This window comes from Strigops habroptila, chromosome 11 (assembly GCF_004027225.2).
Source record: "Strigops habroptila isolate Jane chromosome 11, bStrHab1.2.pri, whole genome shotgun sequence".
Taxonomy (NCBI): Eukaryota; Metazoa; Chordata; class Aves; order Psittaciformes; family Psittacidae; genus Strigops; species Strigops habroptila.
The window spans coordinates 26,073,197-26,138,094 of NC_046360.1; the positions used below are offsets into that span (position 1 = coordinate 26,073,197).

Sequence of the window (64,898 nt, forward strand, 5' to 3'; positions counted from 1 at the left end):
TTATCTATCCCTGTGCTCACCGAGAGCTGGTTTGCAAACTGGGGTGAGCTGAGAGGTTATCTCTGCCCTGGGGGATGGATTTTGGCAGCTGTATGTCAGTAAAGTTTCCCCTGGCTCGGGGCATGGCGAGGTGTTCCTCATCAGCAGGTCCCACGGGTGGGCTGTGGGGCCATGCTGGGTTTGTGGGGCACACACCTGCCCTGGTGCTCTCCCATGGGAGTTGCTCATGACATCGTACCACTGTGCCACCACTGCATGAGAGGAAATAGATGGGGACGAGCCACCCTGGAAAGCTGATCCACTTTGCCAAAGCAGCGTGCTGTCACTTGTTAAGGTTGCAAACAATCCCGCTGTGCTCCCCAGGGATTCATCACCTAGCAGTGGAAAATAACATGGAAGACTTTCATCTGGTGGAGCAATGCTGCTTCTCAATTTCGTGAGGAGCTTCACGTTCTCCACAGCTACCCTGGCCTGAATCCAACCAAAGCTTCCACCTTCCCATGGAAAACAAGACAGTTTATGTACCAGTCTCGCTGCCTCATTTCTGGGGTCAACAGGACAGCTCATCCTGATTATTTTTCATATAATTTCCCGTGGCTACTCTGATTTAGAAACGCATTTTGTTTCTAACTGGATCATAAGTCATCCTTTGCCCTGCTCACAGCATCAAAGCTGTGCTCCCATGCCGGTGCGAAGCCTGGCTCCTGACGCTGGCATTAGGAATGAGGAATGTTCGACTGAGGGCCAGGCTAGCTGGCACTGGCTCCAAAAGGCTGGCAGCCTCAGGGGGTGACAGGAGGTGACTCAGTCCTTGCCAGGGGCCACAGCTGTGATGAGTTGTGTCTGTGGCCTGAGAGGAGAAACAAAATGCACAGGGCAGGTCATTGCAGGTGCTGGCTTTTAATTTGAGCTTGCCATGCTACAACCACCCCAAACATGGCTTTGCAAAGTCCTCAAGGAGGTGTCCAGGGAGCTGCTGGGGCTTCCCCTCCAGCCCATGGCTCATCTGCTCTCAATGGGGACGGGGAGAGCATACCCTGTGCTCCCCCAGGGCCCCTGTACCACCCAGAGAGCCCAGGGTCCTCTCTGCTGTGCTGGGATGGGGGAGCTGCCTTGGTCCCTGCCCAGCAATGTCACCGCGGTGCTGCCAACCACCTCACTGCAGCCATGACCTGCTGAATCTATGGCCTTGTCCTCATGGTGGCTGATGCAGGAGAGCCCTGAAGATCCTTCCTTTCCCGATCACCACCAAAGCAGACACTTGATGACTCTTCCCTATGGCTGCACGCTGAGATTGCGAGAGTGGGTTCCTCAGTTAGCTCATGCCCTGTTTCAACGTAAAACCACTGCAGGCCTCTGCTTTAGCTTTGCTATTCTAAGAGCCATAATTTGCTATGACTGTTTCCAGGGGTATTCCCACCAGGTGGCCTGGAATAACCACACAGTGGGTAATCCATCCCTGGCGTGAGTCAGCACTGTCCTGCATGTGTCCTGAGGGAGCATTGGGTCGCGCATGAGAAAGTTCAACAAACCACCAGTGTTTAAAGGCTTGTGAAATACCTCCCATGTCTGCTTAGGTCATCTTAGTGGAAGCTTGTTTTTGCTTAGCCTAGCTTGACTGGGAAGCTCTTCAAACAAAACCCCAAAAAAGGTGCATGACTCTGTGCCTTGCCCTCCTAAAAACCAAAAAACCAGGCCACCTAAAAACCTCTGTTTTGGTTATACATTTCTTTTGACAGCTCATATTATCAAAAGCTTTAGGTTATTGTAGCAAAGTCTGACCTGGAAAGCCCTTTATGCCAGTTTTTTTCTTGGCTTTCCCAGCCTGCCAGACCAAAGGGACATCCTTTGTCGAAGTACAAATCAGTGAGGTTTGACCTAATTTGCTTGCATTTAGTCAGGAGCTGATCTCATTTCCAATTTAATTAAGTTTTCTTATGTTTCTGGGCATATCTTAAAGGTGCATACCAACCTGATATGTGACCCAAGGGGGATGAAAGTAAATTGGCTCACAGCAAAAGGATTTAGATAGCAGTTGTAAGAGAAAACAGAGCGGATTTTAAATGCAGGTTTAAATGCAGCTCTTTAGAGCAAACGGTGTTATCTGTTGGGAAGAGAGGGCACGTAACAGGCTTGCAACCTAAGTGGCAGGCTGAAAAATCATGTTTCAGGTGTAAAAGTATCAGTGGGATGCTCTGATTTCAACTTTCAACCTTTGTGTCCTTTCCATAGGAAACGTGGCAGAGGTCTGTGCTCCCTGATTGCAGCCCTGTGCCAGGACCTGGGGAAGGGGAAATGTGCCCTGTCCCTCAGGCTTGCTCACAGGCCTCCTGCAAGGGGGCTATGCACTCTCTGTGTGGGGTGTAGAGCTGCATTCCCCTTTGTATCTCTGTTGCAAGTTGTACCACATCCCCTTTACATCCTCGTAACCCCTGTTGTATCCACCCTTGCATCTCCTTGTTGTAACCCTTTGCAGCCATACCACATTCCCTTTTTTATTCCTGTTGCATCCCCATGGCAACCCCATTGTACAACTTCCATAGCCTCATTGCATCCTCCTTGTATCCCTGCTGTGTTTCCTTTGCATACCTTCTTACATCCCTGCTGTATCCTTTTTTCAGCTGCATTGCATTCCCCACTGTATGCCCCTGTACCCCTGCCATGTCTCCCCTGGCACTCCCTGTTGCATCGCCTCTTGGACTGCTGCACTGCATCCCTGTTGCAGCCATGTTGCATTGCCTCTTGCAACCCCAGTTGGAGTGATAGTGCATCCCCTAAGCATCCCACTGCATCCCTATACGGCTGCCTTGCATTTCCTCTTGCACCCCTGTTGTATCCCCCTTGTACCCATGTTGCAGCCTCATTGCAGCCCCCTCCCATTCTGTTGTACCCCCTTCATGCTCCCTTTGCACTCCATTGAAGCCCTCTTGCAGGCTTTTTGCACTCCCACACCCTCCTGTTGCATCCCCCTTGTACAACCCATTGCAAGTGCCACTTGCAACCCTATTGCAACCCTACTTGGAAACCCTATTATGTCCCACAGTTACACCCCTGTTACATCTCCCTTGTGCCCCTGCTGCAGCCCAATTGCACCCTCCCTTCCACCCCCACTAAAGTCCCATCACATCTCCCTGTTGCTGCTCCACTGTATCCCCCCTTGCACCTCATTGCAGCCCCCCTTCCTGTTGTACCCCCATGGAAGCCACATTATCCCTATTGCAGCTCTATTGCATCCCCCGTTGCACCTCCACTGAAGTCCCATTACGTTTCCCCATTGTAGCCTTGCAACATATCCCCACCTTGCATCCTATTGCATCTCTCCTTCTAGCCCTCTGGTGTACCCCATCGTATGCTCACAGAAGCCCCATTATGCCCTCCCACCCTTCTCTCCCTCTTGGCCCCCCACTGCGATCCTATTGCATCCCCACCTTGCACCCCCATTGAACTCCCATCACATCTCCCATTACAGCTCCACTGCATCCCCCCTTCCACCCTTCTTATACCCCGGCTTATTTCCTCCTGGAAGCCACATTACGTCCTCCCTAGTCCCCTCACTGCAGCCCCATTGCATCCCCCCCCCCACACCCCTGTTTCACCCCCTTGCACCCCGTTGTATTCCCTCCACATCCCCCCTCGCACCCCCCCAGCAGCCGCGCCACATCCCCGCCTCGCCGCGCTGCGCTGCGCCCCCGCGGAGCCGCACCGGCACGGAGGGACGGAGGGAGGGCGCAGCGGAGCCGCCGCGTTTCGCCGCTCCGCGCTGCCATTGCGGCGCGGCCCGGCTCGGATCGGCACGGTGAGAGGCGGGGAGGGGGGTGGGGGGCTGACGGTAGCGATGCTAAGACCGGAGGGGACCGGGGGGAGGATGCCGGGACGCCCTCCGGGCCCCCCCCTCCCTGTCCCAACCCTGGCATCACTGGGGGAGGGGAGGGAGAGCGGGTAGGTCAGGAGGGAAGCCAAAATACAAGAAATAATTTAAAATATACATATTTTTAAAGATTTAATTAATTTTCATTAAAATTTCTGCTCCCCCAATAATCAGGAAATGAGGCATGAAGGGCGGGAGAGCGGTGCTGCATCTCGGCTGCTGCTCTTTGGAGGATGCCATCATTTTGTTGGAGGAGGATACTTTGGGGCAGAGGGGATGCTGTGTGCTGGGAGAGGGGACCTGAAGGTGGTCCCCAGTACCCTTACCCCATCCCTCCGCCCCGGAGAGGGCTGAGTCCGGGCGCACTCGTGACACGAGCTGTGCCGTGCATCCTCTGCTGTGTGCGTGTGCGGCAGGATGGGGATGGTGACAGGGTCCGGAAGCAGGACGGGCACGGGGTGAGTTTGTAACCCGGCAGCTGGCTGGCAGCACAGCCTGCTCCGGTTGTGCTTCTCAGTCGTCTTGTCCCCAGGCTGGCTGGCAGTGACACGGACGGCTTGTCACGGCATGTTCTGAGCTTGGGGTGCAGCAGCAGGCATGGGGACCAGCCCAGCTCACATTTAAGAGCCGTATTGCACAGATACACACAGGTTAGAGATGCGCGTCTTGTGAAACAGCGCTGCAGAAATAATGATCTCATTTCTGCCATCTATAAATAAATGAAGGTGATAGGGCATGTTTCCTACTCCCAGCCCTCTGGAGGCTGGATTAAGATTGAGAGCTGGCTGGCTGATGGACAGAGATCTTTTGAATATTAATAGATCTTAAATTATAACTTCACTGTGACTCTCATCTAAAACATCATGCTGCTGAGGAACTGTAATATTAGGCATGTTGTTGTTTATGGTCAGTATTATTTTTCTGGCTGCTGAGGATGCCAAAGGGGAAGCGGATTCCAAGGGAAATGGCTCAGTTGCAGGTTTTGGGTCTTTCTTACACAGCGGTGTGAGTTGGGGTTTCTGGGGGCCCCATGTCAGACACCAAAGCCTCCTGTTTGTGCCTGTCCTGGATCCATCCTGTTACCTGGGGTGGCTTGTTTGGGTGCTCCTTCATCAGGTGGGACGCAGGGGCTGTGGCTCAGATGCTGGCATGAGAATGCTGCTCCTGGTTTGGTATCTGCCCTGCCAGGTGCTCATCCTGCTTGGCCTTATCGCCACAGGGATCACAGCAATTATCACTCTTGCCTAACTGATGTTTGTGAGTTAATTTATGAGGTACTCGGAGATCCTTCCAAGAAACAGTAGCAATGCTTGGGGCCATTTGCTGTGACTCTTGGTCACAAGGCACCTCAAAGTGATGGATGAGCTGTAATCCGAAGACGTACAGTTCTTACCACGGGCTCACTTTTATTCTTAAACCCATGATGTCTCTCTAGCTGGTAGCAAAGGACCGTGCCTGGGCAGTGTTGCCCACTCCTGTGCCTGGTATCCAGTGCAGCAGGGAGGGTGATCAACCCCTGTGCAAAGCACCATCGCAGGGGTTGGCACCGCATGGCTTTGTGGAGCTGGTGTCCCCATAGGGCTGCTGGGTGCAGGGGTGGCTTTACAGAGCTGGGGGTGCTGAGCATCAGGGTGACGGTGGCAGCCCCTGACCATGGAGTTGGGCCTGCCAGCGTTCTCCTTCCCAGCGCCTTGATCGCCATAGAGATCAGTGGTGATGCTCTCCCATGCAGGAAGGGGCTTGGCCACACCATGGGGCTCCCTGGGCACCCACAGCCAGCAGGGGCCCCGAGCGGGGCTGGCTGGGTGCGCGTGCCCGGCATTGGGTGCCGGGGCTCACGTGGTGAGTGGCGGCTGCCATGGCCCTGCTGAAACCTCCAGCACAGCGGGGATGGGAGCCCCGCGGGGTGCTCCTGGCCCCGCAGCTGTGGCAAGGGGGATCTATAGGGGGGTTTCTGCTTCAAAGCAGCCCCGAGCACTCGTGCGCAGGGGCTCTGGTGCTCCCGCTGAGCCTCCAGCGTGAATTTCCGTGGCCAAAAGCAGATGGTGAGTTCAGGCCGGTGTTTTCCTGCCTCTCCCTAATTTCCTGCGGCTGCGCTACGCTTTAGCCCGACTCGCACAGGGAAGGCTCGGGGAGGGGAGGCACTGAAAGCACCTGGAAAATTACATTTAAGACGAAGAGGAAGGAGATAGGAAGCAGCTTAGCTGGCTTTGTTCTAATAGCTGTAATCACCTGAAGCGCAGCCATGAGCCCCGTTCCCCTGGGGGCTGTGCAGCTTTGCCGCGGCGGGGGCTGCTGGCACTGGCTCTCCCCACTGCACCACGCTGGCTTTCGACTCATCTCGGATGGCAGCTTGCACTTTGTTCCTGCTTGGAACAAGTGCCCGGTTTGGGCTTTACTATACAAAAGACCATATTTACATAAACCGGGGAAAGGTTGGTCACAAGGTGAAGATGAGGCATCTTGGAGGGAAGCCAGTGGCTTAAATACCCCAAACTCGCTGTCCTCAAACTCTCCGTGTCATCCAGCTACTGAGCCTGAAAGGAAAAGCAGAAGTGTGATTTTAACCTTTTTTTTTCCTCTTCCGACAGTGTTTTCAGACACTGCCGCTACCCACAGTGAGCGGGACCTGTGCCGAGAGGAGGAGGGGATCTCTGCAAAGTAAGCTGGGCTTTTTAAAGGCTTTTTCCTTGTTTTGCTTTCCAAGAGCGGTGGAGGCGGTGACCCCGCGCTGGGAAGCACAGGGGCTCCTGCAGCCCCACGCTTTTCCCTAGCTGCAGCCTTCTCTTGTTATGGGTTGCCGATGGGAATGACGGCGATTTTCTGTGCTTACTTTCTTCCCAGTTTTAGTGACACAGTGAAAGGCAGCAAGTGCTCTCAGGTGGGCTCCCGTGCCCCCTGCTGTCACATACGCAGTTTATCTGTTGCACAAAGTGTTTATCTATGAACAAGCCATGCAGAGATCAAATATCATTCGACAAAATGTTAATTAAACGAATAATGGCGTGTTGTTGGGGCTTGAAGAAGGAAATGAGGTTTAGCTTTGAAAAGGAGGTGCCTGGTGGAAATATTTACACTATTCCTCAGATTTCAGTTATTCCTATTTTCCCTGGGGAACGATGGCAAACCTGGCTGCTGCTTCAGAGGTTCTGTTAACTGTTTTAATTAGTCATGGGTAAGGTGGGGGTTTGTGATGGCGTTGGAGGGAGAGAGGATGTGACTGCAGTGATTCTCTTCCTGTTTCACGGCATAACATACAACATACCACATACTGCCGTGAGTCTTGCAGGAAGCAGAAATAAATCTGCCTGTCCTGGCATGGAAAAATGTGGTGGTGGTGATGGGGGGTGATGGCTGGTGGGAGACCAGGCATTGAGGAGGTTTCGTTTTATAAATGCGTGTCAGAAGAGCTAGTGCCGAGGAAAGGGCAAGGCATAAGTTGGTTAGCAAGGGGAATTAGAGGAGATGTGTGCGCGACAGGGTTTAATCTCTTAATGAGAATAATATCTCCCAGCTGCTTGTGGTGGGGAGAGTTCAGGGACAAGCATGGCGTTGCATGAAGAGCTCGCCCTTCTACCCTGTGTCCTCTGCCTGTCCCCCCTGAGATTTGTCTGAAGGATGCTCGGGAGCCAGGGTGGAAGCCAGCAATTGACAAGTGCAAAACATCCGTGGGGCAGGAGCGAGGATGTGGGGGTGGGGATGAGTTTGTCTCAGATAAGGGCTGGTGGCCAAGGAGCACCCTGCCAGGTTGTTTCCTTCAGCCCCCGAGCCCATTAATAGGCTCTGCTCCCTTGATTAGTTTGTGCCTGTGCGGAGTGGTAATGAGAGCCGGGCTCAAGCCATCAATTCTAGGTCAGTGGTTGTGTGCTGGGGATTTGGGACTGGGCAGGGGGAGGGGAGCTGGAGGTGAACGCCTGCCTCGGAAAAGAGATGTAGAGCCTGCATTACGCAGCCCTGCCTGCACCCATGGGGGGAAAGGTTGCCTGCACCCCTGGGGCGTTGTGCTGCCTGCGTCTGTAAAGTGCTCCAAGGGCTGTGTTGTGCCCTGTTGTCCCAGATGTGGGCTGTGCCTGTTAGGAGGCTCATTGCCTGTTTGAGATGTGCTCTCCTGAGAGGTTAACATTGCAATATTAGATCCATCGAGGAGCCAGAAGAAATAATTGAGTTATTAAAACTGAAAGACTTTTCTGCACTCCTGACTGGTATCCTTTGCCTCTCACAGAGTTCCTTTCCTCTCCCCCTGGGAACAGAGCGGGTTTGCTACATTTAGCATTGACTTGTCATCATTTCTGGTGTTTTAATGTCTAATCCTTCCCTAAATGCAGGCAGGTGAGGCTGGGCAGTGAAAAGCAGCATGGACCTGGATGTGCTGAACATGTTTGTCATCGCCGGTGGCACCCTGGCCATCCCCATCCTGGCCTTTGTGGCCTCATTCCTTCTCTGGCCCTCAGCACTTATCCGCATCTACTACTGGTGAGTTCTCAGCCTGGCTGCTCTCATTTCAGCCCGGGGGTGGAATTACTGCTGTTCCCCAGCCGGTCCCCACACGCACGCAGGCGCATGGGGCTTATTGCAGAGAGCCCGTGGGCAGCGAGGCAGTGTGGACAGAGCAGGGTGTTCCTGCCTGTGATGGTGACTGAGGGGGGTGAGGTGGGGTTTTCCAGGGGCACACTGGCTGTGTGGAGCTTTGAGCACCTCTGGGAGAAGGAAATGGCATTTTCTCGTTGCATTTTTGCTGCTGAGGCTAATGACTGCCAGGGCAGGCTCAGCTGGGCTGCTGGCATCTTGCTGTCCTGCAGCGGGGCTCCTGAGCAGGCAGCTGCTGCAGCGCCAGCTCACAGGATGTCTCTGAGCTTTTCTGGGTTGTTTTCCCCAAGGAGAGGGCTGCGGGTGGGAGAAGCATCGCTGCTGCTGCCTGCCCCCAGCCTGGCAGCCCCGGCGGGCTGGCGACCTCCCACCTCATCAGTGCAGCCATCGGCAAGGGTGTCTTTGGCTCTGCCGTGGCTCCGTGGGCTTACCTGCTGCCTCCTGGTTAACAGCCTGCTTGGCTGGCAGGGGCTTTTCCCTTGCTAGTAGTTACAGATAAGGTTTTTCTCATTTTCTCCCTTTCTTCTGGGCTGGAGCAGCAGAAAAGACAGAGTGATGCTTTTCCTTACCCCATGCATCTCATCCTTTCTGATACCAGGAGGCAGGCACTACATCCTTCATCCTTCCATCCTCCTCTGTCCCTGTAAATCAGTGATAAGCATGCTGGCGGCTTTCCTGTCCGGGTTTTTTGCAGGGGAAAGCTGGAATAACGCTCCCTTTAGAAGCTGGGGCAGCGTCTCATCGCCCAGCGCAGGCAGCAGCAGGCAGCACGGCAGGCTGCGCTCACGTGCTGCTGGCAGATGGTGGCTCCTGCAGTTTTGCTCACGGGGCGTTTCTAAATCAAAGTGACCTCCCGTGAGAGGAGGATGTTAGCCCACCCCGGCACTCATGCAGCAGCGTGATGAAGCCTGTTTCTAACAGCACATTTATTAGCAACCGTTTAATCACAGCATCTGGAGGCTTGAGAGAGGAGGGAGGATGGGATGAAAACCCAGCAACTGGATTGACACAGGGGAGAATTTCTTCCCGTTGTATGTTGCATGGGGAGGCCAAACGTTGCTGTCCAAATGAGAGCAGGCAGCGTGACAGGCTTCTGCCAGGGGACACTGCCCAGGGCAGGTCTAGGCGGTACTGGGTTTATCAAAGGGTGTTTTTCTTTCCCTTTGGACATATGAGCAGCCAGTGGAAGCCAGGGAGGATGCTGATGGGCTCAGGTTCAGAGGAGGATTGCTGGAGAAATGCTACTGCACCAGAGCAGAGCCAGTGTGGTCGGGGCAAAGCCTTTTGAGGGTCACGGGCAGGGGTGGCAGGACAGGGGAAAGGAAGTGCAAGGGGCTGATGCTGGGAGTTTTGAGGAGGTGGGTTGAAAGGGGGGTGATGAAGACCCTGTTACCTTGTTCTTCAGGGTGGTTAATTAGGGGCTGAGTGAAAATGCACTGTGGGTAGGTTGGTCTGTGTTCGGCTGAGGGCGGAAGCGTGTGAGCGGAGATCAGCAGGGATGTTTTCTTTTGAGGGGTAAGTTCCCTCATCTCTCTCTCTTCCAGCATTTCTGGAAGGATTGGCTTCTTGCAGGAGTAACTGCAATGCTCTGGGCATCTCTTTTCTTAGGGCCAGCAGGTGAGAAGAGTGGGCTTGCCCTGCACTCTTCTTTTCCTATTTGCTTCTTTCTGAGTCACCTTTGTGGGGGCAAAGTTGTTGTGTTTCCCCATCGGCAGAGGCAGGAGAGAGGGCAGGCAGCATGCCATGCTGCTTATGGCTTTCAGGCCTGTGCAGCTCCAGCTTTTTGGCGTCGCTCCTGGGAGGTCCCTGGGAGGTCCTTGGGGACACTTCTCCCTTCTCCCACCACTCGCTGCTCCTCTTCTCCTCCTTGCCGCTGCTCTGCATGTCCTAAACCGGCTCAGGCAAGGGTCATGCTGGGCTCTATCGCTGGTGGCCTCGCTCCCTCTCCTGCTACTAATGCGCCTCTGTGCCGGGCATGACGTCCAGGCTGACCCCGGCCCCGAGCCTGTCTGCGCTGCTGGCAGGGGTTAATCAGTTGAGCTGCTGCCGCTAAGCGCGTTAACACCTTGCGAGGGATCAGTTCAGCTTTGCACAGATTATTTTGCCTTCTGCTGAATTGATCCATCAGGATCAGTTGCTAAAAATGTTATCATCCTGTCCATCGGCAGTTTACACCGGTGCCTTTGAGGCGAGGACTCTTAAGACACTTATTAGGGAGAAATTCACCTCTCCTTGTAGGACCAGCACAGAGCTGAGATGCCGCTTAAGTCCCACTAACTCCATCTAAAAAGAGATTATGCTAAAAGAGGATTGCACTATGCGTAAGCTTTGAGTGGGCAGAGAGCTAGAACAGCCCAGCAGCATTGGTGACCTTGCTCTTGTGTCTCAAATAAATTCTGATATCACATATAAAAGTATTTGCCGGTATCTTGGCCATTAAGAGTGGCCCAGCAGTTGTCCTGAGAAGGATTACATCCAAGCACAGGGGAAATGCAGGGGAAATGAGCCTGTTCCTCTGTCTTGGACTGCACATACACATCATGTGTCCAAAGTGTCACCGGTAATCTCTGTCCAGGTCCCCTCTGGGCAGCAGTTTCACTGCATCCTCTTCAAGCAGGCTGCAAGTGCACGCTGCTGGAGCCATTTGCCTCTGCTTTCAGAGGAACAACCTGAGCTTCCCTGGGGCTAACCCAGTACCTTCTGTGGTGTTTGACCCTGTGTATGGATGGTCCCTCTGGTCTTTTGTGTGTATATGAATACATTTTTAAAGATTGTCTAGTTGGTGTATGGGAACTTGGTCTCTGTGTTGCTCCTGGGTAACACAGCTGCTTTGGCTGGGGTTCAATGTGCTTGTCTGTGGGGTGGTATTCTCCCATTGATGCATGTCTATGTCCAAATAAACCTGTGACAGATCCACCTTACCCACCCAGAACAAGTGCCTCCCTTGGCCTGCCCATCCTTCACGCTGCCCCTCTCCTCATACCAACCTTTGGGCATTTTCAGTTTTAGGGTTGTTATTTTGGCCCATTTCCACTGCCAAATCAGTGCCAAATCACTGCCAAATCCACTGCTTAGGGTCTTTTTTTGAAGTTTTAAACAAACAAGAGTGTCTCCACAATCCATCTGCAGTGCAGCCATGAGTAGCCAGCTGCCGGTACTACACCTGTAAGGGACACATGTAATCCAGGGACCAGACGCTCAGCATTAGTCCAAGTTAGTGGCAGACAGTCCCATGGCATGAGCACAACCTAACTGGCTTTAGCAAACTAGCAAGTCTGAGGCTAAGTTTGAACTTGTCACCTGGTTTATATTGCTGCTGGGTCCTGGTCTTGCCTCGCTTACTGGTATTGTTTTCTCCTTGTTTCCAGGTACTGGCGCCGAGCCTTGGGTATGCAGGTTAGATATGCGAACTACGATGACTATCAGTTTTGTTATTCCTATAGAGGGAGACCTGGATACCGACCGTCCATCCTGATGCTACATGGGTTCTCAGCCCATAAAGACATGTGGCTGTCCATAGTCAAGGTGGGACTCCATTTCTACCATGTTGCTACTTAGTGAAAGTTGATGGTCCTGGGCTTGGGGGAGGTGGGGACGCAATGGTTGTGTGCATGAGATGTGGTGATCACTGTAACATGCTAGAAACACCCTTCTTATATCTGTGCTCATTGCTTGTTGGATCCCTTTCATCCCTATGATATGCAGAGCTGCAGGGGAAGAGCAGAATGTGCCTGCCTCCCCCTTCCAGGGGAAGCAGGTCTTGGCTGTGGTTTCTCATCATGTCGTCCTTGGTACATGAACTGACTTACTCTGGTGGATGAGTAACCAGGGGCTGCTAGGAGGAGAGCGACCCCCTGCTCCCACCAGTTCCCATCCCTGGGCTTCGCAGCAGTTTTCCTGTAGCATAACCACCCCTGGTTTGTTTCTGCAGTTCCTGCCGAAGAACCTGCACTTGGTGTGTGTTGACATGCCCGGGCATGAGGGCACAACCCGCTCGGCCTTGGATGACTACTCCATTAATGGACAAGCTAAAAGAATACACCAGGTAAGGCCTCAGCATTGCATCGCCTCTGCAGATGGATGCAGAGACTTGAGGGGTGAGGGATGCTGCCTCGTGCAGCCCCGCTCCCTCCCTTCCAGGCAGCCAGAGCCACCAGCCTCAGACTTTTGAGTTGAGTTTCTCTAATGACCCCATGCTGTTGCTTGCTCTCCCCTAACAATGCACCTTCTGCTCCCCTGACAGTTTGTGGAATGCATCAATCTGAACAGAAGGCCCTTTCATCTGGTTGGAACGTCCATGGGGGGAAATGTTGCCGGTGTCTATGCTGCTCAGTACCCAGAGGACATTTGCAGCCTGACCCTCATCTGTCCTGCAGGTGAGCAATGCAGGGAAGGCGAGATGGGCAGAGGGCAAGCAGGAGCTGGTGTGAAAGTCCAGAGCAGTGCTGGAGGAGCTGGTGTGAAAGTACAGAGCAGTGCTGGAGGAGCTGGTGCGAAAGTCCAGAGCAGTGCTGGCGGCACATGAGGCTTTTAGGCTTTTGAAATAATCTGTATTTACAGTCTGAAAATGTCTGGCAGGGCAGTGAGGAAATCACAGCCTTGTCCTGACTGCTCTTCTCCAGGACTTTGGAGTTTGCCCCACTGTGCGTTCATGAGACTAGAGCTGAGACTAGGGCAATTGGCACAAGTCCTGCTCTGGGGAAAAATGCCTTTTCCCTTTGATGCCAGACATTAAATGGCATGTCTGAAGCCTCTCGGTTCTAGAGGGGGAACCTGGGCAGCAGTGGGAAAAGCCTCCCCAGTCTGGCCTCTTGGAAGCCCTGGTGTGCTGGAGGCCAGGGGCTTCAGGAACTGGAGAGCTCTGTCCTCCCTTATTTGGGTGCTCTGAGTGGGAAAAGTGCTCGGGGGCTAGATGTGGGTCAGCAGGGTGTCCCTGTGTCCATGTAGCACCTCTCCATCCCCACCATCCCCTTGGCCAGGGGCTCGTGAGAGCCTGGGCATGACATGCTGCAGGAGGCATGGGGAGCTTCTCTGCCGGGAAGGGCTTTGCTGCATCCTGGTTGTCATGGCAGCTCCTTCCCCCTCCCACACAAGGAAAGCGGCTCCAGATAAGACACAAGTAATGAAGCACAGTGAACGTTACCTAGCTACCAGGCTCTGGGGGTGGCAAGGTTCCTGCTCCTCTCTGGAGAGGGGTTGGCTGCCTCCCTGGGTCTTTCTGGATGTGAAAGCTCTGTGTGAGGGCTGCAGAGAGGTTTGGGGTTAAGCTGCTGGGGGATTTTCCCCACAATGGTGCATGCAGAAGGGGCATCTGAAATTTTCTGTCCAACCCTTCACTGTGGCAGGCTGGGTATGGGCGCTACTATTTGCATGTGCTGGCCACATAAAAATAAGTGCTATAAATTTTGCCAAAGAATTCATGAATGTCTACAGGGAATACACCTCGTGTTGTGTTGAGGGTCTTGGTGGTGTTAAGCTCTGGAGCCCTGGAGCAGGAGGGAGGCTGGGGTATCCCTGGGTGCATATTGAGGTGCTCTATGTACAGGTTGTTTTTCTTCCCCTCTTCTTAATTTTTATGTGTTTTTTAATGAGTGACAGGCAGCAGGCCAGAGACAGGGATGGGGGAGGTCGGTACAGCTCCGCCACTGGAGCTGTTGGGGGTCTCACCTGGGTTTTAGCTCACGTCCCTTTTCTCCTTCAACCCAGGTCTGCCAAGTGTCACCGACAGCAAGTTCATAAAGCAGCTCCGGGAGCTGAAGGAGTCTGAACGCATCGACAGGATCCCTTTAATTCCCTCGACACCCGAGGAGATGGCAGATATGCTGAAGCTTTGCTCCTATGTTCGCTTCAAGGTGCCGCAGCAGGTGAGGAGCCCAGGCTGGCTGCAGCAGCTGGGAAAGAGGGGCTCGGAGGTGCAGAGGGGGTTTGCTTCTCCTGAAGCCTGCACGGTGGGAGGTGAGGTGGTGTCAGGAGTGGAGCCAACTCTGCCATTCTCCCGTCACCCAGGCAGGACACCCCTGGCACCACTTCCATCACTTTCCCTTCAAACTCACTTTTCCCACTCACTCTGGCAGCACCCGCTGAAATTCCTCCTCCCCTGAGGTCTTTGGCAGTGAGCTGGGATGTCAAAGGGGTTTTTAAGAAAATATGGCTGGCAGGAAGCATTAAATAACTAAAGCAGCTGTTTTCTGGCTGGAGGGGGATTGTTTGCGGCTTTTTAAGCAAAAGCAATGGAAATGTTATTCCCCTATTGTCAGGGAAGAGGAACTTGGCGAGGAGCTGGCTATTAAGTTGGTTTTCCTTAGGAAGTCTGGGATGAGTAGATTGGAGAGTATGAAAAAAATGTAAGGGAACGCCCTTTTGGCAAAAGAATAAGAGAAGCAAGAAAAGCACAGTCATGGCTGAGGTGTCCTGCTGGCTGTGGATAGCTGGCCTGGGGGAGAAACTGGGGTATGCGTCGTAAAAGACAAAAATGCTTGTTGCTGAAGTATGTGTTACTTAAGCATGGTTGTGAGAGCCAGATGTGATTAGGAAGATGCTTGTGCTGGGGCCAGGCTGTGCAGGGCATGTTGGGGCAGTGGGAGAACAGTCCTGGCTGCCTGCCATGCTCTTGGGCACACTCAGCCCCGGACAGGGCACGGTTCCCCCCCCAGCAGCTCTCGTCTGCTCTCCCGTAGATCCTCCAGGGCCTCGTCGATGTTCGCATCCCACACAATGACTTCTATCGGAAACGTAAGTGCGTGGCAGCAGCCCCTCCATAGGCTTTCCGGACAGACCCCGGGGTGTGGGGACAGGCTGTCCCCTGCATGCCACCCAGCCCCAGCACCTCCTGCTGCCTTGCTGAGGGTGAGAGGGCGCAACATCATTAGCAGATTTGGGGATGCACCTTGGTCGCTGGTAGCAGTGCACTGCCACCCCCGTGGGCTTCACCCGCACCCTTCCAGCTGGGTAAATCAGTGCTAATACCTACAAGGAGATGGGCTTGGGAGAGGGTCTTTCCACAGTGGGGCTTGGTGGCCATGCAAGGGCAGCCCACTGGGGCTCTGCCCATCACCCCTGCCTGGGTTTCCCAGTTAGGGGACACTGTCAAGGCTGACCCACAGGGTCCCTGTGGGAAGGAAAGGCAGAGCATGCCCTTGGTCGGACTGATTGTCCTCTTGTCCCCTCTAGTGTTTTTAGAAATCGCAAATGAAAAGTCCAGGCACTCTCTGCATGAGAACATGAGCAAGATCAAAGTGCCAACGCAGGTCATCTGGGGAAGGCAGGACCAGGTATGCAGCCCCCTCCTCTTTCCTCACAGCACCATGTCTCCATGTCTGCCCCTGTCCACCCATGGGGGCACAGCATGGCATGTGCATGGGAAGCTGGTACATGTGTGTCCCTGTCGCCCATGTAAAGGGCTCCGAAAGTACAAAGGTGCGAGCATTTGCTTGCCATCACCCTTTTGCACTGAGCTGGCAGACAAAAAGCATCTGAGAGTTCCCAGCTGCATGAGGAGACCGGCACCACACAGCCTCCCTGCCCTGTCCCCACGCATGGGTACCATGGGATGGGGCTGGCATCACAAGGACTGTGTCCACATCCCTGCTCAGCATCTCACTTGAGCTTGCAAAGACAGTTCTGATGGGGTTTCTGTGGTGTCCAGCAAAACCCAGCTCTGCCTGTGGGACTGACTATATTTTCCCTTGTCATCCAGGTCCTGGATGTTTCTGGTGCCAATGTTTTATCGAGTGCTATCCCAGACTGCCACGTGTACATCCTGGAGAACTGCGGGCACTCCGTGGTGGTGGAGCGGCCCCGCAAGACGGCCAACCTTATCCTGGAGTTCCTGGCGCTGCTGCACAACACGGACAACAACAAGAAGCAGGCATGAGCGTGGCGGAGAGCCAAGCACCCACGCTGGGTCTTTTAAATTGTAAAGTACTGCAGCTTTGATAAGTTCTCAGGGATCTTGTATGCATCGGGTTGAATGTGCCAAAGTCCCTGAGGAAGGCAGAAACAGAATCACTGATACCTAAACCTATAGCACCGCTGGCACAGCGACCTAGGGGTCATTGAGCAACCTCCATAGATACAGGAATGGAAGCAGAATCTCTCCCTTTTCTACTTAGAGATAAAGTAGAAATGAGCTGAAATCACCAAGCGCTAGCCATGCCGTGTGCTGAAGCTCCTTACGCAGCGGCCCATCTTACCCAAGTTACCAGCACGTAGCTGTTAATGACTTTTACCTAAACTATATAAGTGTAGGAAGGAGAAAGAGTCCTGGACCGAAACCTACAATATTTCTACTACTTAGAGTCCGTCACGTTGCATGCTGCAGTGCTGTAAGAGAACCCCAGTGCTCCAGGCGTCTGCTCGAGTGCTCTTTGTGTAGCTCCTTAACTCGTGATTTATGCAGAAAACAACAGAAAACTTCATGCGTGGGAGTCCAATGACTGTATGTGCAAAATGTTTACACTTTGAGTGGGTTTTTTAAATCCCTGAACAGCTCCTGTGTATATGTAATGCCTTAACATTGCCCAGGGTACGGCGTCCACGCACAGCCCGCCTTGCCCAGGGGATGGTTCCCCCTGAGGGTGAACATAGCGAGTGAAAACTTGGGATGCAGGCAGTGGCATGTGAACCAGAGGGATGGAAACCACCTGAGGCGATTCAGCCCCCGAGCCTGAGTCAGCAATAAGCCCGTGGGCAGGGTGCGAGTCAGCAAACTCGGGCAAACTCTTGTCTCAGCTCTTCTATCACATCGCGCTGCTGAACATGTTGATGTAAATAGCGAATTTCTTAATGAATTCCATGAATTCTGCGAATGCCAGTGTCACCGAAACCAGGCGTGAGGGCTGGGAGCAGGCTGTGTGTGTGGATAGAGCAGGGGATGTGGGCTCCTGAGCTCACTGGGTGGCGAGGAAGGGGACAGCTCGCCTGCGAGACACTGAGTGGTGGCATGGAAAGGTGCGGTGTGCTTGTGCGTCCTCTCCATGGTTGTAACTCTGACTGAATTATAGGTGGAAATGGGTGATGCAAACAAGACACACTTTGCAGCCTGCAAGGGGACAGATCCTGCACCTCCCCGGGTGCGGACCCTCACCAGGGGGAAGGGGCTGGTCCTGGTCCTCTCAAAGGCAAATCAGTAGGTGGCATCACCCCCAGCGCTCCTCGGTGCTGACACTGGGTGCTGTTGGAGCCCCCCAGACTGGGTGCGCAGGCTTGCGGTGCTGACAGCCGTCTTCTCGACGTCTCCCCGAGGTACCCGATCTGTACAGGTATCTGAAACTCCCCGTCAGCTTCTCTGCTCTTTTTAAGAGAAGAAATGTTGTTCTTTTAGCAGATTAGAGGTTTGCTGTTATTGCTTGGTTATTGTTTCTACTACAGGAGTTGATTTAAAAAAAAAAAAAAAATAAAATTGCTGATAGTTTTATGTGGTAAAAGCCAGAAAAAGTTGTTTGGTATCTGTATGGTTTCTCATATGCCACAGATTGCTGTATGCAAAGGATTTATATGGCTATTAAAATCTAGTGATTTAAGGAGTCTGCTGTGCAATGGTTGTTTTTACCTTTGATGAATGGATTTAAGCTGAAAGAGGATAGATTTAAATTATGTATTAGTAAGAAGTTCTTCCCTGTGAGGGTGCTGAGGCGCTGGCACAGGGTGCCCAGAGAAGCTGTGGCTGCCCTATCCCTGGCAGTGTTCAAGGCCAGGTTGGACACAGGGGCTTGGAGCAACCTGCTCTAGTGGAAGATGTCCCTGCCCGTGGCAGGGGGTTGGAGCTGGATGAGCTTTAAGGTCCCTTCCAACCCAAACCACTCTCTGATTCTGTGAATAAGGAGGCTGTGGTGTGGAATGATGCACAGCACAGGGGTCTTGCTCTGTTTCTTCTTTCCTCCTCACGTTTCTGGGAGATGCAGGTTTTGCCTTGAGCAATATTTGGTGATGTCAGGAGGGATGGTGAAGACAGAGAAGGCTCGAGCCTCATCTCTTCAAAGACAATACAAATTTTGCTTTTTTCATTTTATGAAGAGGAGGTGGCTCTAAACACCCAAGCAGCAAGATAGGGTGGCTGCCACTCATCCTGGCGGAGCCCATGACAACCCAAGCTGACCCTATAGCAGCAGCTGAGCCCACTGATGAGAGCCAGAGAGACCCAGTAACACTGGCAGCTGTTCCCAGTAACCCTCATTTCCTACTGGGAGCCATAAAAGCCCACACCCTGCAGGGGCTGCTCCCACGTTTTCAACTGGTGCCTTCTCACCACCGAGCCCTCCAGCGAGCCCCCTCAACCACTGAGGTAAGGTTGTGTTCCTGGGCTGTGCATGGGGCTCAGAAAGGGCAGAAAGTGCTGCTGCTCCTGGTGGTTTTGGGGGTTCTGGGGGAGCCAAAAGGAAACCACTGGGTCTCAGCTGTGGTGAGCCTGGGCTCTGTAACCTGCACATAGCCTGAGCATCCTGGCATAGCAAGAGGGAGAGGTTTGCCTTTTGTTTTGTTGTTTGGTGTTTAAGTGTTGTTTTCCTTGTAGTTATGTGAATAAACTGGGTCTGTGCTGGGGACGGGCTGGGTCGTGAGGCTCATATGAAAGCTAAGTAAGGAGTCAGCCCTTGGTTGTTACGGGTCTTGGCAAGACTGATTCACTGTATCCTGAGAAAAGGTTGCAAAACACAATAGGGCTGGCTTGCCAATAAACTTAACAATGCCTCAGAGCAAGCTGTTTTGCTGCTGAGAATCCAGGTCCATGGTGGTGCCCATCACCCTGCGCCTGGGGCGTCAGTGGGAGCAGGAGGGACAGAGCTGGTGGCAGCTGCTCCTGGCACTTAGTATGTGCCCAGCTACTGTTGAAGGGGGAAATGTGGTGCCCTCAAAACGTGGGTACCCAGGGAAACCCGGGTTGGCTCCTCAGCAATGCAGCTGCAGTGGACAAGCATCTTTCTCCCTTTTACCGCCAGAGGAGAATAACAGCATCTGCTGCCTTGCGGGGGGTGGTTTCACCAGTGCAGCCCTGTGCAGAGCATCTTCTGACAGCCAAAGCGATGCTTGGGGTGTCTGGTGTCATGGTTTGGGTGCTGCTGTGGGTGTCCCCCACCCTGGGAGCCCATAACCTGGTGGAACCTTTGCCTGACTCTATATGTTTCACAATCCTCTTGGATGTGAACTGTGTTTTTTCCCATGGAAGCCTGGATGGGACCATTCAGAGCACAGCCCTTCTTGCCTAGTGTGGGAGGGGGCACAGCAGCCCCCACCCATGTCCCTGCACACTGGGGTGCAGAGGGTGGGGTGTGTTTCCCCGTTGTGCCTATGCCTGACCTGTGATGTGCAAGGATCCCCTGCCTGGACTCTCCAGAGGAGACTTATGGTGAATGCCAGAAAAACACACAGGACCTGGTGAGTGTTCTGGGTTTTGGTTTTGTTGGTTTTCTTTCTGGAAGGCCCATTTCCGAACACGAGCCTCTCTGGGGGCTGTTTGGAATTAGTCACTGAGTAATTGCCGGTTCACTAGTACTCAATGGCTTCTCCCTGCTGCCATTCCCTGCCCAACAGCGCTGCCTGCCTGCTGCCTCCCGCCTGCAGCTTGGGATGTGGAGAGCTGCGCCTAAGCAATAATCCCTTTTGGGTAGGATATGTTTACCTTTAGCATATAAAATTGTTTGCTTTATACATCTATATTTAGAAATAATGTTAAGTCATTCAATTTGGGGGGAAGATTTTCACTGTTCCAGATTCAATTACAGAGATTATAAAGTATGTTTATTTTTGCAACTTATGTTTTCAGGTTTGACACCTGCCTCAGGAAGATAATCACTTTTCTCAGAGGTACTCTGCTGGGAATTATTCTTTGCAGCATCCTGTGGGCAGAAACTACTCTGCCTCGGTTTATTTTTTTGAAGCCCTGAACATAAAAGAACACAGGTAACAAAAACCAAAACCCAAACCAAATATTGGGAAAATACTTTATCAAAATTGTCTTCCTTTATAGGTCCTTAAACCCAATGTTCTTTACAGCGTTTAGAGCAGCTTTTAGAAGATTTATTTTGTGGAAGAGGAAGGAGTTACTCCAGAGAACTTCTGTAGCAAGCCATTAGCATTGTATGCATGCTATGAGAATGTATACCTAATCTTATTCACTAAGAATTAATAATCTGGAAAAAAGAACAACAGAAGAGAAAACATTATTTCAGATAATTTGTTGGCATCTTCTTTGAAAATTAACTGTAAGGTGCTTGTTCTTTAATGAACCTTTAAATTGAATTCCTATGGAAGTGGATGCAGCAGTGGTAGTACAATTACTTAAGACCTGCTTATCACACACACATGATGCCTTCAGCTAATTTGCTGTAGCTGTGTTAAATATGGGTTCTAGTTTCCCCACTACAGACTAGTTTGATTATGGAAAGAATATATAGATATTCTTTTGCTTGTTTTCCAGCAACAAAAGGATCCAAAAAACCCACAGCACAACTACATAGTTGAGGCACATAAGGCTTTTGGGATACAGATGAAGCAGGGGCAGATGACAGCAGTAACAGTATTGAAATTGAGGTTTGCATTTTTATTTCTTTCTCACGTACAAGTTAAAGGGGTAGGTTGGGTAACACAATTTCTGTCACAGGAGGCAATATGAATTAAAACTACAGTCACTTTTAACTTCAAATGCAAGTAGGAAAGGGTGTATGAAAGCTGCCATCACTGACTGTATGAAATAACTTAAAACTGCTGCAGTAAGTCAGATCACAATCTTCTATTTAGGATTCACTTAATTTCTGAATTGACATATAGTAATGTGAGTTTCTTGTTTCCTCCAGTTCACTGTGCCGTTCGGTCTGCAGTAGCTGTACACCTTGTTTCTGAGATTTTTATGACATGTCTCAGCACTAGGAAGTGAATAGATGGAATAACTTCTTACACCTCTTGCTTATCATCTTTCCCATGAATAAAATTAACTTGCAGTGTCCTTGTCCAGAACTTGTCTGTTAAACTCTGTCTTTCAATGTTTTTATAGTTTAATGTTCCCTTTGAAATCGGTGGCAAGATAACAGAAGAAGAGTTACGAATATCGCAAATACGGACAAGCGCTGGAGAAGATGCTAGGGGACGTGTTTGAAGAGAATGCTTAAAGGTACTGACAACCACATCATAAAAGCAGAGCTTTTTTTAAAAAACAGAACATTCAGAGCAGCATTTCAGAGGTGATTGGGACTGAGTTAACATTAATAGAACCGCTGAAGTATGTGGTGTTCAGAAAGTGCGATTTGAACTTTAAAGGATCACGTTAAAGTGTATTAGGCAGAAGGGGAAGGCTTCCCTTTCTTACACTAACTATCATCTTTTCCCCCCCCCCCTTGCCTTCAAGTCCCAGCATTTCCCTGTTTTCTCAGCTAAGACCTTCACAATTTTTATGGTGAAAAGTATTAAAAACCATTACTGTACCTAAGATAGTTCTAGCTGGTTCACTGACAGCTACAGTTCTTAATGACCAATCTGTCTGTTTTTTACCTTTACAGCTTGTCAGGCTTCATTTGCACTCACCTGTGTTAAGCTGATCTTTACGAATCTCTGTTTTAATGTTTATGTCAGCCTTAATATCTGTGTTACATGTTCCAACTACAAATCAGTTTATGCTCCTGCTTTCAACCTGCTTTTCAAGCTCCCAAGCTTCAATCTCTGTTCTCCTCAGACTTCCTTCTGAAGGGCTGCTTCTATGGCCATTAAACAAGTAAGTCTTACACAGATGTGCCCTGATGAAATATAACTATGTGAAAGTCACCTTATCTTCTGCCTGCAGCTGAGCACTTCTAGAGCTTTTGGACAGACTATCAAAACAGGATTTTCAGAAAAATATTAGGACTATCAAAATCTATGAAAGTCTTTGTTTTCTGCCTCGACTTTTTAGAAATCTGGGTGAAAAAACTGAGGCAAGATGAAGGGCAAACACAAATCAACGATGCTTGATTTGTCTTAAACTTTACTTTAAAATGAAATTATTAGTGATTTCACAACTTTAAAGAAGTATGTGAACCTGAGCAGTTTGCCCTGACAGACTGAAACAGATTACCTTTTAAGGAAGAATACAAGATCTAGAGCCAAAATAAAGGGCAATGTTAATCACAAGCTGATATGTAGGATATTTTCTTACTTTCTCTCTTCCTTAGTAAATATAGTGATTATTCTAAATTACATATTTTAAGGCTATATATATGTATAACTGGTGGAAACCTCTTCTTGTGGGGTTGTTTTTTCTTTAAGAGTAGCTCAAACTAGACAGTTTATGTAATAAAATGGACAAGGACTTAATGTGCCATGTGAGCTTAACTGCTGAGGGATTTGTTAAGATGGATCTAATCAAGGAAACCATCTAACGCCTGTTTCAGTTTAAAAAAAACAAGCGCACACAAAACCAACCAAAAAATGCACACATAAGGAAATGAGTTTTCCAGTTTATTTGCTTGGATTCAGAACCATATCCATACAGGTGCATATATCAGAGGTACAAGATAAGTTTTCATGCCTTCAAATGCATAAGACAGCATGCACCAGTGTATCAGAAATTCTTTTCTGTACCTCAGCCCATAGGGATCTGTGATAATCCATGAATATCTCCTAGAATTTCCTCCTGAAGAGATTTGTAAAGTACTCTTTTAACAGATTAATGCAATAAATGTAAGCACAACTGCAATTTTTATTAGACATGTTCTCTTCTGTCACAAAATTATTCACCTAAATGAAGTGATCCCTTTGCCACCAGTACTATCTGGTACAATACTGCACCAGAAGACAAATGAGAAACAGAAGTGAAGGGGGAAGTGGGTTAAAAAACAGTAAATGAATCTTGGAAGACTAGCCCAGAGTAAGGATGTGGAAGATGTACTTTTTGAAACCTGCAGCAGTGTTATAAAAAGGAAGAAAGAGCACTGAAATAATATTTTTTATATTGAACTCTAATCATCACTTCCACAGCACATCTATGGCTTATGTTCTATTTATAATTAATGTTTTCTAAGCATATTCCATGGAAACAGCCAGCCAATCAGCTGCCCAAAGTACAGGAAATAAGCTGTCAGCTAGAGATACTGCATAAATCTTTTCTTAAAATAAACAGCTCTGTAGTTAGGATGGCTGCTTCTAGAATTCTGACAGAGTTGTGTAGGATACAGTCTACTCACTGAGAAATAAAAACTATGGCTAAGCTAGTCCACAGCATACAGATTGAGGTACAGGCTATTATGCTGTGTTGTTGCTGCTCCAGCTTATGAAACAGAACGTTCTAAGTCTGTCTATCTTAAAAAAAGCAAAGCAAGAGGGCAACAGAACTCTCCCAGATTTTGCTGGTGATCTAGAGAAAAAAAATCTTTGGACCTATAAATGTGTGCAGTATTTTCACTCTTGCAAATATGACATCAACCTCAAGAGGGTAGTATAAAACAGCCTATGTTACAATATCTGCTCTAGGACTTTTTCCAAAACAGCTATGCCATCTACTTGACAAAATACGCTCAATTTCTACCCTCTGTCACAGTACAGATAATTTTGAAGCTGGCATTCTCATTATCTTATTTCTGAGCAATGACATTGAGGGGAAAAAAACCGTCTAACAAAAGGTGGGTAAATTACCTGGGTATTCAGTACAACTGGTTGTTCTAACCCAAGTACTGCATACAATGGATGCCAAGATGCAACGAATTAACAATGAACAAACTTACTTTACAACAAGACAAGCCCCTCAATCAAATGGTGGAGCTGAATATGCTTGTTTCTTTGTGGATCATTCTTACTAATAATTTGAGATAATGAAATATATATTTATGTTTCATTATATATGTTTTTATATATATATACATAGAGAGAATTATCTTCTTCCACTAATTTAAGATGATTATTCAATTGTGAAAACGAAATAAGATGACTAATTAGGCTATAATCAACCTAGTTCCTATGCAAAATAATAAATAAAAAGAAGAGTAATTTCCCACTAAAGAAGTAACAAGAATCACTCAATCAGCTACTATTTTATAATTACTTGAAGCGTTTAATTCTTTACAGACGAGGGAGGGCGAAAATATCCAGTCACTTCAATTGTAACAGTTCCTCAATCTAAAGCATGATCTAATGTTTCTCTTTTCCTGTAATGGCACATCACTAGACTGGGCTTTACAAACCCAGGAAACTCCTAAAGTAAGAAACAGTCTAAAAAAAGCATTTCATCTTCCTAATTTTTTTCAAACAGATTCTAACCACCAAGATCCCACAAGCATCTCAACGCATCCATTCACCTGTTTGTTTGGTTTTTCTCCATCCACAAACACAGACTCGGAGAGGCTCCTCCAGTGGCTGTGCTTGGACAAGTCACAGGATGTCCTGAGTCATTCTGAACAGCTGCAGGTTCTTTCACCTGTTTTTGTTCCCTGTCTGTCTGAACACAGGTGCAATCATCAGCTGCCTTCAAGTTTAGGAATGACATGGATGCTGCTTGAGCTGCAATCTACCTTACAACTCTTCCACTTTGTGGGCTATCAGCCTGAACTTCATGTGGTTGAGATTCCTCCTTTTTGACATTCCAAAACGCTGTGGAGTGCCTTAAGGAATATTACAGTGGATCACTGGTGCTTTGTTTTCTTCTTCCTGTGATTTTCAACGTGTTGCTCTCTCAAGTCACGCTTATTTTCTGTTCCTTTGTACAGCATTTACCTCATCACACTCAGGTTTATTTTCAAGTTAGACAATAAATGAAAAAGTCTATTTGTATGTAACATGTTTAAGCAGTTATGAACAACTAAACAGCATGTGAGTTAGGGGAGAGCAACAACCCAAAAGATGAGAAAAAGGAAGGTGCATATAAAACACATCAATATTTGTCTATCTGAATGGAAGTATTAAATGACCATCAGACATCACAGGATACTAAACAAGGTTCAGACAACATTATCAAGTTATACAGATAAAAACAAAGGGTAAATAGTTAAGAGACTACACTTGGTTTTGGCCAACACAAACCAAACTCAATGTGTTTCATTGCCTCACTTTGTTTAGATAAAAATCTGCCTTTTGGTCTACAGAAAGCTACCAACTACAGCAACTGAAACAAAACAATAAAGTAGCTCTGCTGCAACAAAGGATTTTTACATCCGCTTTATAATTCAAGTGAAATATTTTCTCAATCCAATCCACTGTGTTCATTCTTGTTGTTTTTCACAGGAACAGGAAGTCAAGATTTGAAAGACTTCCACTGAGAAACATTACTTCATACCTAAAAATACGAATGACAGGAACAACTCTAGAAGTCTTCAAGTGCACAAACGATGTTAGACTGCCCTCTATGAGTTATTAACTGGCGAAAAGGAAATGATGACATAAACCTGAAATTTTCATTTACATGTGCACCTTCGGGCTTGTTTTCTATAACAGAACTCAAGACTACAAGATACCACCAATAATAAAAAGTTCTGTGGGACTGAATGATGGCAAACAATGACCCTACATAATTATATACATGTATATATTTAAAGGCTGTGACTAGATCTGTGCTTTTAGACACAGGCAACCATTAATTGATAGAGTTTAGCGAAGAGTGTTACTCAGACAAAGCATTGGCGATGTTGCTGTTGGCAGTTTTCCTTGCACAGTTCTGTAGTTCCAGAATCACTCTATTTTTTTAAAAAAATATATTCTATGTCCTTATTCTAGTGTTCATGGGTAAAAACAAAGCAGAGTTGTCCTTAATTTTTGAGAAAGAGCTACAATATCTTAAAGGATACTACAGATTGTGCATCTGAGCATCAATAAATGTCAGTTGTATCCCAGTAATTCTGTAATTATTAATTTTAGAAATTTTTCTCTAGAGACATCTCAAAGGAAAAAAAATCAGCTATTCATTAGTGAACAAAGACCAAATATACATGTTTGTACTAATTATTACAAACACAAAATTACCTAAATAGGGTGGATTGAGACACATTTTTCTGAGCCATAAATCAAGAAAAAGCAGGCTATAAAGGATTTTTTTTCTTTTTTTTTTTATTCACAAAGGTATTAGTAAATGGTAATGTATAAATTTGCTGAGTTGAGATTAAAACATACATTATACTGAATAGCCAAGATACTCTGCAGAGCATCATTAGTCTAAGACTATGCAGTGTCTTGTAGATGTTACATTATGTACTCATGTAACTCTATAAGTCCATGTATATCACCTCAGAATATTTTAAAACTAACCTGGAACAAGGCGGAAAAAACAACAAATTCATTTTGTGACTGAAAGAGTACAAAATCATTAAAGCATTTTCATGAAACAGAACTGTATAAATTATGTTTCTCAATTTAAAAAACTTAGGTTTTCCATTCAGTCCTGGGGTGTCTGTGAGCATTTCTTCCTGGACGAGAACCAAGGTACTTAACATGGATCTCTCAAAAAGTACCCACGAAAACCAACAAATATTAAATTTGCAGCACCATAAAGTATCTCAATTAAATCTCATGTGGAATTAAGCAGTTACTGACCAATCTGAATACACTTAATGCTTTTTATGTCAGTACCCACGTTTTCTTGGTTTGATTCTGCTAAAATAAAGAATCTGACACCGGCAAATACATAGACAGTATCGAAGGCACTTCTAAATATGGAATTTTACCAGGTTTTGGTGTAGAAATCAATTTGACAGACAAATGTATAGATGATTCTAATACTCAGGTCTTTAGTTAAAATACTTTTACTTGCTCCTAGTAGTACCTACAATGAACTAGGTACTATACAACTATAGAAGATATGAGGTCTTTCTCAGAGACCTTCATGTAAAGGCAGAAAAACTAGACCATTACACAATTCCAGTGAAAAAAGAATTACATAAAAAAAATCATGGTTTTTAAAAAATATTCTCTCAACTTCATTGTGAATTTTAGCCATTTCTGTACATCAGGCCCTTTTAGCTAAGCTAAGGAGGCAGCAGTCTGTAAGCTGAGCTACATGTTCTGATAGTTCTTTTTGTTTATAATAAACCTGCATTTCCTTAGACTGCACAAGAACATACTAACAATATCACATGTAATAAATAGTTGTAACAATGAAAGTGACACTTTAAGGGGCTTTCACTTGATAATAAATATGACAGCATACAAGTTTGTTGGTTTTATCTTCTTTTAAGCGTGATCACCAAGCCTGAACCCAAGGCTGCTAATGCTGGGTAAGCCAAGAGACACACAAAACTATTCTTCTCTAAGAACATGTGGTGAGTGTGGCACCATGAACAGGTCCACTCACTAGCTCATCTTTCACTGATAGCCAAAATAAATATAACAAACCAAATTTCAAGTGACCTATAACAAAATTAAAGACATTTTAAATTAAAATCTTGTCCCTAATCCAAAATATACAACAGTTACCATGTGAAGCACAATGAGAAACCTTAACAACATATAAAGGACACTTAGAAAAAATTAACTTCAAGAATCAATTATGAAGCATTAAACACCATCTTAGAGCTCCCAACAGTGAAGCTGAAAGGTTAAAACTTCCAAAACTTGTCATACCTATGTAGTAGAGAAACTCATAGACTAATATGGCTCTAATTATTTACTTACTACTATGTTCAGTGCAATTCAGATTGCGATTGAGTCATGTAGAATACATGTGAGAACTTGCATAAAAAATCCCCTCTCTGGTAATGCAGTAGTTTTGAGTATGTGGGCTAAGATAATATGGAATAGGATAGATTCTTTGGAAAATAGAAACCTTCAGTCTCTCTGGAGATTTCTGTCTGCTTGCACAATAACAGTAAAGAGCATTGCTAACTGGTTGCTGATTAGTGCTTGCCCTATAACTCCTAGGACTGTGCTTTTTAACAAGACATACATTATATGTAGATGCTTTCTGAAATACACTGCAAAAGGATGGTAAATTATTTTGGCAGTTTGTGTCTGCCATATCTCTACATTACACATGAGAAGGAAGAAGGCATTTCTGTTTACAGAGTGGCATTGTGCTTTTATCTGCTTTAGAACAGATGTTTCCTGTTTCTTCTCAGTGTGATCACTTCTGTTTTCTTCAGTCGGGGCTAACGATTCTGATCCAACTCTGCTACTTAAACTTACAAGAAAGATACACTTTTACCAGCTTTCTAATGAGGAGACAGTCCTTATTTTTCTTCAGAGCTGGCCACTGTTGATAAATCCATCCAATTTATGATTCAAAAAGTTCAGAGCTGTTTAATTTGTCTTCTTCATACAGCAAAATATTTTCCATGAGCTTCTTTTTTTTATCATTTATCTTTATTTTCCAAGATGTCTCTCTGGCTAATGCTGAAAAACAAAAAAATAAAAGCCCAAATGTTAAGAAAAAAAAAAATCCACCTGTTGTGTAAGGAATAGATAACAATTTTGAATTAAAACAAAACAAACACAAAGCCAAACAAAACCCCCACAAAACCAAAACTGGTTTAGGAAAAAAACCTGACAGAAAATCAGAAAACATTTTGTAGATTTATTGATAAAATCACAATGAAGGAGAAAAGATTTACTGAAATGCGTTTAGAAGTAGGAAGAAGAATCTAAGCAATTCTGGAGAATAATTTGTTCCCACTATTGTAATATTAGAGCACTTTTACAAAGACTTCAGTTATCCCAACAGGAACATGGGAAGTTTTGCCCAAGCAGCTTGAAGATGGTGTGTGTTTGAATGTTCTGTTATGCACTCTTCAGATTGATCTAGATTTACCTTGTGAAGAACATGGAGAGTCAAGGTCTGTGTGGTTTTGTTGAGAGGTGCTCTGTGCAGTAGACGCTGCTTCTAAGACATCATCACTTTTGGCACATGCCGCATTTCTTTCCTGGAGTCCATGTGCAGGCTTTTCCTGCTTGATCTTGTAATCAGAGGCTGCCACGTTTTCTGATTTGTTACAGCTAGATAGCTCATCTGTAGATCTTTCTGAAGGGTTCCATATAAAACTACTTGATTCATCTGATTCACAAGGAACCCTTGACATCTGTTCACAGTAAATGGCAGGTGACACAACACCTATTGAAGGTGGGCACGGATTGGCACTGGTCAGGATGGCAGGCTGTGTGCTGTCCTCTTTATTCTTCCCTGCAGAAGGCACGTCCATGCTGAGACTCACTGTCTCATCATCAGTTTCTTCAGGAGTGTTCATGGAGAATCCAGAAGTGCTGCCTCCACAGATGTAATGCTCTCTTAATTTCTTTTCAGCCATTTCCATAATTTCAAGCACCTGTTTTTAAAAACAAAACCTGTGAATGCAGAGTAATTCCTGTACCCTTACACATGTTCTCCTATGTCAACACTCCCACAATAAGTGAAGTGTGAATGTTGTAGCTTTAGACCTTGCTGTCAAGAAGACTAAAATCTTGGTCATGTTTTTTAAATATTACCTCTGCTGTGTTACAGTTCTTCTTTTTCAGACAAAGGCAGATGGCTGAGGCAAAATCAATTGCAACCTCTTCCAGCAAGTGTCCTGCTTTCTTGTCTAGATATTTACAGCATATTTCCTTAGCAGCTAGCTTTTCCAATTTTTTTACTTTGGAATATGAGCTTTCTTTTGCTAATTGAATTTCATCAGCAATCATATCTTTCTGTTCAAAGGAAAGAGAAACATTAGTGAAGGCAAAATGAACATAAACATTCATTTCTGCTTGAATCACTGAGAATATGAATCTTGCCATATATTTGTTATTATTGTTCCTTCATGGCTTGTTTACAGACCTAAAAGCTTTAAGACTCTCCATTCACACAACTGACAGAAATGTTGGTTTTCACAAAAAGGCCAAAGGTTTTCTCTGCATGTGTCTAATGTCAAATTCTCTAAAACAGACCCAGCTCTAGGCCTATGCCTATTTGTAGGAATGAAAAATATATGTCTATAGCAGCATTCTTGCTCAGGACTTTTCAAACGTGTTAAACAAATCAGAAACCTGGTATCCTTTCTTTTGTGAATCCATTTACACATTGATGAATTGCTTGGAAATAGTAAGTAAGAATACTGTAGTTTTCCCCTCAAAGGCTTCAACAAGCTGGGGAGTTGGAAGGAGCACATCCCACAGAAGGAATATAGGTGGAGTCTGTTCTGATGAGGATGGTGTTAATGGCATTCAGCGAGCCTGGCCAGTTCTGGCTGCTTGTGTAGTTCTAATCACAGCTTGGGCAGATTGGCCCAAATTCCAGACAGAAAATCCAGATAAAAATTCCAGACAGTAGTGCAACACATAAGCACCTGATAAACACGATGCTGAGCAACTGTGGTTACCGCCTACCCACATCTCCCCATTCAGTTTGGCTCATAACTCTTCTTTCTGGCACATTAAAAACATGCAGCAGCATTTCAGCACAAAGCCTTCTCTTAAATACACGTGTATTTAAACACCAGCTATTCTGGAGTATCTCCTACTATGATCAGGCCAGCACTCATGAGTGTGGTGTGTGAAATGGGAATATGTATCCTGCCTCTGTTTAAAGGCGGGTAGGCTATTGATGTTAATGGAACTGGGATATGGCTTCTAAACATCCCTTCTTCAGGATGTGTACAAGCAGACTCCAAACAACAAACTGTATTTATATAAAACAAAAATTCATTTTATGACAGCAACCCCATTCACTCATGTGGCATTCGTTATTCCTGCTTCTTCTTACCAGATAAATAGGGTCTCTTCCTTCATCCAGGGCCTTAATCCCTGTCAGTATCTCTGCTAAGACCTAGACAGAATATTTGAAAGAGAAACCAATCTGTTCAGAATTAATTCTATTTTTTTAAAGTGCGTTTTGTAACTAAAGAAATACTGAACTGCCAGGGCATTTTGAAATTTTATTTTTACTTCAGATGGTTTAACAATGCCAGATCTGGGCAATCTTTATGATTTTGATCTTTCTGATTTATGATCTTTATGATCTACCTCCAAAGCTAAGTCTATTTTATACTTAGGTACAACAGATACTGTTGAAACAAAGGATGATAAGGAAGTTATTCTACATCCAGATAGGAAATCACATTGAACTATTTAAATGGAAATACCAGGATACAGGTAACATCATAGGCTATCAATTATTTAAGTTGAAATTCCAAATTAACAATGTTATGTTTGTAGCATCTGAAAACCCAACTGCAGGCTTCCTGCTACTCTTTTTGTTTGGGTTTTTTTAAATGATCAGCAGTAAGAATTTTTTTTTCAACAAGAAAAATTTTTGTTACTGCTGTTCAAAAGATTCACCTCACTTTGCCACAAACTGAATATATTTGGAGTGTGAACATAATTAGAACCAGTATTTCAACACATCATATAGTCAGCAATATGAAATTGACAGCAAATCAACTCTATGAGGCACATGCTCTTATATCCGATTTCCCGTCTAGAAGCACCAAAGAATGCAATGGAACATGGAAAAAAGGCCCACATACCACACCACAGCTGAATGTATCGACTTTTTCTGTTAACTTCCCATGTCTAATAAAATCTTCTGGCAGATAAGTAAGAGAAGCCTGTAGGACTTTGGTTTTCATTGTGGCATATTCTGATTTTTTATCAACAGAATACAGCCGCAGACCTGAATGTCCAAGCTTTGGTGTAAAGTTTTCATCCAACAAGACATTGGAGCTGTGACAAAGACAGGTAACAATACTGGTAATTACTTTAACTAGAGGTAAAAAAACCTAGAGTTTTATACTTTTAAAGTAAAGCGCTGAAAGTTTCCAGCATTTGGCCTGCTGTGTATGAGTGGAAGGATAAAGAATGGCAGAAAGGCAGAGGGGGAAGAACAGGCAGTCCAGAAATAACTTGAAAAGAATATACTTCCATCACTCAGAAAAGAGAGACAGCTTAAACATAAAATGGTAAACACCCCACAGAACAAGAGACAGCAGAAAGACACTGAAAATGGATTTCACAATTGTGCAAGCTTTCAGCCGTTATTGTCAAAGAAATCCTGGAATTAAGAGGTGACCACGGAAGTGCTGAGATGCCAAACCCCTCCTCACCTTTTGATATTTCCATGAAGAATTCCAGATTTATGTAAATACTCTGTAGCTCGGAGGAGCCCTATAGAAATGCTAATTCGCATCTCCCAGGTCAGTGCAGCAGAATCATCCTGCAAGGAAATGAGTAGAATGGTATTTCATAGAATAAAAGACAGCAAGACATTAGTAGTTTTGAAAACCAAAGGCTTAGCTTTAGTCCCAGTCAAAACTCCTGCTGACCTAAATCAAAAGTGTGGTCCAAAGCAGAACATGATGATTTCCAGGCTATGGAAGAAACCTATCCTTGCATATTGTGCTACACATTTTGCTGCCATCAGGCACAGCGAGATAAGGATACAGCAAAGATCACACTTGCCCAAAGCATCAGGTACTGCCCATTAATGAGGCGCAGTGGTGGCTTTGATGGATTGCTGCTCTGAGTTCCTCTGCCCTACCATCTCCTCTGGAGATGCTCTTTGAGTAGGTGTAAGCATATCAAACTGTTCCTCGTAAGCCCTTGTGAAACTCCATAGCACATCATGCCAATGAATGGGATGGTGGATTCTAGAGAAATGTAAACCCAAGCAGACTTTGGCCTCTTCAGGAACCTCCTTAGTAAGGTTTCCTGGGATACAGTCCTAGAGGGCAGGGGGGCCCAAGACTGCTGGTCGGTATTCAAGGATCACCTGCTACGTGCTCAAGAGTGTTGCATCCCGACTAGAAGAAAGTGCAGCAGGAGGGCCAGGAGACCTCCATGGATGGACAAGGAGCTGCTGAGGAAACTTAGAGGGAAAAAAGAAGCTTATAGAAGGTGGAAGCAAGGACAGGCGGCCTGGGAAGAATACAGGAGCATTGCCCGAGAAGCTAGGGACCAGGTTAGGAAAGCTAAGGCCCAGCTAGAATTAAGTTTGGCAAGGGATGTAAAAGATAACAGGAAAGGATTCTATAGATACGTAGCAAATAAAAGACAGGCTAGGGACAATGTAGGCCCTCTCCAGAAGCTATCAGGAGAACTGGCTACCATGGATTTGGAGAAGGCTGAGGTTCTTAATGACTTCTTTGCCTCAGTCTTCACCAGCAAATGCTCTGACCACACAACCCAAGTCTTGGAAAGCAAATGCAGGGACTGTGAGAACGAAGACCTTAGGCCCACTGTAGGAGAGGATCAGGTTCGAGACCATCTTAAGAACCTGAACGTGCACAAATCCATGGGACCTGATGAAATCCATCCACGGGTCCTGAAGGAGCTGGCAAATGAAGTTGCTAAGCCACTGTCCATCATATTCGAAAAATCCTGGCAGTCAGGTGAAGTTCCCGATGACTGGAAGAAGGGTAATATAACCCCCATTTTCAAGAAGGGGAAGGTGGAAGACCCGGGGAACTACAGACCAGTCAGTCTCACCTCTGTGCCTGGCAAAATCTTGGAACAGTTTCTCCTGGAAAACATGCTAAGGCACATGAAAAACAACGAGGTGGTTGGTGACAGCCAACATGGCTTCACTAAGGGGAAATCCTGCCTGACCAATTTGGTGGCCTTCTATGATGGAGCCACGGAACTGATGGACAGCGGCAGAGCAGTTGATGTCATCTACCTGGACTTGTGCAAAGCATTCGACACTGTCCCACATGACATCCTTGTCTCTAAATTGGAGAGACATCAATTTGATAGATGGACCACTCGGTGGATAAAAAACTGGCTCGATGGCCGCACGCAAAGAGTTGTGGTAAATGGCTCGATGTCCAGTTGGAAACCTGTAACGAGTGGTGTCCCTCAGGGATCGGTGTTGGGACCGGTCCTGTTCAACATCTTTGTCGGTGACATGGACAGTGGGATTGAGTGCGCCCTCAGCAAGTCTGCCGATGACACCAAGCTGTGTGGTTCGGTTGATACGCTGGAGGGAAGGGATGCCATCCAGAGGGACCTTGACACGCTTGTGAGGTGGGCCGATGCCAACCTTATGAAGTTTAACCAAGCCAAGTGCAAGGTCCTACACCTGGGTCGGGGCAACCCCAGGCACCGCTACAGGCTGGGCAGAGAAGAGATTCAGAGCAGCCCTGCAGAAAAGGACTTGGGGGTGTTGGTTGACGAGAAGCTTAACATGAGCCGGCAGTGTGCGCTTGCAGCCCAGAAAGCCAACCGTATCCTGGGCTGCATCAAAAGAAGCGTGACCAGCAGGTCAAAGGAGGTGATCCTGCCCCTCTACTCTGCTCTCGTGAGACCTCACTTGGAGTACTGCGTACAGTTCTGGTGTCCTCAACATAAAAAGGACATGGAGCTGTTGGAGCGAGTCCAGAGGAGGGCCACGAGGATGATAAGGGGGCTGGAGCACCTCCCATATGAAGACAGGCTGAGAAAGTTGGGGCTGTTCAGCCTGGAGAAGAGAAGGCTGCATGGAGACCTCGTAGCAGCCTTCCAGTATCTGAAGGGGGTCTACAAGGATGCTGGGGAGGGACTCTTCCTTAGGGACTGTAGTGGTAGGACAAGGGGTAATGGGTTCAAACTTAAACAGGGGAAGTTTAGATTAGATATAAGGAAGAAGTTCTTTACAGTGAGGGTGGTGAAGCACTGGAATGGGTTGCCCAGGGAGGTTGTGGATGCTCCATCCCTGGCGGTGTTCAAGGCCAGGTTGGACAGAGCCTTGAGCCACATGGTTTAGGGCAAGGTGTCCCTGCCCATGGCAGGGGGGTTGGAACTAGATGATCTTAAGGTCCTTTCCAACCCTTACGATTCTATGATTCTATTCTAAATCTAATGAAATATTACATATGAGTAGACACATTTTGCAGATTCCTTATTACTTTCAGAGGCTAAAGGCTGCACACCAGAAACTTCCTGTTGACCTGATCTGCTTTGCAGTCAGAAACTGGAAAGGAGCTGCAGCCTTTTTAGAACTTGCAGTCAAGATATTTGGGCATTTTTACTTTTGGCTTTTTCTCAGAATTCCAAGAGATATAATTGCTCTTCATACAACAACAGGACAGGACTTGTAATCACAGGTAGATAATAGACCCAGATTATTTGCTTACTTGACACTGAAGTCTGTTTTGTAGTGATCCGTTAGGCAGGTAGGGATATATCAGACAGTGCAATCCAGTTTCTACTGAGAAACCCAGCAGCTGCAAGATGTTGACATGACAGCACCTGCAGGCACATATCAGCAGCAGTTTGCAAATGAAATATGAGCAACACAGAAAAATACATTCCTGAGCTGGAATAAATGCCTAAATTCAAGGCAACCGGAGATTGTCCTGCAGCTGGAAGCACAGCATGGCCCTGAGCAAGACTGCAGAGGGCTAACTAACCTACCAGCAAAGAGAGAGATGGTTACAGTGCAGCCCATTCTGTGCAGGTAGGAGGGATGCAAGCTCCAGAAGACACTGCTTCCTCACCATCTCAAGGGCTGGTGGAGCTCAGCAGGGCCCTGTAGCATCTCTTGAGAGGCATGCTGTTTCCCCTGGGCTCCAGCAAAAGCTGTGCACAGCCCTCTTCTCCCAGAGCAGCACAGCACCTCAGAGACAGGCTCATCGGTCTTAAACTAAACACACGGGCACAGGCCACAAGCAGGAAATGCACAGATTGCACCTGAAAGCCAACACTTACCGAAAGCAAATCTGTACTTCAGTATGAAAGAACCTTTGGGTGGAATCCGGGCTTGTGCATTCCATCTGAAAAATGAAAACGTGTGCTAGAATGTCAATAGTAATTATTAAGATGTTGCATTTCTAGAGATCTTGTAGTCTCTAGATGACAAGCTACTTTAGAAAATAGGCAAGTATCACTGATGGCAACTTTGTGTCAAAGGCAACAATTAATTGAAGATTAGAACAAAAACCAGCGTAAGGACACCTCTGATCCAACCATCAATGCATGTAGCTACATTGCAGGCTACTCCCATGGCTAGAGTTAATAACACTACTTACTTGAGTAAAGTATCTCTCATGTGTCTGCTGAACCTAAGTTTACTTACTTTACATTCTTTCCTTTTTACCTCTCTTTTCGTGTAGCCATTCTGATTCCTTGCCCATACAATATTAAACAACCACCGCTAATGTTTCAGAGACACTAATAACATACCCCCTTCAAATAAATATTAAAGGTGGAGTACTTGCCTCTTTCAGTCTTTTGATGATATACTCTACGTTGTTCCTCTGACCTTTGTAGACATCCGCAAAAGTACCTTCACAAATTCTGCTCTTGTCACTGAAACCACTTGTGGCATTAGTAACTTCTCTCTGGGTCCACAGAAGACTCCCACTGGGGAGATCCGTCATTGTCTCCTGCTGAGGAGCAGGAGAGCTGCAAGGCTACACATGTGTAGAAGAAACAATTTTCTCTCATGAAAATTCGTGTGCTTTTTCCTTCTTTCAGTTGTTATATTTTCTTTTCCATGATCTAAGCAATCATTGTGATTGTTGAAAGAAACTGTGCAAGGTACTGTGCAATCATATGTGACGGTTACCTGTCTTGATGTGTTTTGCTGATATAAAAGTTTTGCGCAGTAGAAGAGACTTGAAAACAGTTACCAATTTGCATTTCCACCTTTCCCAGAAAACAGACTTAATTTTGTTTAAAAGTCCATGTATTTTTTTTTAAAGTGATGTTAGTTTAAGTTACAAAACATATTAATCTTCACAGCTGGGGCATATATTAAGAAACAGATCAGAAAGTCGGGTCCCTCATAATGTATTTATGTTCTGGTAGGAATTTCACATCTACTTCTGAAACATCTGGCATCAGTTACACAATAATTTGTTGCTTCCAGTGTGGCAAGTCCTAATGCCAATTGTTATTACAGTTCCACTGTAATAACACGCAGCTTTCACAACCTTAATGTGCTCCAGACTTGAGAAAACAAAACACTAACTCCCTCTCAAAACCTGTGAGGCTATTACATTCTTTGTCACAATCTTCTCTTCTGGCTGGTACTCTTGAACCAGGTTATTCTGGAAGACCTTAAAGTCTTAAACCACAATCTTCTTCAAACCAAAATAAACCAAAGGAACCAGGCCAAGACAGAACCATGATGAGACGAGAGTGTGTGCATGGATCTGTAAAAAAAACAACTCTGAGAACCCACAGGACAGATCTAGCTGGACTATCTTATAGACGAGAGTGCTGTAGGGAGGCAGGAACAGGAGACTCTGCTGAAATCATTAGAAGCATGAGAAAAGCTTGTCACAGTGAGATGGTTAGGCACTGGAACAGCCCAACCTTGGAGATTTTCAATTGTCAGCTACACCAGGCTCTGGGCAACCTGACTTAAATTTGCTACGAGCCCAGGTTTCAGCAGAAACCACATTTTAAGTATAAAATTAAACTAATAGAAGTATGCTGTTTTCACTTGTCAGTGGTATATGTGGTACCATCCTGTGCTCACACCAGAAATGTTAAGTCGTCCGTAAAATCTAAACTAGAAATTCCTCCAAAATTAATTGCTATTTGTGGACATGTTATCCATGTAATATGGTTAATTTTTTTCCTTCACTTGTTCTTCACTGGCAAAAAGAATTATGTACACCATCAGTAATCTAACTGAAGCATTAGTAGTTCGTTAGCATTCAGTCCAAACAAGTTGTAATCAAGCCCTACTTTTTCATTATATTTTATACAAGTAGAGGGACAAACTTTAACTGAGAAAACATAGAATATCACAAAGACAATTTTCATTGTTATAATCAATGAGGACTAAAGGGATTTACCTTCACACTTGATGAGACAGGAGGATTTGACTCTAAGGATTTCAAAAGATCTCTTGGGGGAGGTGGTGGCAAAGGGAGTGAATACAAGGCTCCTTCAGAAACAGCACCTGAAACTGAAATACCAGCATTGAAAGTACAGGTTCTTTTTACAATGCCACAGCCTAGCCTAGTTATGGAGGTCTGGGGTATTTTGTGGAATTTCCTTACCAGGGATAATCTGTGACAAGCTGTCAAAATGAGCAATACTGTGTGAAGACAGGCAGCTGTTTTCCTGGTTCCTCTTTGCAAGATGACTGTGCAGATCTCTCTAATCCTGGCTTGGGAATATAGAGCTCCCTATGTCTATATTGTTGGCTCTCCTCAGTATGTCCTGTGGTTCTACTGCCTCCTGTTCCCAAGCAGAGGGGCCTGCTGACCTGTGCATGGCTCTCTTCTGGCCTAGATTTATTCTGTGTGGTGAGAGGGACATGGGGCAGGAAATGTATGCACTGATCTAGTCTTAGTATGGAGCCAGGATGGGATATGGGTGTTCACAAAGATCTGGAAAATGCCTTTAGATCCCACAGGATAGATATACCCAGCATCTCTCAAGGCCAAGAGAGCTATAAGGAGGAGGAACAGGAGGCGATGCGCTAAAGTTACAAACAAATACAAATAACGTTAAAAGGCAAATATTCAAATGTAACCATTTTGAAGAGCAATATATTCATTACACTATACTGAAAGCGAATGGGAAGCAGTCTTATCTATATGGTCATTTCAACGTTAGAGCAAATTCAGAATCCGTGTAGTTACTACCTGCTGGTGGTACTCCCGGATGTGAAGAGTCTGTTGATGGCAACAGATTTATCCCATTTTCTCTGTCTATCTTCTTGTTTTCTATGGGAGTTAAAGATCTGTTCTCTGGTTTAGGCGGCTCTACCAGCTCTTCTTTTCCAGAGTTGGCAATATTAGAGGCTGATGTCCCTTCAAAAGAGAAGAAAGGAAAGATGAAGATTACCAGGGAAAACAGAGCCTGACACTAATCAGTCACTAGGAAATAATCCTAGTCAGGAAAACAGACTGTAAACTAACATGAACATTAAAATGAACATTCAAGCAATTCATCGATAAATTGCTGGAATACAGTTGGTATTTAAATTCAGACCATATTCATGACATTAACTACTACTGAAAATCAATAAAAGTCAGAGCTTCAAACAAATACCAGTGATGACTATGCAAAATATATACAATCCCTCACAATAAGAAGTTAGCAACAACAGTATATTTATTGTGTCATTTTCTATATAGCATCCTTCAGCCAGTGATCTCAAATCACAAATACCTCCCAGCCTAAAGAAGGCAGCTAGTTCTTTGTTAATTGTTGTGGGACTGAGAGGAAGTTTGACAGCACTATATTGGGTTTAGTCAGTTAAATATTTTAGGACTGTTTTCAATTGTGTGGTTTTAGTGTCATGACCCTGCCCATTCCCAGAAAACACTTTCCTTTATAGAACTATTTGTAATAAAGAATCATACTGTTACTTATGAGCAGAAAGAAACAAACTGGAGACAATCTAAGGAAAATACAAAAATCAACAAAGCTCAAGACTTACTAATATATAAGGAAAAGTTAAAGGTCAAATTATTGATTCACTGCAGCTCTAAAAGATCCTATGCTGTATACAGCTTGGCAAAATCCCAGAATCAGGCCTGAAAAAGCAACTTGAAGCCTGGTTAAAACAAGTACAAAGATGCTTTCAGAGTACAGGAACATAAAAAACATGTGCATCTTAGAGGGAATTATTAAAAGTAGATTAGGCTGAAGTTAAGATAGTAAAAAATAAAGTAAAAGAATTCAAGATACTGTGATACACCAGGCTGCCAAAATCTCCTGAAGCAGCAGATGAATTCTTATCTGTGAATACATTTAAAACTGAGGTTGAAAAGGAGCTTAGAAATGCCCAGTGTGCACTGGGGATGATAGAAAGACTGACTATATGCCAACAACATTTTCCTTGTTGTAGTTCTAACCTTTTGTTTCTACCTGCCACCTTTTATTGGCAACACACTTTGCATTTTCTTAAAAATCAAAATGAATGTTTTATTTTTATATAAAAGAAAATAAGCACAGTATTAATACAAGGGGGTTTTGTCATGCTGTTTTATCAGCTTTCTATCTTGAGCATGGTGGTGATCTTAGAATCAAAAGCCACAGAACTCTATTTGAATTTGAAATCAGACAACAGCTTTGTGCTCTTTTTTTTTTTTTTTGTATAAAGCATTGGAATATCTGAAACAAGCAGGAAGCGATATCCTTAATTTATAATCTGTGCTGCTCACAATAAACCAAGATTCAGTAGAACTGTTTAAGAGAAGACAAGCTATGCCCATTTCAGTGCACTAAAGGGTGAAGAGTAGATGAAAAGCAGTAATGGTAGAAGTGGGCATGGTCATGACAGGGAAAGTTTTTTCCTCTGACCTCTGAGGTTTGCATCCACTTTCTTCAGTCACATATGAACACAGGTTTCAATGATACTAGGTCTTAGAATTAAGACACAAAAAGCAGGTATGTTTCTTTATTCCTGTATAAGAATGCTAAGAAATCCCAAATCTCACGAGTTTTCAAGATCAGCCATTGAACAAGTCTGCAGGCCTTCAGCCAAAACTGACAGTCCCTGCATTCTGCAGTTGTTGGCTTTTTCCTCCTGTATTTCAACCTAGAAGTCTCTAAAATTAGAATCACTTCCCTCTTTCAACCTACTTTTCAGGGTTTGTCATCAATTTTGCAATTTCCTGCACATCAGACGAACAGGTCACCACTGAAGCTAAAGAACTGACACAAGAGAAAAATAAATTATTATGGACATTCAGAAGTGGGACTAGAGTAGTGCAAGAAATTGTCAAAAGGAGGTAGAACTCTCCTGGAAGTAATCTGCCAGCAAAACATCTACCTGTGTGTTATGTCTGATTCCTTCAGGTCAGAATGAATAGAATTAAGGTGATTAAGGACCACTTGGTTTTCTGAAGTACCCAATAGAACAAGCGATGTATTCTTCAAATCTGCCTGAGAGGAATCACCTGAGTAACCATATTCAGATATGGATAAAAAAGTAGAGGGTAAAGACATCAAAGATTTGTCTAAACCTAAAAAGATTGTGCTAGAAATCACTGCTGCTTATGACTGAGCACACTGTGGAATGTCCGCATTGGGTTAATTCCAAAAAAAAAAAAGCAAAACACCAAACTACTTCCACATGCCAGAACAACAAAATAACCCAGACTTTCTGCCACTCAAATTAAGATGAAGCTTTGCTATGGGCTTCAATATAAAAGACAACTATAAGAAGTTTTTTTAGAAGATCATTTCATTGTAGTTTTGCAACTTATTGCATTTGAGTTGATCTGGGACTAAAATTAATATCAATTATCCAGAAACATAACTGAAAATTGATCACTCCACAGGATTTGTCTCTTCTCCTTTAAGCCCTCTTTATCTAGCTTTCACACTGCTTTACAGAGTCAAACCCCAAATCACTTAACTCCTTATGCAGCCCTTCATGGAACAGTCCAATATCGCAGTTCACCCATCGTCACAAAGGAAATCAGAGAAACAAAGGTATCTTAGATTTATTACATCAGTTCAGAGTCTTACTGAGCTGAATTGAGGATGTCCGTTTCTTGCCATGATGTGTTAATATTTACTTTCCCTATTTACTATCTAGCCTGTCGATATCACTATAAAGACTCCTGTTTACTTGCATCAGCCAGCTCCAATCTTTAGAAACCAAGCTCTTCCTTAGAAATCACAAAACGTGCTCCTCCAGCCTGCAGGAATTTGATTGGGTTTTATTTTTTAACAGGGGAAAACCCTCAGGGTTTTCAGCTTGTGGCAAGTGAAATCCAAAAAGTCACAGGAATGTTTTTGAGAAAGCTAAAAAAATATCCCCAAAACCCAAAGGTAAATCACAGAGGCAGAGAAAAAACAGGTAATCCCTCTTGTACCAGAGGCTGACCTCAGGTGCATCTTGTGCAAGTTACAGCAATACAGTGATACTGACATGCCAGGGATATGGACAGTCAGACAAGCAGAAGGATAATGACTTTCTGTGCAGGGATGATTATTTTTGCTTGTGTTCTATCTTTATTTTTAAGGGCGAGGTTACTGGGAAGCTGCTCTGGGATTGGAAGCCTGATTCTTTGCATTTTACATAAGCACTGAGACAAAGCTTACTTGGTTCTTGCGTAAGCAATCTTGTCAGGGCTTTAAAACGCCTCCTCTCAAGGCTTGATCCAGCGCCACATTCTGGCCTTTGCACACAGGACCAGACCTAACAATCAGAGACCCTCTGTGCAGGCTCTAGGCTTCGGGGCATCATTTCACTGAATGTGCTATACATCAGCTTGAATCCAACAATGTTTTGGTTTGCAAGCAATAGCTCTCTGAAATTAAATGCATGGAGCTCCTCAGCACTGCAGTGTGCTGAACAAACCTCAGTTCTACTCATGGGCTTGTTTTAAAGGCCTGTAAGAGAAGAGAAAACCCTCTACTTGGGGGTAAAAGCAGCAGCATCTCAGTTGTTACAAGAAGTAATTTTTCTAAGCTCTTTGAACTCAGCTTTTGCAAAAATGGTAAAATTAACGCATCTGGGAAAGAAAAGGCATCATACCTAACTGAACAAACCCAGCTTTTTCCATGGCAGATTAAAATTATGTTGAAGATTGTTGCTGCTATTATGTAGTAGTAAAAACATTCAGTATTTTTTCAATTTCAGTTTTTCAGGAGGAGAATGCAAGGGTTTTTTTATTAAATCACAATGAATAAAGCAGGATTAAGCCAGGTATAAACAAGGGTGGGCCCCAAAATGTGCCCTGATACGGAAAGAATGCAAGGCCTGTAACTAATTAGAGCTTAAGGTGTGGTAAATTAAGGTGTGTTATATAAGAGCACCCACAAACTCTCCGCATAGACAGGGAATTGATGGTGTTAAATACTGAACAGGCACAGAGCAAAAGCCTCATCACACCATGGAAGTCACCCTCTACTCCAGAGCATCCATAAAAATACCATTATCAGGGAGCCAGGGTTATTGCATTGGTGATATATCTAGACCAGAGTTATTCAATGTATAAATTTAAAAATATAATTTAAATCAAGATTTTTGTCTACAATCCTGTCCACTCAGATGGGACCCTCACAGTGACTAAATTAACAAATGGATTACCTATATACAGCTTATACCTATATACAGCTTATACCAGACTCGAGGTCTTCCTGTAACTCTGTTTGCTTTGCTGAGGAATGAGGAGTAGGAATTGTTACGTTCTAAGCTGAATGCTGTGACTGAATTCAGTCAGGAAGTGGATTTGCTGACTCAAAGGGCTGGATAGGGGTGGCAGCAAAATCAGTTACATTAACTGAACAATGCTCTTGTTACGGTCTGTGGTTACTATGTTAGATGTACTAAGACAGAAATTGCTGCTTGTGCTCTAGTACTTAATATTCCTTTAAAAAAACCCAATAAAATTACAGAATTTGGAATGCCATTGTCAGATTTTTTCCAGCATACTCAGATGAAAGCTTAAAGCCATGCTAATTCCCGGAAATTACAAAAAACAGCAGTGCTACACAAAGAAACGCTGTGGCAAGAAACCCATGATGCAGTGTTGGACTTCCCATGCATGCCAGCTGGCAGCCCTGCCCGGTGGAGATGGGCTGCTGTTGAGCAACAGCCGCTCGTGATGTCACCCAAAACCACTCGTGGCAGGCAGTTTCTCCATCACAGAACAGGAGAAGCAGGTGGTGCTCCCACACATTCCCTACCTCTGGAAGCATGCGCCCTTGCGAGCTTTGAGCGTTCCCCACACTCACCTGGAGATCTTAGGCACATAACAGAAATCTGTAATGTTTCTTTCTAGTAATTCCCTATGGAAAACTGGTGAAATTAATACAAACATCTGGTTTCCAGAAAGTAGATTTTGCATGGGAATGTGTGTGAAAAGGGGAATGTGGTCCACTCTCGACTTTTTGGGGCTACTCAATACAGACAGGCAGTATGTTTTCCAGGCTTCAACAGTTTTGGTGGTAGCACTGGGTTAAGGTACAATTCAGCTTATGAAAATGGACAGCTGCAATTTAAACGTAATTTTCAATGGAGAAAAATGGGAAGGAAAATTATATTTAAGAGTGTTGTGATTTCTGTAAGGCAATTGTTTACCTTGACCAGGCACCTTGAGTTCAAACTCTAACCATCCTACCTCAAAAAGATAAATCTGAAATACAGCAAAATAAGAGATAGGTGAGAAGAAATATATGCAGAGTGAGAAAGTTAAACTTTCCCCAAGTTAAACTAGAGTTTAATTTGGGGTGGGATTGAGGAGAACATATTATAGGAACAGAGAAAATATGAAGTGGAATAAACAAACAGTAATGTAGGTAGTTGATAAACCATTTCTCCTTTTCATAACCTTTTCCTGATGCTGCAGGACAGTAAGCTACACGGGCAAAACTGATTATATGTTCTTCTGCTCTGGGTTTGTTGACAGAGTATCATGACAACATTTAACAGAGAAACAAGAATGTATGAAAAGTTAAAATGTGCATAATTAAGCTCTGTTTAGAAACCCTGTCTGTTGCATTAAAGTATCACCCCTGATTCAGAGCAGAGCCAATCTCTCTGTGGCACCTCCTGAAGCCACTGCAAAGGTGGGACGATGAAAGAAAGGGACCTGCGATTCCTCCTCTATGTCACCTCTTAAGCATAAGACTCCCAGCAAAAGGTTTCCTCAGCCAGTGAGACAGATTTACTGGATTGGGGCTGGTGCTCTGGGAGAACACAGAGATTCCCGTGGGAGGAAGGAGCAGCTACTCACAGTCCAGAATGACTTGGGCCGCCCGGTAGAGCTGCAGTCCTCGCAGCAGGTCCAGGAGCTGCGGCACTGTCGCCAGTCTCACTCCCCACCACCACATCAGCTCCCTTGTTATGCTGATCCCCGTCTTCTCCATGCACTTGATTTTCCGTAGCTCCGTTTGGTCAGTTATCACGTAGGAGGCTGGTGGCAGACAAAGAATAGTTCTGTTTAAACTAGAAAATACAAGCAGGTGCAACTGAGAAAACTAAGGTGCGAGACACATTTTGCTTTTTCCTTTGCACACTTCTACAAGGAAGGATGACAATAAATGAGCTGTAGGGACATGAAGAAAGTTCAGTTTGTGTAAGTTCAGCTGTGTGCTCATTTGTGGTCCCTGGGGCTGGTGGAGATGCCACTGAAAGTGTCTGTCTGAGTCAGCCCCCCTCAGCTGACACACATCCACCTAAAGGAGAGAGGTGGGGGGGGGCCTCGGGTATGTGTGTGGGAGCAGAGATTCCCCTGTTCCCACCTCAGCTGGCTTTAGAGGACATTGGACATAGTTTTACTCATGCAAAGATAGCAGAAGTGAATCCCACCCTCAGTCAGCAAGTTTAACTGTGGTAAGAGTTTACTTAGCAGAGTTAGTGAAGTCTTGAATGAGATTAAATCATGTTAAATAAAGGAAGTCAAGCCAACTAAGAAAAGATTCAGGTTAGAATTGTTTGGACTGGGATACAGAAAAAAGGATAAAAACCTCAGGGACTGCATTTTCTGTACTTACTAGCTGGACACAGCAGGACCAAGAAAAATGAGCGCAGTAAAGTATGAGGGAATATACATGAAGTGAAGGAAGAAAGAAAAAGAATAGAGCATCTAAGCGAGGCAAGCACTGAGGAGTAGCAGAAGATAAAGTGCGAACAGAGAAGGGAGTGCCAAAGAGAGCAGGGAGCGAGGGGCGGGAGCCTGGCTGCCCGTAGAAGCCAAGCAAACACAGAAGTCTGGAATTCCACCTATTAACCAGAAGTTTCACTTGATCCCAAAACCAGAGTGGTGCATGGGAACTCCCTGTCTACAGGATGTGAGCGCTGGGCAGCGGCTGGGCCAGAGGCCCTGCATGGGGCAGCTGCGTGCCCTGGCAGCGCCTCATGCCCTTCCACTGCCCGTCCCAGCCGTGCTGCCGCTCTGTACCCCCATTGCACCCCATCAGCCCGGGGAGCACCAGCCCACCTCCCTGTGTGCCCCTCTCACCGAACCGCATCCAGTCGTAGTCGCTCAGGCAGTCCATCTTCTGGCAGAAGTCCTCCAGCACCCAGGCAGGCATGCTGTGGATGTACAGCGCTGGGGGGGAGCCCCCTTTCAGGGCCAGGGGCGGCTGCTGCAGGGTCATTGCTTCGCAGTCCCTCTCCAGCGTGTCCTTTGCCCCCGCCGTGGCCATCAGCCGCGGCTACGCATGGTGCGTGCCTAGGGCAGGGACGCTCACCACCCTCTGCCTCCTGCGCCCGCTGTGGAGGGTTGATTTTCTCCAAACGCTTCCTCTTCTCAAAAGGGCTGTCCTTCTCAGCCTGTCCCCACCCCGCCAGACTCACTCTTTGCTGGCGGAAGAGCCGAGCGACATGAGCAAACGTTTCTTGGCAGGGTCAGACCACGCTCCTGCTTCCTGCTCCGGCTGACGTCAGGCCCCAAATGCAAATCAGATTTTCCTTTCCATTGAGCGCTTACTGCTCCAGCCCGATTGCCAAATGACAGGTTTCACGGGATGGAGGTGAAAGATGCTTTCCTGCCTGTTACGCGCAGCTGGTATTGCCGACAGGCTGGGCAACGGCTGCTCACAATGCGAGGGGTGGTAGGTAAGGAGCTTGCCCGCTCAGCCCAGGCGCTGGCCACATATCCAGGGCAGTCTGCTAGTGGCTTGGTCACCCGTGTGGGTATAGATATGTCTGTGTGTTTAAACCTAGATCCTCCCCCGAGATCTGCACCAACCATGCTCCCACAGCACTGGATGCTGCACAACTGGGGACAGAGGATGTTTCAGAGATCCCGCAAGATCTAAGAAAAGAATGTGTACCAGCAGGAGGACAGTAAAAAGCTCTGCTAGCAACTACTGAGCAGTGACCCCTCTGCCTGACTGCTGGCAGGATTTTGCAGTCATTGTAGCATATAGGATTTCACTTACCATAATAACGTAGTACAGTAGCAGATGCAGGGCGTGAGAAGTGGTCATCTGGCCAGGTCTTGCCAGTCAAGGATTAGGTTTAAAATGTGTTCTTAAAGTCAGTATTTTTTTCTAAATTTTTTTTCTATTTAAGCTGCTTTTGATAAACATTTGTAATGAATTTGCCAGTGTACATGCTACAGATACTGCTGGCAAAACCACCTACTTGGAGAGCCTTGCAGTGCTACTTCTGCCAGCATGGGACAGTTCATCAAACACAATTGTGACCCATTCCTCTTCCTGTTTTTTGCTCATGTTCAGCCCTAGGTCTTTTTGTATTTATTGCAAACAGTACTATAAGCTTAGAGAGCTTTTAATTTACTATTTCTTTATAATCTGCTTGCATTTTACAATAGAGCAAACTCTTGTTTTCAGGATCAAACTTCCACACTTGGGCAATTTTCTATACTTCTTACCTCAGAAATCATGAGCCTTTCAAGTACCATTAAAGTAACAATGAATTTCTTACCCCCACTGTGGCAAGGAAAAGCTGAAAAATGTGATATTAATGTAGCTACAAGGTCAAAAGGGAAAAATAATAATAATAAAAAAAAAAAGAACACAAATATCCAAATTGTATAATTTAAAACACCACAATTCAAAGTCTCCTTGGGACCTACCCGTTTTAGCAGTAGCACTATTTCAACAGTAACAGTTGAATTTACGGGGGTTTCCCCACCTTTTCCCTGCTTAGCGTCCTTCTGACACATAGCCGTGGGAAGACAATCAGAGCACCTCTGAAAGTCACGCAAGATAAGATTGAAATGTGTGTTGCAAAGAAGCGGATAAAAGCAGGAAGAGAAGACTCTTCTTTCCCTTGGGTACTGGAAAGAAAACGAAACCTTTTGGACTATTTGCCTCGTGGGAGAACAAGGGGAAAGAATGCATTGACAAAACATGCAGCTTCCGTTTTGCACTAATAAAGGGTTTTACAAGGGAACTGAAATTTACTTTTTCACACGGAGACTGGAATGATCCTACACACTCCTGTTGCTTCGCCTCCACTTTCAAATAAAGAGGTATCATTAGGCAGGACTCTGTACTGCCGCGTGCCCTCCTTGAGCCCTTGGGCACTAAACAAACAACTTGTTTCTGTGGCATTTTGCACCTTCAGCTGTTACCCACCACTTCCTGCAGTCGAGCTGGAGCTCAGCCGGGCCCTGACCTCCGCCGCTCCCTGCCTGCCAATGAGACACCACCGTGACTCCAACTGAGAACTACCCAAGTTTGTAATGCACTTGTCACAACCAAATGGCAACTTTCACTCATCACTAATCCAGCTGAGTAATTAGTAGGAGGCTCCATTTCCCAAGCATTACAGCCAGCTGGGTTTATTTTCTCATCTTTTTTTATTCTGACCCAAAGGAGCACTTCAGAAATACACTTTCTCACATATGCTGAGCATTTCTCCATGATTACCTATCTATAACATCTGGGTTTGTTGTTTGTATTTTTAAACATTTTCTCAACAGGAGTTCTTTACTGACCAAACCTTTCTAGTATAGCATTTATGCACCTGCTTTAACAATTCTAATTGAACAGGCTTTTACGTGAATTACTTCCTCGCACCCGTCAGTGCTTTGCACTTTGAATAAATACTCAAGCTGTGGGTTTGGCTGAAGAATGAAAACAAAATGATACCAAAAATGTTATGAGCTATTGCATTCTAACAACCACCAACATGTAATCAAATTGGTTTTTTGCTAGAATGGCTCTGGGTAAAAAAACCAAAGACATACAGCTGGGCTGATGTTACTATTAAACTAGTCCATGGTAGGGTCTGTGAGCATTTGGTAACTGGACTAGCTAAATGAAGGTGTTATTTATCATGCTCACAATCACTGCTGTATTGGTTAAAAAGACAATACAGAACCAGCACCTGTAGAGTACAGACTGTACACACATCAGATTGTGGCACAAGAGTCGAATGGAACATCAGATGTTACTCAGTGGCCTGTGAAAACAAAACCTTGTCACCTATTTGTGAGAGGTGTTGTGAAGTGCTGCTCATCTTAGAGAGGAAGTTGCTAAGCTTTTAAACCTAATACATGGGGGGTGGAGGGGAAAAGGTATTCCATGACTTGTCAACAGGAAAATCAACACTTAGATCATATGTGAGAGCTAATATTAGCTAAGTACTTACACAATTCATATCACAAGAAAATGCAAGAAAACAACTGTGGGAGGAATAGGGGAGGCAGATGCGTGAACAGGCTTCTGCCTCAGACTTTGTATTTGTGTTCAGACCCTCCCTCTCCTGGGCTTCTGGCATAACTTTGGAAAACTCAATTTCATCTGCAAAATAGAAATAGAATTTCTTTCGTTATCTTGTCTAAGGAAAGTATAAGATTCCAAGCATGAATTGCCTCTTGCTACACATTAAGCAAATGATTTAAGTAAATGTAAAGTTCAGCAAAGACAGGATACTCCTATGATCAATGAAATCAGGAGGTAGGTTGTTTTTGGCAAGTCACAGATAAGTAAGTATGCTTTTCTGTCTGCCAACATGCAGGAATCCAAGGAATCTGATCCAATAGCAGTCAAACATTGTACTAGGAAAGCATCACTGACTGGCTGTGTACTGGAGGAAATCACAGACTAATGGAATAAATTTAAATTATTCTACTAAGCAACACAAGAGATGACAGACCCCACATAAATCAGGAACACACAGAACCTTTGTGAAATGTACAGATCTGTTAAACCTAAGACCTAATACCTACTACAGTAAAACAAAAACTAGAGTTGAGCGATCAGTTTTCTGTATCAGTCTAGCCATGCTACCACATTAGCCATAACACAGAGTACCACAAGGACATCAGGAGAGAAACTCCTCTCTGGTATCTGCAGGATCCCACCTGCAGGAGCACTCAGGGGCTCCCAGGAGCTGGGTGACATCCTGTTGTCTGCTCCGAATGCCTGCACAGGCAGATCTGCAAAAGGTGGTAAAAGCACATACTGCTGTGTAGCTATGTTTGTGCACAGACACTGCCTGAAGCTGTGCTAAGTTTTTAGTGTCAGCCACCACTCAGTCTTGCAGCAACAGGGGGCTGCACAGGTTGTAAACTCAATCCAAGAGTATCTGTCACTGATCAGCTAGAATGACTTTCAGGAGTATCACAGGAATACAAGCAGACAGACCCAAGCACCGTGAAGTTACCTGACAGAATTAAAGTACAAATTTAGCATGAATTTACATTTTTATGACAAAGATCAATTCATACACTTCAAATACGTAAGAAAAAACAAGTCTACAAAAAAGGGGAGACATTTCATACTTACAGAACATGTCAACAGTCTCAGTTTCACAGCTGTGTTTCTCAGAATGCATAACTGGAAAGAAACATGTGCCACAGAAATAACCTGCTATAATCTCCTACCATTCTGCTTCTAACAGTGAACAGCACTACATCTGTTACCTGGTGGACAATTCACGTATCTGTTAAAAACTACACTGCTTGGAATGACGTGTATATTCACACAAATACACATCCTAACGGAGGCATGAGGGAACAGAACATAGGTAAGGAAATGTTTTCTCTGCTTATCTAGCCTGTAATAAAGCATGGATGTGTCTGTGAGCTGGATCTAGCAATAGGCCCATCTGAGCTGATGCAGTCTGCTATCTGTTCCTCAGGAGACACCAGCAGCTCAAGTGGTCCCTGCTCCCCTGAAAAGGCCTCCCAACTACTGAACTGCCACACAAAAAGGCACGATTCAAAGCATCTACTGTCTGTGAGCACAACCTGCTAGGCCTGTAACGGGAAGCTGCTGCAGAGGAGAAAGTGTCCCAGAACTAGGTCTATGTGGCTGACCAGGTTGATGACCTTGAGATCCAAGCACAAAGGATAAATAAGGCATTCAAGGCACGATCTGTGTAAAAACATGTCAGCCTGAGTGGACACAACATGGGTTTACACGTGCAAAGCCAAAAGGCAGGAAAACCCCCAAGCATTTACATGTGTCATCTTTCCACCAGCATGATGTTTCAGGCCAGGTCCCCAGAAGGCGTGTTGGAAACCCTCGTGTACACAAACACTACCCACACCTGGTGGGTCACAGGCAACTCTAGGCCAAGCGTGAGAGAGTGAAATTCCACTGAATGCAAATTATTCAAATGAAACTGGTGTGGGTCTGCCACTTACAATCATTAGAGTCTGGATTAAATTAATCCTTAGTGTTACTTACACTCTAATACAATGAAAGCTAATCTGTATGCTCCAAACAGATGACCTGATACTATGTCCCTGTGTGGTGTTCTGAAACAGTCCAAATAAAAAAACTGAGCTTCATCCTCCAGAGCTGCTGGTTTGCAACGTGCATAACGAGGAGCAGCAGTGAACCATCAGGAACCTGGTGTGCTCCTACATGCCGTTTAGTCTTTGGGAGCAGACTTACCAAGTTAACTGAGTTTATGTCTCAGAACATAAAAGAGAGACACCAGTTCTTGGCATGTTTCGTGGCAGCTCTTCCTGCTTTAACTCTGAGTTTGCTATTTGAATAGTCCGGAGTAATCACGTTATTCAGGAATTCCGTTCCTCAGTGTTTCACTTCTCTCCAGAGAAAGCCGCTGAAGATCCTTCTTAACATCAGGATGATCTTCCAGCTCTTCATATAACGATCGAACAATGTCCAGTTTCCTGTAGTCCACTGGTTTGACTAGACTGCGAACAACCTGGAGGCACCGTTCTTTCAGGGTAAACACTGCAGTTAAACACAAACACACACACAGCCTCATCACAAGGGCACTCGTTAGCTGCTGCCTCCAACACAGACAGTACTTCTCCAAGTACATGAACCCAGAACGTGACATGCAACAGTGCTACTCACTAGAAATGAAGAAGAAGAAGAAGAAGAAGTTGTTTCCTGTGGCAAGGCATGCTACAAAACCCATCAGGGACCTCTTTAAAACTGGCTATCTGCCAACAGCTCTGTTAACAGCACAGGTCTGTCTAGAAACCCTCATGCTCTCTTCCCATTTGAGGCAGACCTTATTGTATGAGGACCTGATTTCTCACAAGACCCTGATGCCCAAAGAGACCATGTTCACAGCCCACCCATCCCCATAGCACACATGCTCCCTCTCGGCTTACCTGGCAGCGTGATGTCTGCTTTATTCACATTGGGAGCCGCTATGAACAGCTCCTGCTGGTTAACAAGGAGCCCATCGTTTGTCCCTGCATCCCGGAACAGCCAGAGGTGACCTGGGAGAGAAAGAAGGAGAAAACACCGCCGTTGTGGTTCTTTTTAATGAGTGGTTTGTGGGGCTACTGAACCAAAATGCTCTCCAGCTGGGCTCCCTGCTTACAGGCAATCGCTGCGGCCGTGGTCACCTGTGTGACTGGGTGTCACCGAGGAGGGAGAAGAGGAAAGGAAGAAAGAGGAAAGGAAAAGGAAGGAAAGACAGCAAAACGCGAGCGGTGCGGCCTTCGGAGCCGAGCCGAACCCGGTGGCGGAGCGCAGGCCCCGCTCCTCCCCGGACAGCCGGGGCTGACCCTGACAAGCACCGGCGGGGAATCCCGGTGGAGCCGCCCCGCCCGTACGCACCCAGACCCTATACCCGCCCCGCCGCACGCATACCCCGGTAGCTGTGCATGACCCGCCCGGTGCGCGGCTGCAGGACCGGGTAGTGTCGCGGCTTGCCCTCGAAGTCCACCCAAACCGGGAGGACGGAGCGCGGGCTGCGGTTGTTGAAGACAACCTCGGAGAGCTCACGAGTGTTAACGGAGCGCAGGCACGGTCCCATGGACGGCACCGGTGTAGACATCGCCGCACCCGCTCCCCGCCGCGGCCGTCGGGAACGAGCATGCGCCGGGGGGCGGGACCGCCCCCCGGCGCATGCTCGTTCCCGACGGCCGCGGCGGGGAGCGGGTTGGTGGCGGCGGGAGCGCGCACATCGCTCGGGCACCCGCATCGCTGTTCCCGCTGTATCACACACAACCATGTGCTAACAAAGCGTGAAAGAACACAACACACGTCTCCTATGGAAAACTTGCAAAACTTTACTAGTTGTTAATTCGCCTCTGAACGCACACAATGAGCATGAACGGTTTAATGGCAAACTGGTGTGCTCAGCCAGGAGGCTTGAGAAATCACAGTACAGTTACAGAAGGAAAAAGTTGGAACTTTAACTTATTCAACAGGTAATATTGTGGCGTAACTATGGCAGTTAAATCACCTCAGATTTAAATGTATTGCCAACTTGATGTGCCTACAGAAGACACTGAAAACACTAATAGAACTGCTGAAAGTATCTCTGTTCTCCACTTAGTTTGCTAAGGCTGTGTGTGTCCCCTCACCGACAGCAGTGGTACATTAAGATGGACGAGATGTTCACTAATAGCACTTAGTTGAGGTAACAGGCAAGAAAAACAGTAGCATAGGCATCCTGTTTGCTAACTGGCATCTGCTTATCAGGCTGTAACGAAACAGACAGTGGTTTATTATCTTAAGTGTACATTTGGGCAACGGTATTAACTACGAAACTTCAATCTGGAAAAAGCCTACATTAAAGAGACACTAACTCTAAACCCTTCAAGGTGGCAGCCAGAGTAGTCTTGTTAGTCATTTTAAGATACATATGATTTCTACAGTTTGGGAAATAAATTAACTGTTACCTCCAAAGCTGCCTCAACGTGGTTTCTACTATAAGCAGAGGAAATAAACATTGAACTAAGAACTACACTGAACATGGTAGAGAAGACTCAGGCAAAGGAAAGCATTACTAATTCAACTACAGACTTTCACCACTTTTGGGTGGTGGGGAGGAAAGAGGTGATTTAAATAACAAGGTTTCAGAACATAGTACAAGCAGTAGCTCTTAAGTTGATCCCTGGTTTAGTATTTGTGTTACGCAATTTTACACCGGTTGTTTGGGTTTTTATTTAGGAAATGACAGGTCTATGCTCTTGGATGTCTGCTTTGCCAGAGTGCCATTCAACAAGTTCTGGAGATGTCTGTTGTCTTCTTCTGTGCAGGTTACCAGAATGATCGTTTTTCTTCTGCTCTTTCCCAGGTGCGCCTCAGGAGGTACACTGCGGCGTGAAGGCCCCCGACGTTCACCCACACAGTCTGAGCTCTGCGCCAGATGTGGCCCAGTCGTGACAAGGCCTACGATGCAAACACACAGCCAAAGAGTGATGGTGGCTTCCAGACAAGACAACGAGGGTAAATTTGCTTTAGAAATTCTTGTTGATTATTCTAAATCACATCTGATGGCTATGTCAAATGACAACTCAGGTCCAAAACTGGGTTTAAGTGTTACTAACTACTGCTCTCAAAAAATCACCTTCTGTCATGAAGACAGCTTACAATTTTTCCTCAATATATTTCCAAGTGTAAGCAGGTTTGATTTTATCTCACAGAACACACCTTGGCAAAGCATTTCTTGTCCTGTGTAAGCAGCACAGCCCTGCCTGTCCCTGGTGTGCAGATCCTGCCCATCTCCAACAGGCATGCTGGATACAGATCCCAGTTCTTCTTCTTGGACCCGATTCTGCAAAATAAATTAAGATCCCCTTTGTGATCACTGAAGAACAGTTAAGTGTTGTTGGTCTTTCACAGATGGATTAGCTCATTCAGGACCATGTTTACTATTAATTTCAACCTCAATTTTTAATATAAAGTATGCAATACTTCTTAATTAAATAACTAACTAGGGAGAACCCCAACCCTGGACAGGCAAGCATATGCAGCAGCAGCAGCTCAGCACAGCACCTTTACCAGCGATACTTCACCTCTTTCCAAATGGCATGTCTGACACAATGATGTCCACAGATCCAGTCCGCAAAGGGAGATTGCAAATATCCCACTGAATGATGTCTAAAGGTATGCCCGGGGAAGCAGTGCTGCAAGTGCAAAGACGGTTATCTCAGACACGGTTTATGGAGAGTATTTTTAGATTGAGGAGGTCTATAATGTTGGCAAAAAGAATAAATGGGAATATACAAACAAGATAGTCACATGCATGAATACAAAAAGGATTTCTTTGCACACAATACTACAGGAAAAGAAAATCACTCCTCTCTTCGCGCTTCTCACCTTTCCTTATTCTCATTTTTCTTCAGTAAAGAACAGATGTTGTTTGCTGCTCTCTTTACAGCTTGGGGGTTGTTATCACCAGCGATGTGGTAGCAGCTAGGCCATTCTGTAGCTCCCTGGGGGGAAATATTGACAATAAGCAACACTAACATTGACACTGATGAATTTAAAACAAAACAAACAGAAGAATCACTCGAACATGACAGAATACAACAAAGCAACTGGAGGCAGATGTCAGTGATTTTAAAATCCTGTAATAGGTATCTGTTACAAGTACTATGAACCTTAAAATTTTAAAGTACTTTCAGATTCTTCCTGCTACAGGTTTGGGAAGGAAAACAACGTCACTTACAAAAAGTGTGTCTGTTTAAAAGCTGGTGAGAGACACTTCTGTTGTTCACTATTCAGTTATTAACAAGGAAACTTAGATGTATCACTCAGCTGCAGATACTGCCATGTATACTGTATTAAGTTACAAAATAAAGGAGGAATCACCTCTATTGGTATTGCACCTGTACCACACATGGGATCAACTATGATATCTGTCGGCTGTGGATCACAGAGCCTGAGGAACAGAAGAAAAGATGGTGAGAAGTCTGAAAAACATGAATTTCTGTAAGGAAGGAAAATGGAACTATTTAAATCACTCTGATTCCAACAAAAAAACCTTCTATGTGACTTTTTTCCCCCATTCACTAATTAGCATTTTATAAACAGCAGTACAGGGAAATACTTTCAAGCATGTGATACAGAATTTTGAACACTGGCAACACAGCGAACATTTACTTTGCTTAGCTGGAAAACATCCGCTGTCAATTACAAAGCACACTGCTTCAGCAACTACGCTTACTTTCTTTCTTTAACAGAAAAGGCTTTTGAGGAACGAGTGGGGGGACAAAGGATCTAATTTCCGAAATAAAATGACTTGTTAACTGAGAATAATACAATGCTATGCAATCACACTGACCTAAGCATGCCATAAGCGAGAGTTGAACGCAGAGTTGTGGGTCCAAAATGTGTAATATTCCGTCTGTGAAGACTCTCTTCCGTTAATGCAATACCCACAACTACTTCATTATTGTGAATATTCAGAAGAACCTAAAGAAAAAAGCTTGAGCTAAATTTCAGCAGTAACAGAAGTTATCCATAATATGACTGGTAAATACTTATGAGACTCTCAGATGTCAATTTAAAAAACATGAACTGCGTATAAAAGGGCACTCCTGGGAACAAAGCAATGCACTATTTATGGCAACAAGGGACAAAATTCTGGAAAGCATTCACACGTTTTCTCATTCACACAGAACCTTTTACACAAGACTTCAGAGAATGCTATAACCATTATGCTGACTTTTAAAAAGTTGTGTTTTGTAAGTACAGGGGAGAAGTTGGGTCCTGCAAGTCACAGTGAAGCGTCTGCAAAGCAGCAGTAAAATCATATACCTACTCCCCTTCACTGTATTAATCTGGAAGGTGAAAAACTTGTTCTAGGGCAGTGGGCCAGCCCTTCACGGATCTGCAAGAAAAACTTGGGGTTTCTGCGCCTCAAAAACAGTGGACCAGTCCTCGCCTAACCTTTGCCTTCCCTATGAGTAGTAGACACCGGACAATTAACGTTAACCCTTTCTGCCCCCTCACCCATAAACTACAGCTTCCAGATGGTGTCTCTTCTGTGAACTTACACCTATATAAACCACCAGATTAAGGGAAGATTTATTGAGCGTGAAAGTAAAGCAGAAAGCACCTGTGTTGTATTTAAATATGAGTAAAACCAAGTGCTACAGGAGGAAGCAATACTCGGTAATAGCCAGCTTTTGCTGTGGTTGAGGGAGAGGGGAAAGGTTTTGGGCACTGACTCGGGTCATGTTAGTCAGCTAACTGGAGAAGACAACAGCATTTGCAGAGCAAAAGACGGAACTCAAAGAAGGGGAGCTGTGCCCATGTTGGGCCAACAAAAGGGATTACTACGATGGATGGTCAAGGCAAGTGGTGGGATGCGGGGATATACATGATGTGCCTGTGAAATAAGTGCCTCTGAGGAGGCCGTGACTTCAGCATTTCAGTTTTCAGTTCCAGAGCCATCTTCTGAAAGCATTTTGGAGCACTCTGTGCATCAGAACTAACAGTTTTTACAACAGAAATGCAGGTATTTTCCAAGGCACAACACTGTACCTCCACATCAAAGTTAGTCATGTCAGCTTTCCACTGGAAGTGCTCCTGCACGGCTCCACCGAAATCTCTTGCAGCCTCATTTGAGGTGAAACTGTGTTTGTCTCCCGCTCTATTGCATGTCACACGGAACTTCAACACCTTCGCCTCTCTGTCGCTTGCCCTGCCGTCAGGAGCCTTGGTCTCAGTCCCAGCACCCGCCTGCAATTCATCTTTAGCATCTGATTGTTCATTGTTATCCTCCTCCTCCTCCTCGTTTTGGGATGCCACTTCTGGCGTCTTTTCTGTATCCTGACCATCAGCGGGTTCTACACCTGCAGTGTCTTGGGCAGAGTCCTCCTCTTTCTTGGCATCTTTTTGATCTGCTCCTTTCTCTTCTCCATCGTTATTCAGCTTCTCTTTGCCTGCAGTACTCTGCGGATTGTGTTTTTTGCGTTTTGTCTTTTTCTTTTTTAAGCTGTTGTTCAGCTCCCAAATTTTTAATGGATCAGTCCAGGGCAGCTTTTTAACCAAATCTTCCAAATCCTTTAGAGCATCTTCCTTTAACAGACAAAAAAAGGTGTGCTTTAAAGTCATTCCATCCCTTTCAAAGCCATCACTTTTAAAAAAGTCTCTCAAACTATTTTCCTACCCATGTACCCATTACACATTTAAAGCTTAGAGCTTTTTGTGCTATTTATGTCATAGCGACACTGAATTACACTTCATGTCACAGAACCCATAGTATTTCAAAACTCATAGTCTTGTCAAATAAACACCTAACACTAAAATGACTGAAGTGATACTTCACTGTCCTGTGTCTACGTGTGACCTACAAGCATGGCATTGGCTCTCATCCCAGATTTTGCCCATACAACGTATTTAATTGAAGAAGTGATGTTAGACAACACAACCACACTCCTGTTTGCCAGACCAACAAAGAAGAACCAGGATAACACCACAAATAACCCCCTCCAACTTGCTCATAAAACAGAATACTTTCTGCAACTAGTCCTACGTTAAAAACACCACCACAAACCCCAGAACCGGTTGAGGGATGAGGAGTAACTCACCTTGGTTTCTTTAAATTGATAGTCTTTGAACTCCTGAACAACAACAAACAAGTTATCCACTGACCTTAGGCGATGGACCTGGAAGAAACGAGAAACCGGGCGCACGTTACCGACCGGGCCCGCGGAGGGGGCTGTGCTTGCTGCCGTTACCCGGGCACCTTCCGGGCCCCATTCGGGGACCGCGTTCTCCCACTCCGCCTCGGGAGCGCGGGGCCCGGCCGCTGCCCACCGCCCCAACGCGAGCGCGGCACAACCGCCCCGGTACCAGCCGCGGCCCCGGGCAGCGGGAGGGAGCGGACCTGCGGCAGGCCCCGGGCCGGGACCTCGAAGTAGATCTTCCCGCGGTCCCTGCTGATGCGGGAGGCCGAGCCCAGCTTCTCCTGCACCTCCTCGGCCGCCATCACCTCGAACCCAGTGGGCACGGTGGCGCCGATAACGGCCGCCAGCTCTGCGCACTCCCCAGCCGCGGCTGCACCCGGACCCAGTGACCCCGCATCGCCGCCCGCCTCCGCCATGTCCCCGGGCCGAGGGATCGCGGGGCAGGACCCGACCCGACCGGACCGAACCGAACCAGGCTCAACCGAGCGCTCCCGCCGCCCAACCGTCCCCGCCACCGGCACACACAGCGCCACGCGCCGCCGCCGCCCGCCCCTTCCGCTTCCGGGCCGCGCACCGGCCCGCTGGCCGCAGGGCGGCAGCGCTCCCTGCTGCCCGGCGGCACCGGCCCGGGGGACTCGGCGGAGCAGCCCCTGGGTCCCAGCGCTGTGCCCGGTGCCGCGCTCGGCTGGGTCTGCCCCAGCGCAGCAGCCGCCGGGCCGGGAGAGCCCTCTGCCTCCGGGTGTCAGACCATGGGTGGACGCTGCCGAACTTCCCCGTGTTATGAAAAGTACCGGATTCCCTTGGTCTTCGGGATGTTGCTCTGGGAATGTGTCAGCGCCAGAACCGATTTTTACATAAAAACCTAGCTGCTATACGGGGTTTTTTTAGGAGGCACAGGAAGAGAGACAGGCCACTCTAAATGTCTTCCATGACCATGGCTCCATCAGTGTGGCAAAGTGTGAACTGTATGAAGCTGAAAGAGCTCAATTCCATCCTCTCTTCTCCAAATCACAGTCACAGACTGGTTTGGGTTTGAAGGGACCTTAAAGCTCATCCAATTCCAACCCCCTGCCACGGGCAGGGACACCTTCCAAGCAGGTTGCTCCAAGCCCCTGTGTCCAACCTGGCCTTGAACACTGCCAGGGATGGGGCAGCCACAGCTTCTCTGGGCACCCTGTGCCAGCGCCTCAGCACCCTCACAGGGAAGAGCTTCTGCCTAAGATCTAACATAAACCTCCTCTCTGCCGGTTTAAATCCATTCCCCCTTGTCCTGTCACTACCTGCCCCTGTAAATGTTCCTCTCCAGCTTTCTTGTGAAATCCTGTAGTCTTCACCTTTTCCCAGCATTGGATTTATAAATGTAAACCCAACTTGCCCCTGCAGCTTGTTCTTCCGCAGTGGCAGTACTGGCAACAGCACTGTTTGTTTTTGTTTTCCCACGTACGTTCTGATTCCGCTCTGGCATTTCAGTAACAAGCAGGGTGCCTCAAGCGCTGCTCTTGCCATTAAGCCTTCTGAAGCACTGCTTTGCTTTCACATGAGAAGTATGTGTGCGAGAGTGTGTCTCAGAGAGGGAAGGTGTGGGTTTTATTCCATCAGTTTATTTTTAACTTGTGATTCAAGTCTGAAAATACAGAATTTAAAGCATGGAATTTGGGTCATAAACACACTGGAGAAAGTTTCTGTGAAACGGGCTCTTTGATGAGAACTTAAAAATAAGCCAAAGCAGTAAGAACCACTGGGGTATGCTCACATCTTGTGATCTGCAGCTGGCACCCTGAGAGATCTTTCCAGTGTGGTGGCAGTGCCATGATACTGGGTGTGATGGCACTGCACAAACTTATATCCCCATGTAACTGCAGAAGCAGCCCGTGACGCTGCCCCTTTGCTGCAGTATGTTACAAGGTGCAGATGAAGTCGGTGTGGTTTGCTGGCCAGGCGATGGGAGCATCCTGCTCCACGCCTGCAGCACAGCAAGGGCACACCAGAAGCAGCAGGAACCCCACCAGGCCGGATCCTGGGGTGTGCATCTTGCTGCTCACATTGATTTTACAGGTTTTGCTTAGCTCTATGCTGCACCAACACCTATAGTGAGGGAGAGCTTTGTGGATCTAAGTGGGATAACGAACTCGTACTGCTGAGCTACTCTCAACAGCCGACTTTTCAGCATGTTTTGGTGAAGGTGTTTGCCAGACACTTAAATTAATTCCGTATGTCTGGTCTGTCAGCAGCAGCTCTGACCCTCCCCAGCTGGTCTCAGATTGAAAGGTGAGAACCGGTAACAGCCTGCCTTGCTTCAGCTCCTGAAATCTGTCCAAGCACCACTCACAGAATTATTTCCTGCCAGTGGCCAGGTCCTGCAGTAGCTGAAGACAGCTGTTTGTCTAATACCCATGCAAGACTCTTAGCATAATACCCCACTTCGCTTGCAGCTTTCCTCCTAAAAACTCCTGACGTGCTCTGTGAATGTAGAGCTGAAGCATCTTTCAGCTTGAACTGAGGGAGATGTCACCTTTGTGAATGACAGAGGCAAAACCACTCAGACCAGCACTGCATGGCACAACGCATGGCAGTGGGAGTGAGGAGAGATTTTTGCCTAAGGATTCAGGACAAACCCTCCTGAGTGGGAGGCACACTGGCAGTGTAATACATGGAACTGCGTTAACTTTTCTGTTAAGATCTTATCCTGAGAAGGGTCCCACACAGTGAGTTAGAGGACAGGCCTCCCACACGATCTGGAAGGTGCAGACTCAGCCGTCTGTGTGTCCTTGACTGCCACTGAAATCCGTGTATCTGTTGAACCCTTAGGAAAACTTTGCAGTTGCTTTCAGTGGGAACGTGGCGATGCACCGTGGTGATGGCACGCCAGCACTTTATGGGTCAGAAGAGAGCTGACCTGGCAAAACTCAGAACAGTTTCCATGGAATCTAAGTATTTTAATTCTCATTCTTTGATTATAGAACCCGTGGTTATAGAAAGCTTCTGTATATTTCAAAGCTTTCTTGAGTGACTATGAGATAACACCCCTTGTATCCAACTGTGTATTATGTCATTTCTGTCTCTTTCAGCAGAAGCAGACGATAGATATATTGGTCATTGGGGCTGTATAGATACATAAGCTGGGACATAGTGTTGTAAATGTAAGTGCAAAAAAGGATTCTTGCTGTGCTGTTCTGTTAGTAGTAGCATACATGTTCTTGTTTATCCAAACAGCCAATATATATTTTACATATAGATAATATTGGACGTGTTTTGGTAGGAGAGAAAAATGACAAACTGCCGTCAAAAGAAACCAGAGTTGTATTTTCATGCCCATTATGAATCCCTGTTCCCAGAGCCAAGAAATCAAACTGGCTCGCAGAAGAGGAAACCTCCAGTTAAAGCAAGAAGGTACCTGTTGGGTAGATCTGTTAGACTCGTTACAGACCACAGCAGTTCCTGATGAGCTGGCAGCATCGATTTCACGGCTGGTTTAGTGCATACCTGAAGAGGAACATTGCTGTCCATTTGTCTGGAAGGTTTTTTGTGTTGGGTGAATTGGTTCTTTCAGTTTGGAAGGCACACTTCAAACAGCAGGCTGAATCCCGGAGGATACTGTGGTTTTCTCTGCTGTTGCTTTTCAGGGTTAATCAACAGAGCGATGGAAACAGCAACCGTCCAACTAAAGAAAGTGTCCTAGTATTATCCTGGAGTAAATTATTTGTCTCATAATATTGGCATATAACTGAAGAACATTTACAACAAACTTAACTTACTAAACCAAATAACTTATCCTATAATTGGGACTATAGAATGAATATAGAAAAAGAATAATCTGGATTTTGCATCATCATGTACCCCAGAATAGGCATACGACTGTGCACAGCAGCTCTATGGTTGGTTTGCCACTGACTTGCTGTGTAACTTCAGCATAATTTGTAAATTTGTTTTTAAAAAACATGGTTTGGGTCTCTATGTGATGAATTGGGGTTTTCTTTCAATTTTTGTTACTAGCTTCCCACATGAGAAAATTCTGGGTTTCTGGCCTTTTTGGGTGTTTGGGTTTTTTCATAGGTGACCTGTTAGATAATTGGATGGATTCTTTCAGTTCAGACCTAAATAAAGCAACTCGGTGACAAACCATTCAGAAATGTATGATTTTCAGAAGATGTTGTTTGACTACAGATAGTGCAGCAAGCAAACAAAAACCCCAAGAACCTCAAACAACCAAATCCTTTCCTTTCTCAAAAGCTCAGTTACCACTTTTGGACTGTTTGTGCACTGCCATTCCCCTGTTTTGCAGGGATCAGACTTTTCTCCAGGAAGTCTCTGGAGTCCTTTGGTGAACAGCCCTGAATTTCAAAAGTAAAAGTCAAGCAAATGAATGCTTGTTGGCTCTAGGGCAGTATGAGAGGGGTGTGCTGTGCTGGGACAAGTTGCACTGCAGCAAGTTAGATTTCAGCAAAACCCATGGGTCTGGAGGATTTGTTAGCACGGACTGTGCGGATTGAAATGCCTGTGTGTTTGCAAACCACTGTCAGTCAGACAGCTTGCAAGAGCACCTTCCCTCTGTGCTGGTGGTGAGGGGCTGGCATGGTTCCATTTGGAACTGCAGTGCCAGCCTTCCAGTATGCCAGAGCCAGCTCTTGAGAGCAGGAGTACTGGGCAGTGAGGCAGGCAGAGGGATGCTCTGGGGCATTGTGTCCTGGTGGCTCTTCTTGCTGTCACACAAGGCTGGCAGAGCAGCGGGCTGGGAGGCAGTGCTGGTAAGCCATTCCTCAGCAGTGTTCTTCATCAAGTTGCTTCATTTTTCTCAAGTTTTACTATTTCCTGTGTGGGAGAGAAAGATAATATAGTATAGTGTTTGGGAATCCCCAGCTGAAGTATAAAGTAATGTTATTTTGAAACCCAGAGATCAGAAGAGGGGTGAATTGGCAACTTAATGGTTACCGGATGGCAGAGACTTAGTATTTATGGTAGCACTGGTGAGCCCCCGTGCCTTCCTCAGAAGAGGCGTGAACTGAAGCTAGCGGGTGATAAGCCGAGACAAATAGTTAACAACTTAAAGTGAGAAATTGTATAGCAAACTCTTATTACTGGAGGTATTTTGTTAACAAGGGGATGGTCCCACTTTTCCTGTCCCAAATAAGCCTCAATTAGCAACCTCTGTATGAGCAGCATGGGTGGTTGCAGAGCTGTGTGCAGATGAGTGATAAGGCGGTACAAGAACAGGAAGCTCATACTACAAAACATAAAAGATGTGCTTAAAATGTCAGACTGACCTAGCCATTCAGTGCTGGGTCATGCACACTTCTGCCCAGAGAAACCCATGTTTGTCCTCTGCGAGGTGTGTTAAATGAAAACTCTGCTGAGGGAGCTTCACCTAGCAAGAAACTTAACGTGCACACAAAACTTCACACCACTAACAGTTTCACGAAAGCAGTGAAAGGTGTTCAAAGTTCTTGCTTGACTTGGACCAGAATAACTGAAATTAACTTCTTGGATTGGTTTGGTAGGGCATAAACAGATTTAGAGATGGCAAGTTATGTCTGCACCTGCCTTGCCTGGAGAAACTGCTTATATTGAGTTAATTTCAGAGTTGCAGAATTAATCTGGTGTGAACCGGTATGATTTGTCTTGCAGTAACAGGGATGTGTTGTATAAATCCCATCCAGTGCTTAATTTTGCAAAGGTTGAAGTTCTCTGAGCAAGGAAATACTTTTTCTTCTAAACCAGTCCCTAACACACAGCTGCAAAGCCTGTGCCTCCCAAGACATACTGGAGGAGAAACCTGGTCTTCATGAAGAGACCACCACAAGTGGGGCTCCTCAGAACAGCCCAGTTTTTTAAGAAAGCATTAAGGAGTGCTGGGATCCCTAAATATTCCAGGCCATCATGAGAAAGCTGGAGGATAGGAAGATTAAATATCCATGACACATCATCCTAAGAAATCCACATCAAAGAAAACCTTTAAAGTGAGACAGTTGATCTTTTTCAGCTTCTTGATTTTGCTTCAGATCATCTCAACTTTTACTTTGGACTGAAAAACATCATGATTAATCCAAATTAAACATCACAATTAATGCAAATCCTTGGCACCTGCCCTCACAGTGAAGTCCCGTGTAAGCTGCCACATGTCACTCCAGATGTGTCAGCCGTTCAATCAAGCGAAAGCCTGTCTACAATAATGATGTGCAGCCGGTGCTTCCCTGACATCTCTCATCCAAAGACCTCCTGGGCTTTGCATTGTAGCAGCAGCGTGTGTTGAGTCTGGCAGAGTGGTACGGGTGTAGCTTGGTTTTCATGGTCTCTGGGTTCATCTGCCCGAGTCATTGTGCTCTTGGAGGCTGTTGGGAAGGATGAAGTGGTCGGGGTTTTCAGGATCCTGCCTGCAGAGAGCCTGGAGTGCTTGGCAGAAAAGGCAAGTA

The 64,898-nt window shown here is 45.8% G+C and overlaps 5 protein-coding genes across 12 annotated transcripts; 2 read left to right on the forward strand and 3 right to left on the reverse strand.

The window, feature by feature from the left end:
- Nucleotides 1–3,682: 3,682 nt before the first annotated feature.
- Nucleotides 3,683–17,979, forward strand: ABHD6 (abhydrolase domain containing 6, acylglycerol lipase). 8 transcript variants are annotated; one of them, XM_030501676.1, is made up of 10 exons: nt 3,683–3,796; nt 6,460–6,529; nt 8,194–8,341; nt 11,824–11,980; nt 12,387–12,500; nt 12,699–12,831; nt 14,162–14,319; nt 15,133–15,187; nt 15,626–15,726; nt 16,152–17,979. In XM_030501676.1, exons 3-10 carry the CDS (start codon nt 8,223–8,225, stop codon nt 16,326–16,328), a joined length of 1,014 nt encoding a protein of 337 aa, XP_030357536.1. In that variant the 5' UTR covers nt 3,683–3,796; nt 6,460–6,529; nt 8,194–8,222; the 3' UTR covers nt 16,329–17,979. The 8 variants fall into 8 exon arrangements, with proteins under 8 accessions (XP_030357536.1, XP_030357541.1, XP_030357542.1 ...); XM_030501681.1 differs by having other exon boundaries at nt 3,779–3,796; nt 6,469–6,529; XM_030501675.1 differs by lacking the exon at nt 3,683–3,796 and adding an exon at nt 4,022–4,326 and having other exon boundaries at nt 8,194–8,197; nt 11,899–11,980.
- Nucleotides 17,980–19,178: 1,199 nt separating this feature from the next.
- On the forward strand, nt 19,179–21,555 carry GHRL (ghrelin and obestatin prepropeptide). The gene is given in 5 exon segments (XM_030502222.1): nt 19,179–19,312; nt 20,214–20,312; nt 20,845–20,980; nt 21,441–21,482; nt 21,484–21,555. Coding segments are annotated over 5 exon segments (483 nt in total).
- Nucleotides 21,556–23,374: 1,819 nt separating this feature from the next.
- Nucleotides 23,375–46,937, reverse strand: IRAK2 (interleukin 1 receptor associated kinase 2). Its single transcript, XM_030501022.1, has 13 exons — nt 46,168–46,937; nt 44,941–45,120; nt 38,884–39,051; nt 38,086–38,198; nt 36,496–36,690; nt 35,987–36,051; nt 35,413–35,527; nt 32,407–32,516; nt 31,831–32,026; nt 31,068–31,130; nt 29,813–30,013; nt 29,142–29,652; nt 23,375–28,726 (listed from the first exon to the last, which is right to left on the reverse strand). The coding sequence occupies exons 1-13, from the start codon at nt 46,352–46,354 to the stop codon at nt 28,608–28,610; spliced, it is 2,223 nt and encodes a 740-aa protein (XP_030356882.1). The 5' UTR covers nt 46,355–46,937; the 3' UTR covers nt 23,375–28,607.
- Nucleotides 46,938–50,312: 3,375 nt separating this feature from the next.
- On the reverse strand, nt 50,313–52,998 carry VHL (von Hippel-Lindau tumor suppressor). The gene is made up of 3 exons (XM_030501025.1): nt 52,712–52,998; nt 52,225–52,335; nt 50,313–51,835 (listed from the first exon to the last, which is right to left on the reverse strand). The coding sequence occupies exons 1-3, from the start codon at nt 52,896–52,898 to the stop codon at nt 51,651–51,653; spliced, it is 483 nt and encodes a 160-aa protein (XP_030356885.1). The 5' UTR covers nt 52,899–52,998; the 3' UTR covers nt 50,313–51,650.
- Nucleotides 52,999–53,110: 112 nt separating this feature from the next.
- THUMPD3 (THUMP domain containing 3) lies at nt 53,111–59,053 on the reverse strand. The gene is made up of 9 exons (XM_030501023.1): nt 58,692–59,053; nt 58,393–58,470; nt 57,344–57,880; nt 56,139–56,269; nt 55,667–55,736; nt 55,172–55,287; nt 54,868–54,978; nt 54,503–54,626; nt 53,111–54,241 (listed from the first exon to the last, which is right to left on the reverse strand). Exons 1-9 carry the CDS (start codon nt 58,905–58,907, stop codon nt 54,110–54,112), a joined length of 1,515 nt encoding a protein of 504 aa, XP_030356883.1. The 5' UTR covers nt 58,908–59,053; the 3' UTR covers nt 53,111–54,109.
- Nucleotides 59,054–64,898: the final 5,845 nt, after the last annotated feature.

What these genes read in the sequence shown, in the direction of transcription:
- ABHD6 (XM_030501675.1), top strand. Translation starts at nt 4,102, where the DNA reads ATGCCATCATTTTGTTGGAGGAGGATACTTTGGGGCAGAGGGGATGCT. An exon ending in AAGCTAAAAGAATACACCAG is followed by an intron (nt 12,501 to 12,698) that starts GTAAGGCCTCAG and finishes CTCCCCTGACAG; the next exon opens with TTTGTGGAATGCATCAATCT. An exon ending in TCTGGGGAAGGCAGGACCAG is followed by an intron (nt 15,727 to 16,151) that starts GTATGCAGCCCC and finishes CTTGTCATCCAG; the next exon opens with GTCCTGGATGTTTCTGGTGC.
- IRAK2 (XM_030501022.1), bottom strand. Translation starts at nt 46,354, where the DNA reads ATGGCCACGGCGGGGGCAAAGGACACGCTGGAGAGGGACTGCGAAGCA. An exon ending in CTACGACTGGATGCGGTTCG is followed by an intron (nt 45,121 to 46,167) that starts GTGAGAGGGGCA and finishes GTCTGCCACCAG; the next exon opens with CCTCCTACGTGATAACTGAC. An exon ending in AGAACTGTAACACAGCAGAG is followed by an intron (nt 29,653 to 29,812) that starts GTAATATTTAAA and finishes TTTTAAAAACAG; the next exon opens with GTGCTTGAAATTATGGAAAT.
- VHL (XM_030501025.1), bottom strand. Translation starts at nt 52,898, where the DNA reads ATGTCTACACCGGTGCCGTCCATGGGACCGTGCCTGCGCTCCGTTAAC. An exon ending in GGTCATGCACAGCTACCGGG is followed by an intron (nt 52,336 to 52,711) that starts GTATGCGTGCGG and finishes TTTCTCTCCCAG; the next exon opens with GTCACCTCTGGCTGTTCCGG. An exon ending in AGCAGACATCACGCTGCCAG is followed by an intron (nt 51,836 to 52,224) that starts GTAAGCCGAGAG and finishes GTTTAACTGCAG; the next exon opens with TGTTTACCCTGAAAGAACGG.
- THUMPD3 (XM_030501023.1), bottom strand. Translation starts at nt 58,907, where the DNA reads ATGGCGGAGGCGGGCGGCGATGCGGGGTCACTGGGTCCGGGTGCAGCC. An exon ending in ATCAATTTAAAGAAACCAAG is followed by an intron (nt 57,881 to 58,392) that starts GTGAGTTACTCC and finishes TGTCTGTTAAAG; the next exon opens with GAAGATGCTCTAAAGGATTT. An exon ending in CTCGCTTATGGCATGCTTAG is followed by an intron (nt 55,737 to 56,138) that starts GTCAGTGTGATT and finishes TCTGTTCCTCAG; the next exon opens with GCTCTGTGATCCACAGCCGA.